Source organism: Tamandua tetradactyla, chromosome 2, assembly GCF_023851605.1.
Source record: "Tamandua tetradactyla isolate mTamTet1 chromosome 2, mTamTet1.pri, whole genome shotgun sequence".
Lineage (NCBI taxonomy): Eukaryota > Metazoa > Chordata > Mammalia > Pilosa > Myrmecophagidae > Tamandua > Tamandua tetradactyla.
Window position 1 is genome coordinate 572,958 of NC_135328.1, and position 72,089 is coordinate 645,046.

The 72,089-nt window shown below is 39.4% G+C and overlaps 1 protein-coding gene, 2 long non-coding RNA genes and 2 pseudogenes across 3 annotated transcripts; 1 reads left to right on the forward strand and 4 right to left on the reverse strand.

Moving 5' to 3' along the window:
• The first annotated feature begins 16,110 nt into the window (after window positions 1-16,110).
• Window positions 16,111-20,502, forward strand: LOC143658839 (uncharacterized). Its single transcript, XR_013163343.1, has 3 exons — window positions 16,111-16,291; window positions 19,827-20,022; window positions 20,440-20,502. It is a non-coding gene; the product is annotated as an uncharacterized LOC143658839 (long non-coding RNA).
• On the reverse strand, window positions 17,469-18,398 carry LOC143658831 (olfactory receptor 4C6-like). Its single transcript, XM_077131165.1, has one exon. It carries the CDS (start codon window positions 18,396-18,398, stop codon window positions 17,469-17,471), a length of 930 nt encoding a protein of 309 aa, XP_076987280.1.
• Window positions 20,503-20,723: 221 nt separating the features above from the next.
• On the reverse strand, window positions 20,724-22,192 carry LOC143658836 (uncharacterized). Its single transcript, XR_013163341.1, has 4 exons — window positions 21,958-22,192; window positions 21,477-21,743; window positions 20,892-21,028; window positions 20,724-20,801 (listed from the first exon to the last, which is right to left on the reverse strand). It is a non-coding gene; the product is annotated as an uncharacterized LOC143658836 (long non-coding RNA).
• A 4,077-nt stretch (window positions 22,193-26,269) lies between these two features.
• Window positions 26,270-27,682, reverse strand: LOC143655303 (olfactory receptor 4C3-like; annotated as a pseudogene).
• Window positions 27,683-44,408: 16,726 nt separating this feature from the next.
• On the reverse strand, window positions 44,409-45,001 carry LOC143655315 (olfactory receptor 4A15-like; annotated as a pseudogene).
• Window positions 45,002-72,089: the final 27,088 nt, after the last annotated feature.

Below are 72,089 nucleotides of genomic sequence, written 5' to 3' on the forward strand. Positions count from 1 at the left end.
ACAGATGAGGTTCACATACCGTTGGCTTATGTCTGCAGCAACAAAACTAGGTATGCTCACCTGGCCAAGTTGACAACTGAATCTAACTAACACACCACCCCTGCATCCTTCAAGTCCTTAAGAGTGGTACTAATCTCTGCAATCTCTCCAGGAATATGGTATTGTTTCTGATTCACACTCTTTCTAGGTAGGGGCAGTTCTAGTGAATTCCACTTGGCCTTACCTACCATAATGGCCCTTACTCCATCAGTCAAAGAAACGATGTGCGGATTCTGCCAGTTGCTGAGTATATCCATTCCAATTATGCATTCTGGAATTGGGGAATGACCACAGAATGGGTCCAGGGACCCACTGAACCACTGTGAGATGGACCGGAATTAAAGTTCTATTGCTCTCATGACCTCCATAAGCCCCCACTCTGACTGGTGTACCGGAGTGACATTTTGGGTCTCCTGAAATTAGTGTCACTTCTGAGCCAAGTTCTGATAATCTGTGAAATATCTGATCATTTCCATTTCTGAAGTGCTGTCACTTTGGTAAAAGCTTCAGTTCTCCTTGGGGAAGGCAGGGTGGAAGGTTAAGAGTATAAATTTTGGACAGTGTAACAGGGTCCTTCTTCAAGAGTACCTGGTCTTCCCCTCATTCAAGGGACTCTGGGTCAGTAAACTTTCTCAAGTCTGGGAATAGATTAAGGGGCCATGACTCTCTGTTTTTTCAGTTCAAGTTAGACTTCAGTTCACTTGACTTAGAAGCTTTCTCTTGTACAGCTCAAATAACAGTATAGTAGTATACTGGTCATCTATTTTACTTCTAGGTACCCCATGATGTACTACCCAATGCCACAAGTCAGGTTATTTTGACTGCTGCTTTGAGTGTACTGTCCATTATGGTGGCCAGACCACATTTTCTATGGTGATTAGTTATTGCTACATGACTTCTGCCAAGTTGGGATCTGATCATCTCCATTATGTTTAAGGATTCCAGCCCAGTGACAGCAGTTCCTACAGTAATATCTGACCTACAGAGAAGGGCAACAACTGAGCTCTTCAGGGATGATAGAGCTAGTCTCATGAATTTATTTCTCAAGGTTCTGGTGAAAGATGTGTCCTCTGGACATCCCTGGGGTCTTCCATGATAAATCCACTTGAACAGTCCAATCTCTCTAAGCCTGAGAATCCCCTCACCTACATTATATCATGGCAGTTCTGGCATTTTGACCTCAGGTAATGTCAGCCACCTTTCAATTCATGTTTCAGCCAACCATCCAAATAAACTGTTAATGCCCTTCCTAACCCCTCAAACTGCATTGAATGTAGAATCTATGCTTATTGGGCCCATATTTAAAAGTTCAGCTTGATCCAACTTTATATTTCTTCCACCATTATCCCACACTATTAATATCCATTCCCACACATATTCCCATCATTTCTATTTTACTGGAAACCCCATGCAGGTTTTTTGGAGTATACCATACATCCTCATGGGTCACACTTTGCATCTCACTGTTTGGGGCCTGTTGGGACTTTAGTTCAGTTATAAATCTTGAAGAAAAGAGGGATGGTGGGTGTGGGTCAGGAAAAGTAATACAAGTGTTTTTAAGCAAATTACACCAGGGCATTCTGTTGCACTTTCATCTCATGAATCAGGGTGAAGTCACTCCAGACAGAAAAGTGAGGGCTATTTCCCCAGGGAAGGTGGTTACAGGGATAGCAGGCACCGAAGGGTTAATCTGTTTAGGTGGAAGTTGGATGGCAGACTCATCATGGCAGACTGGAGGCTTGGAATCTCTTTACTTAGGACAGTCCATTACAGGTCTAGCTAGCAAGGGCTTATTCCAGGGATTCCGTCTCCCCATTGCTATCATTTTTCAAGCCATATATCCCAATCTCATGTTTTGGAATCCCATTCTTTTCCAATCAAAGCCCTTAGTTTACTGGTAGACACCCTTTAAGGTTGAAATTTTAGTTTACATTGTAAATTTTCTATTCGTATAATGAGGCTCTGTGTCTGGTTTTTAAAGATTTCAAGGAAATAAGATTTTCTTTCAGGCCACACATGGAAACTTTTACATCTTTTATATGGTATTTAAGTTGCAAATTTGAAGCCTTTGCTCATCCCTTTCCTTCATCGCTGTGTCCAGTGTATCTAACAACAACTAGCTAACATCATAGTAACTCTTAATTCCATAAGGTTCCACAAAAGTGTCAGAAACACTGTCACCCAGAGCATTTCCTTGTATAAGCATACAATTAGCAGAATTTAATGGTGATATATTGAGTATCTCTCTTGCAAACTCACCCCATGTATTGTCAGTGCTATCTTGATTATTGGAAATAGAGTCGTTAGTGCCTTTGAGTCTAATCAAAGTACAAAACCAATTATAAAATCCGTTTATAAGATCCTGTTTCTCAAGAGTCACTCCCAGTACCAAACTGTGTTAGTCTGGGTTCTCTAGAGAAACAGAACCAACAGGAGAAATCTGTAAATATGAGATTTATGAAGATGTCTCATACAACTGTGAAATGCAAGAGTCTACAACCCGTAGCACAGGCTGTGAAGCTGATAATACCAATGAAGGGTCTCAACAGACTCCACAGAAAAGACTCAGTGGCTAAAGAAGCAGTGAAAGAGTCTCTTTTATTCCTTAAAAGTGTTTTAATGATTGGATTATATCACTGGAGAGAGACATGCCCTTAATTGATCACAGATGTAATCAACCACAGATGCAATCAACTGGCTGATGTCTTAATACACCAGCCTTCCAATTTATCAACCAGCCACAAAATAACCTTGCAGCAATGGTCAGGCCAGCACTTGCCTGACCATACAACTGGACATCACCACTTGGCCAAACTGACACCAGAACCTAACTTTCACACATGCATGTGGTTTATATTCCACCTATTGTCAGCTCACTACACCTGCAGCTTTGGTACAGGCCTTGCTAATAAGGCACTCCCTTAAGAGTCCCCTTTGATTGAACTAGTTGAGAGATACACATCACATAGGGACATATACTCTTTTATGGAATCTATCCTCTTCTTCCACAGCTGATACACATGGGGTGACTACACAACAGTAACTCATCCATAGGGAAGACTGGACCAATCAGATTTTTTTTTAACATGGGCAGGCACCAGGAAATGAACCTGGGTCCTCTGGCATGGCAGGTAAGCATTCTTGCCTGCTGAGTCACCGTGGCCCACCCAGGACCAATCAGGTTTTATCTCTCAAGAAATCCAACAGATGACTCAGATTCTATAGCAGATTGTGTTAGTTAGATTCAGTTGTCAACTTGGCCAGGTGAGCATACCTAGTTCTGTTGCTGTGGACACAAGCCAATGGTACGTGAATCTCATCTGTTGCTAATTACATCTGCAGTCGGCTAGGAGGCGTGTCTGCTGCAATGAGTGACATTTGACTTAATTGGCTGGTGCTTAAATGAGAGAATGCAATGTAGCACAGCCAAGCAGCTGGGCATTCCTCATCTCAGCACTCGCAGCTCAGCCCAGGCCTTTGGAGATGGAGAAAGAAATCACCCCGGGGAAAGTTGTTGGAACCCAGGGGCCTGGAGAGAAGACCAGCAGAGACCACCTTGTGCCTTCCATGTAAGAAAGAACCTCAGTGGAAAGTTAGCTGCCTTTCCTCTGAAGAACCAACAAAATAAATCCCCTTTTATTAAAAGCCAATCTGCCTCTGGTGTGTTGCATTCCGGCAGCCAGCAAACTAGAACAGATTTGGTACCGGAGAGTGGGGTGCTGCTGCGGTTTGCAAATACCAGATATGTTGGAAAAGTTTTTGGATGGCTAAAGGGAAGATTTTGGAGGAACTGTGAAGAGAATGATGGAGAAGTCCTGGAGGGTTTGAACAGACTGTTGGTGTAAATGGAACTACTACCAATCATGACAAAGGAGGACACAAAAGGGAGAGATTGGAGTTTGCAGAGTGAGAACCATGGAAGCTCGGGTCTGAAGCCAAGAAACCTCGGCCAAGAGAGTGGACCCACCCATATACATGGAGAGGGTGAGTTTACCCTGAAGGGTGAGGATGAGTCTCCCCTCTTATTGCAGTGGAAGAGTTGTGCAGCCTCGAGCCTTGGAAAAGGCATAGCACGCTCCTTGGGGGACTGGGAGAGCCTGGCTGCCACCATGTTGAGGGGTTGAGCGTGTGCCCCAGAAATGGCAGAGAGCCCAGGGGTGGCCCTGATGCCTGGAGAGAGTGGAGCCCAGAGGTGGTCTCCTCGATGTTCCCTGAGGTTGACTTGGAAAGAGGCCAGCCACTGCATAGGCCCTTGGAAGGGGTGGGACTGCCACTTTCTACAGCCAAAGGATAAATGACTTTCAGACTTTGAAATCCAATGGTGTTTGCCTGCAGGTTTTCCTTCCAATTTCTCCCTATGGAAATGACAATCTATATCCTGTGAATATCCTCCTTTGCATCTTGGCACTAGACAACTTGTTTTGAGATTCACAGGTCCACAGCAAGAACAGAATTTTTTGCATCCGTTTAAGGTGATGCTTGAAGTTGCCAAGTTGACAAGGGGTGGACATGTGTTAGTTAGATTCAGTTGTCAACTTGGCCAGGTGAGCATACCTAGTTCTGTTGCTGCGGACACAAGCCAATGGTACGTGAATCTCATCTGTTGCTAATTACATCTGCAGTTGGCTAGGAGGCGTGTCTGCTGCAATGAGTGACATTTGACTTAATTGGCTGGTGCTTAAATGAGAGAATGCAATGTAGCACAGCCAAGCAGCTCGGCATTCCTCATCTCAGCACTCGCAACTCAGCCCAGGCCTTTGGAGATGGAGAAAGAAATCACCCCGGGGAAAGTTGTTGGAACCCAGCGGCCTGGAGAGAAGACCAGCAGAGACCATCTTGTGCCTTCCACGTAAGAAAGAACCTCAGTGGAAAGTTCGCTGCCTTTCCTCTGAAGAACCAACAAAATAAATCCCCTTTTATGAAAAGCCAATCTGTCTCTGGTGTGTTGCATTCTGGCAGCCAGCAAACTACAACACAGATGTTAATGGATCCTTGTTAAATTATGAAGTCATGTGGTACAGGAACACCCACAGTTGAGATTCTGAGAATGCCCTGTCTTTGTCCTTCCCAAGTCCTGACTGTTCTTACTTTATATTAGCTGATATTAGCATCTTAAAAATAAACTTCACTTGAAACAGTTTTATGAAGTTTATTTTCTTAGTCTCTAAGATATTTTTGTCTTCTACCATAAAGGATTTCATTGAGCAGGGGAATTACGTTGGTGTAAAATGTCACTACCATTTTGTCAAAGGACAGAACAGTTGGAGATTGTACATACACAAAATGCGTGGGACAAAGAACGAAACCACAAAAATAGCAATGTGAAAGTCACATGTGGAGAGAGAGTTCTACCACAGTTCTGACCTAAGGGTCCTAAGAGATGGCAAGATGACACCTAACTTTCACACATGCATGTGGTTTCTATTCCTCCTATTGTCAGCTCACTACACCTGCAGCTTTGGTACAGGTTTTGCTAGTAAGGTGCTCCCTTAAGAGTCCCCTTTGATTGCACTTGTCCCCTTTGATTGCACTCAGGAGACAAGAAACAAGGAGAAGTTTATGATTCAGATAAACCCACTGTTGGTGATCACCAAAAGGCCAAGGATGTGCATGTCAGTGCAGGCAAATTCAAACAGTAGATATAAGTCACACATGAAATGACATTGGGGCCACAAAAAGGCAACTGAAAAGTAAAGAGAATTTGTGTCACAGATTCAGAATTCAGGCTACATCCATTAGAACACCACAGAGCTTCCATTTCTAGAAGGGTAGTGTAAGGGCTTGCAGATGTCCCCATAGTGATCACACCATGGCTGTGAGGACAATCGCTCCACTCCCGCAATAAGTGTTCAGTAAAGAGCTGAATCATGCAGCCCTGGAAGGAGGCAGTTTTCCTGTCACAGAGAAGTCCACAATCATTTTGGGTGCAATGACAGGAAAAGCAGGAATTGAGGAAGGACAGGAAAGCCAAAACAGGTTTTGGGGAGAGACTAGGAATGTCAGGCTGCTGGCTAAGTCAGGTGCCACTGACTGTTGCAATGTAGCCAAACAAAAATGCAACAAACACCACTCTCTGAACATTTGGAATCTGCCAAAGCCCTAGGAGGATGAACTCAGTTACAAAGCTTTCGTTCCATATAGTTTGAGAGCAAAAGCTGAAAGCTACCCCAGTGAACAGTAGAGTCACAATGATGCAAAGAGAAATTAATCTCAGGCCTGTTTATGGCTTTATCATGGCCATTGACAGGTCTATGAAATCACATGCAGAAATATTTTAAATGCTTCTTTTGTTATTGAGAACACAAAACTAGTTGAAAGTTTGGAAGCCAGGCAGACTTGAGATGGAGATAAATTATTAAGAACTGTAATACTTGAGAGAAGGGTAAGGGAGAAATCCATATTTGGTAGGGTGACACAGTTTTGGTTTCAAGTGCCCAACCTGAGTATCAATAGAAGCTTCATGGAATGAATTGTTTGGAAGAGCTCTGGAGGCACATCCAAGCTCTGAGGAAGGGAGAACTGGCATGGGATGAGAGCAGGAGTGATTTTCATGCCCAATATTTGCATGCCTGATCAAGAGGCAGCTTATCTAAAAATAGAAGATGAAACAACACACAGGTTAAGAGTCATTTGTAAATCATGTCTACTGTCCAAAATATTTACTTACAAGTATGAACTGAACTGGACCTTTAAGGTAAACTGACTTACCCTTTATAAAAGAGAAAGATTTATGGGAAAGTGCCTGGCTCTAATCTTAACATATAACAGGTATGCCCTAAGTGTTGAGTTGTTTTGGTTTTGAATCATTATTTTAAAATGAGAACTGGAGCTTATAAAACTAATGAAACTACCTCAGTGTTCTCATGATAATAACATAAAAAACAATGTGAGAAAAGCAATTGCTCAGAGCCTACCTAGGAAACAGTGCATGTTAGATCATATTATCCTCTACTTACTGGTAAGAAATTCGTCCTTTAGGAGGCTAATGTTAAACAAATAGCAGATGGTGGATCTGAGATTTTAACACAGAACGTCTGGCTCCATCACCAACTCCTTTCCACTTGGTCAATAGAGAAAGGGGTGGCCATGTTTATTTTCTACACTCTCTACTCACCTCTAAAGGTTAAAGCTTTCTGATTCCTGTATCCATGTATGAATGAGGCAGCTTGGTGAGGGAAACAGAAAATGATTTAGAATCAGAAGATAATAGCCCCATCACTTGTGCATACAAATTGGCAACAACTACATAGGTGAGTAGAAAAAGCATGATGACAATAAGCAAGAGTCCTAATACTTTGTAACATGCTAATTATTCCTATAATATGGCCAAATTGATCAAGTATAACTGTTCAAGGTACATGTTTCCAATTTATGACTTCATGGCAAACTAGGGATATTCATATATCACTTATCTACTCATCTTTCAGAATTATGATGAAGGTCAAGTTAGAAAATATACAAACATTCCTTATGATAAAATGACCTTACAAATTGGGTTATTATTCTTTCATTTTAAAAGCTAGCTTCCTGAATCATTGCCTGCCCCCTATGTGGGACATGACATCCAGGGGAGAAAGGTTCCCTGGCAGTGGGGGAGATGACTCCCAGGGAGGAGCCCAGCCCTTTGTGGGAGGACATATGGTGGTTTTGTCTTACTGAGGTCTGGAAATTTTTTTTTCAGGTCTCCCATGGGAGTACACAAATAGTTGACTCAGTCCTCAGATTCATCAGCCAGGTCAGCTGGACATTCCTTAGGGTGATCTACTGTGTGGGTTTTAAACAAGATAAATGAATCCAGGAGGAATTACCAGCTTTTGGGTTGCAGTTGGAGTGGTGAGGAGAATAGAAAGGGACCCTTCCATTTTGGTGTGAGAGGCTTAAGGTTTGTTTCTTTTAGGTAAACCCAATCTCCCGGTGCACTGTGGGGGTTGGGTGCGTTTGTTGCAGGTGTGGGGAAGGTTTGATTGGCTATCTCTCACAGTTGACCCCTAATCTGTGCAAGGACTGGAAGACGTTCCCCAGTGGTTGACTGGGCTGGAGGAGTATTAGGCTGCACAGTCTCCTGTACATGAGTTCAAAGGGACTCAGCGTGAAAGCTTATGAAGTGCTTCTCTGACTTTTAATAGGGCAAGAGAGAGGAGTTTGTCCTGGGAAAGTTGGACCTGAGTGATTAACTTGGTGAGATGGGTTTTTCAAATTCCATTCATTCTTTCTACTTTTCCTGATGATTGAGGCCTATAGGGATGTGTAAATTCCAGCTAATGTTGAGTACAGTGGAGACCTGAGTAGTTATGTGAGAAATAAAGGCAGGTCCATTACCTGATTAGAAAGATGCAGGTATGCCAAAGTGGGGAATGACCTCCTTTAGAAGAGATCATTTTACACACTCAGCTTTCTCATAGGTGGAAGGAAATGCTTCGACCCAGCCAGAGAAGGTATTTACAAAGACTAAGAGGTATCTGGTTTTTTATGGGTGGCACATGTGTGAAAGCAATTTGCCAATCTTTTCCAGGTATTTGACCTCTAGCCTGGTTAGAAGGGAAGGGGGGTGGTTTTATTTTACCCTGAGGTGTATTGTACTGACAGACCTCACAATTTTTTATTACCTGAAAGAGAATTGAGAATAAGCTAGCATGAAAAAGAGTCTGAGAAAGTAAAGTAGTGAGGGGTCTGGCTCCAGTGTGAAGTTGATTATGGAGGGTGTATAAAATTTGCATGGCCTGGTTTTGTGGAAGGATTATTTTGTTGTTTAGGCAGTACCAGCCTTCAGATAAGGCAGCCCCTTGTTTAGCTAGATTGTCATATTCTTTGGTGTATTTGGGGGTGATTGTTGGTAAAGCTAGGAGCGTGTGTATGTGAACTCTGAGCTTGCCTCTGCTTCCTGGTTGGCTCAATTATTTTCCTGAGTGATGTAGTCTTTGGTTGTTTGGTGTCCTTTACAGTGAATGATGCCCACTCTTTTTGGTAATTGGGCAGCTTGCAAAAGTTTGAGGATGAGATTTTTCTTAATAATTGGGGATTGTTTGGAGGTGAGATAACCTCTCTCCCTCCAAATTGTGGTGTGGGAATGAATAATGTGTACTTTGAGTCAGTGTATATGTTGACTTCTAACCCTTTAGCATGAGCTAAGGCTCTAGTTAGTGCTGAGTTCTGCTTTGGGGATGTTGTTCCTGGGGGTAGGGGTACTGCTTGAAGGGTGTTGTCTAGTGTGACGATGGCATATCTGGCTGTAGGGGGAGGGCCCTCTGTGGAGCTGCCATCTATGAACCAGTTGGGTGCTGGAGGGGGCCAGGGGTTGATCCTGTATATTTGGAAAAGGATGTAGAAAATGATCTACAATGTCACAGCAGTTATGCTGAAGTTCAGGGTCTGTTGATAAAGGGAGAGATAAGAGTGAAGCTGGATTGAGAGGAAGAGGCAGTTGGTGAAGATTTACCTGAGGATTTTGAAGGAGAAATGCATGTAGGAACTGAACGCATGAGGGTGCTGAGTTATTTATGTGCTGATGGGTTACGAGGGATGAGATGGCATATGAAGAGTGGACCCTAAAGGTTACACATGGGACTAGTTTTAAAGTTTCCTGTATTAAAATGGCTGCTGCAGCAAGAGGTCTTAGACATATGTGCTGTCCAAGGAAAGGTGGATCTAGAGGTTTAGAGAAGTAAGCTATTATTCTTTTTTGGAGCCCACAGTTTTGGGTTAGGAGTCCAAGTGCATATCTATCCCTACTATCTATATAAAGAAGGAAGGGTTTCAGAGGGATGGGTAAAGCAACAGCAAGAGCTGTACAGAAGGCCTCCTTGAGTTTGTTAAAAGAGAAGGCTAAGGCCTGTGGTGTTTCTAAAGGTTCATGAAGGTCTCTGGCAGTGGGGCTTGGTATAATTTCTTTGTTAGGAGACCAAATTTAGGAATCCAGGCTCAGAAGAAATTAGCTGATCCAAGAAAGGAGTTCTAATTTAGATTTGGGCATTAAAGTGTTTTTTATGAGTTCTTATTGTTTGGTGGTGATGCCCTTATGGGTGAGTGTGAGTGTGAAACCTAGATAAGTGACTTGAGTGTCCTTAGATACTCAATACCCTCTCTTTGTGAAGAAATTGAGTAACATGATGGTATGTTGTTGAGAGAGTTCTAGAGAGGAACTCCGCAGTAAGAGGTCATCTACATGTTGAAGAATATTGCTGGAGCTAAATTTAGATTAGAGAGATCTGTGGCTAGGGCTTGCCCAAAATGTTGTGTGCTGTCTCTAAATCCTTGGGGGAAGATGGTCCAGGTTAGCTGTTGGGTTTGTTGGGTTGTTGGGTCAGTCCACGTAAAAGAAAAGAGGTTTTGAGAATTACATGAGTGAGGTATAATAAGAACAAAAAAAGCATCCTTAAGATCTCAGACTGTGAAATGTGTGGTTGTTAGTAGAATTTGAGATAGGAGAGTGTATGGGTTAGACACAATAGGGATGATAGGTATAGCAGCCTCATTCACTGCTCTTAGATCTTAAACTAGCTGATACGTGCCATTAGGATTTTTGACCACTAAGATGGAAGTGTTGGCAGGAGAATTAGTGACCTTTAGGAGTCCTGCTGTGAAAATCTTATCTATAATTGGTTTAAACCAAGAATGGCTTGTTGAGTTAGGGAGTATTGTGATTTATTAGGGTGTTAAAGGGGACCTGAACTGGAGTGCAGTGTTTGGCTACTGAGGGTTGCTCAGTGTCCCATATGACAAGATTGATGTGAGCTGTGAGGAGCAGGGGGGAGAGGTTTGGGGAAGGAGAAGGATCAGAGGTTTTCAAGGACAGGAGCAGGACCACGTTTGGCTGAAAATTTGGTCATTGTAGGGTAATGGCAGGAAGGTGCCAGGACTGCACGTAACTTAGTGTAAGTAAGTCTCTACCAGTAGAGGAGTAGGGCATGAGGGTTTTATTAGGAAGGAGTAAGTAAAGGTATGCTAGTCTAGACTGCAAGTTAGGGGAGGGGCAGTGTTGGATTTGGAATGTATTTCATTCATCCCAACAATAGAGATGGAGGAAGAAGAGACAGGTCCAGCAAATTCTGACAATACAGAGTAGGTGACCACAGTATCTAAAAGAAAAGAGATTGGCTTACCTGCTACCACCGTTGCTTCCCTTGGCTCAGCTGCAGTAATGGGAAATATTGGGGCCTCTGAGCCCAGGCCTCCTCAATCATCAATGGTAAGTCGGAGGGGGTCGTGACAGCAAAATCCCACTCTGAGTCCATGGCTGGGGTGTGGGAGGTTGTCTTATCCCTTGGTTAGAGACCAATGGACAATCCACTTTCCAATGCCCATTCTTCTTGCACAGAGGACAGGGCCCTGGCAGAGGTCATGGATTAAGATAGGCTTTGGCCCAGTGTCCTTCTTTGTCAAGCCCTCAGGGAGGACCTGGTATTTTTAGCCCATCTTCTCGGTAGCTGACCTTTCTGTGGAGCTGTAGCTAACAATGAGAATTTAGCCTGGTCTCTTTTCTCTTGTGCCTGTTCCTCCTTCCTGTTTATGTTCCTCCTCTCTATTGTTAAATACCCAGAAAGCTGCTTTAATTAGGTCTCACTGTGAAGTTTGGGGACCATCTTCTAATTTTTAAAGTTTTCTTCTAATGTCAGGGGATGATTAAGATATGAAGCGAGTGTGTAGAAATAGATTACCAGATTCTGAATTGGGAGCTAGATAAGTATATTTGAATACTGTGTCTGTAAGGTGATTCATGAAGGCTGCCAGACTTTCATTGGATTCTTGGGTTATTTCCTGAATTTTTAGTTAACCACTTTAAGAGTGGCCTTTTTCATACCCTTTATTATGCAAGTAAGAAAATGGTTCATATTTGCTAAATCTGGAGAGTGGGGGTCATAGTTCCAGTCTGGAGGTACAGGAGGAACCACTATGGAGCCAGCTAGATTAGAGGGGTTTTGAATGTGAAAACTGTCAGCATATGCTGTGGCTGCAGCTAGGATTCAGCCCTTCTATTTTATAGTGGTGGATGGGGTGAGGACCATATGAATGTCTTGATAAGTTAGATATAGGTTTGAGTCAGGTATTGAACTTCTTTAGTAAATTTGGTAGGATTGGCTGAAAAGGACCCAAGGTGTTGTTCAACTGGCCTGAGGGAGACAGGGACATGCACCTGCATGATGCCTTCCAGGCCTGCTGCTTCCCTTAGGGGTAGAATAGGTTGGGAAGTGTGGTGGTGAGATTAGGGGGTAGGCATGAAGAAGCCTGGAGCTGAGGAGGGAGGGAATGAGAAAGAGGAAGATGGATGGTGGCACAGAGTGTGTTGAGGAAGATGGCAGCAAAAAATGTGACCTGGGGACTGAAGGAGGCAGAGGAGGAGCTCCCACTTGAGGAGGGGTGCAGGAGGGTTTCAGAAGAGTCTGCTGAGCAACACAGGGATGGAGGTGGTTAGTAGGAGAGAAATCCGTGAAGGGGGGAGAAGAGTGGTAGAGTGGAAGTGGGAGCGGAGAGTGGGGAAGAGGCTGAAGGAGAAGATGGCTGTGGAGTGGAAGGAGGGGGAGAAAGTGAGGAGGGGGCTGGGGGAGAAGATGGTGGCAGAACAGAAACACCACGTGTAGAGTGAGAGCAAGAAGGTTTTCATTGAGAAGAATTTGGGAAGTTGTACAGGATTGGCAAAGAGAAGGATGTCTTCATAAAGCCCAAAATGCTTGAACATAGGCATCTTAGACCATTTACCATTACATTTAAGAAAATTGCCAAGGTCTAAAAGGGCCCTATAATCGAAGGCTCCATGTTTGGGCCACTCACTATAGTTATTTAGCTGATATTGTGGCCGGGCCTTAGTGGAGAAGAATTTTTTTGTTGTTCAATTGCATTTGCTAGTTTAAGGGATTTTATATTTTTCAGTGACATCCAAGAGGAGTGTATTTAGGTGGATGTGATTGTCTTGAACCTATTTTGAGAAGGAGGGTTAAGAGTCCACCTGAGTCCAAATGGATGAGGGAAGACTGGGAGGGGCAGACAGGCATCCCAAATCCCCTACTGCAGTCTTCAAAACAGACAGTGAGAGTGAACCAGGAGCCAGGCGTCCTTGCTTGAGGTCTGTCTCAGCAGGGCACAGTTCTCCATGTTCTTGGAGGGAGCTCTGACCTAGTGCTAGGATTTCTGAAACAGTATAGGGCCACCCGGTGCTGCAGGGTACAGGCCAAAGGCAAAAGCCATAGGCAGAAAGCCAAGAGCAGAGTCCCCAGAGAGGACAGACACTCACCCAAGAACTTGGAGATGGCAGGTGTCGTTTGCAAGATTAATCAATGGCAGGGCTGAGATATACTAAGTCCAATGGTGCCATGGCAGTGTCTCCATGCTTTTTCACCAGAATGGGGGAACAAGAAGGGGCCCAATCCCTGAGATCAAAAGGATCAGGGGATAGGGAGTGCCTCTTTCCCCAATGCTTAAAACTGAACATGCTTTTTGCTTTGTTTGTACTACTTAATACCTCATTAGATAGAACTGCAAGGCTTCTCAGGCTCCAACTGCCCCAGGCAAGGGTGGAATTCAGATTGTCTGAGATACACAGTGGTTTCTAATTCCCTGGAGACTGTGCCTTCCCCAGGAGAGGGGTGGGGCCCAGCTCAGGTGGAGTCCCTCTCTCAAGGAATTCAGGGCCAGGGACAGGAAAACTGAAGCCATTAAAAAATGGTTAATTAAAGCCAGCCCACAAACTCACCTCTGTCTCCACCACGCCCCAGCTGGGGAGTCTGCTGAAGTTAAAGGCACCACATGGACTTACACTGGTGGGGCCTGCAGGGAGACAAGCACCACACACTAAGCAGGACAGGAAAACACAGAGTCCAGAGGCTTCATAAGAAAGTCTACCTGCTGGATCTATCCCCGGGGATACTGATGCAGGTGACTCCTGAGAGGCCAGTTCAGCCTGGGGAAATGTGACCAGGGGTCTATAATATCTATAATATCTGAGTAAACCTTCCTAAAACAAAAAGGTTCCATATAGGCAGGGCAAGAAACAGAAAAACAAGAACTGAAAAATTCTGATCAGTTAAACAAAACCTGTGCTACAGGTCTAGAATAAGCTGAACTGAATGTCAAAGAACAGATTGAGCACAAAGCCATCCAGCAGGAACATCCTGAGTAAAAGAGTGAAAACAACCTCCAGATTAAACTAACTATGAAAATGAAATGCCTAGATGCCAGCAAAAAATAATGAGTCATATGAGAAAAATCAAACATGTGGCCCAGTTAAAGGAAAAAACCTTTAACTGAGATACAGGAGTTGAAACAACTAATTCAGGATGTTCCAACACACATGCAAAATCTCATCAGAAATCAAATCAGTGAGTTGAGGGAGGATATAAAGAAGGCAATAGGTGAACAAAAAGAAGAAATCAAAAGTTAAAAAAAAACAAATCACAGAACTTATGGGAATGACAGATACACTAAAAGAGATGGGAAAAAAACAATGGAAACTACAATGAAAAAAAGTCTGAAATCAAAGCTATCAGCAGGGCCATTCTCTCTCTGAAGCATGGCGATGAGAATCCTTCCTCACCTCTGCCCAGCTTCTGATGATTGTCAGTGGTCCTTGGCACTCTTTGGGTTGTGGCAGCAAAACTCCAATCTCTGACCCACTGTTCACAGGCCTTCTTCCCTGTTCTCTGAGTGTGTCCAGTTCTCCTCTTCCTACAAGGACAACAGTCATAAAGGATTTGGATCCACTCTAATCCAGTTTAGACTCAAGTAATCACATCTTCAAAGATTTATCTCCATATAGGATCACATTCATGGAAATGGGGTTAGGATTTAAACATATATTTTGGGGGTCACATTTCAGCCCATAACATGCCTTTGCAGCTCCTTAATACCATTTATTTAGTGCTCTTTACATTGTTTCTCTTGATTCTGTATCAATCATCAGGTGACCCATAAGTACTGGCTTACAGAGCTTCTCTCAAGATTACTTTCTTGATGATGACCATGAATCTAATTCTGATGATCATATCATGTGGGAAAAAGAGAACAACAATTCCTCTCCTGGTTGTGTTAAATTGACTGCTTATAATTTTGTAGTATAAGTATAAAACTGCACACCTTCCAAACATTTCTTCTCTTGAACTCTTCAGACCATAATCACTGAATTTCTGAAATGTCATGTCCCTCACTGGGTGTGGCTTAAAACCAACACCAGAGAGTACAATGCCTACATCCCCATCAGTGGAAAGGCCAGGAAGCCCTACAGAACAACGGTCTGGAAAGCTGCTGAAGGCAATAGGTGCAGCCACCCAAGAGACGTGTTTTACGCATGTCCCAGGGCCTGCAGAAGAGCTGGGTCACTGTCGTGTATGCCAGCGGGCAGGACACAGGGCAGGGAAGAATGCTGATGGGAGGCAGGAACTGTAGCATGGAGAAATGAGAGCTGATAAAGGCCCACATGTCTTGCCCAAGACCCAGAGTCACAGGGGACCATTTGTGGCCTGAAGCGCTCCTCTGTCACCCAAAATCAGAATCTCAGCCCCATTCTGGTGACCCAGTGTGGAGCAATCCTGTGGAAGGAATCAGTGGCCAGCCTGCAGGCCATTGATTTGTTCTCCAGTCCCCCTCCTGGAACCAAGGCCCTGACAGAGGTCTGAGGGCAACATCATTGGTGAAGAATCAGAGCACCCCAAAGAGTAGAAACAGGGACAGGGCCCAAGTGTTACATCAGATGGGGTTGCCACCCATCCAGAAGAGTCACAGCAGACCCCGGCTGCTACCAGGCAACAGAGGAGTGTTGGGGCCAGGTCAGGCATTTCATGAAGCAGGACTCTGACTGCTGGCAAGGCCACATCAGAGTGACCTTGGAGGCACGGCCCCTTGATCTCCTGCAGGGTGAGGTCCGGCCTGGGCTGCACCTTATCTAATCTGGCCTTCCTGTGGGGAAGTTCTGCCTCTGCAGTTTCAAGCAGGCTAATTAATGTTCACTCTGTTCTCTAGAAAGTTCTGTGTCCCTGTTCATTCCGTCAAGCACCTCCTCGTGTGCTGCACTGCCTTATCTGATATCCTATTGTTAAACAGAATAAAATAAGCTTGCTCTGGCTTCTCAGGGTCGGTTGCCCTCAGTCAGGCAATGAACCACTTTCTCCTAACTCTGTGTCATGTTTTTCATAAATCTCCCACTGCCCCATCTGACCCTGTTTGGACAGTTGCTCGAGCTGGACTCAGCAGAGGAGCACTTGGGAAATTTCACTGACGTCACTCCGAAGTGCGGACTGATGACAGTCCCCGCTGGTCCAGTATTAAGGTCAGTACTGCCTAAAAATGGGGTTTTCTTCCAAAATGGATACTTTGCAGCAAGCAAACTGGAGAGATTCTAACCCCTAAAGTGTTTATATGTATTTTATTCTCCCCTTCTTTCCCAACCATCGAATTTTCAAATGTCAAAAATGTCTCATTTACATTTGTATTCATTTGATATTTTTAAGCACCTACTAAGTAATAGGAGTTATTTAGCATTTTAACCAGTTTGCAGCACGATTGAATAAACATAATCCCTGCCCTAACAGGGAGGACAATGTGGTAGGAAAACAGAGAATGTAAAAGTCACCATGATTTTAAAGTATACTTTGTGATGATTGGTATTAAGGATATGAAAACTATGAAGAGCTAGAAAATAACAGAGAAAGCTATGAGGAAAGACTTCTCTGTGGAGTGGGGCTTCATCTAAAATTGGAAAAAAATGAAAGAACTCATCTGGGAAAGAGGATTCCAGCAGAGTTGAGGGAGAACAAAAGCCCTGAGCTGGGCCTTGTGGATTGAATCATGACCCCATAAAGGCACGTTCAGTCCCAACTGTTGGTCCTGTGAGCGCGAATCCATTTGCAGATAGGACGTGTAAAGGTGTTATTTGTCAGGCATTCCCAAACTGAATGAGCAGGGCCTTGATCCAATATGGCTGAAATCCTTATAAGCAAAGGATCGTGCAGCCAGGGAGAAAGTCACAAGGAGCAGCAGGAATTAGATGTCAGCAGCTTCAGAAGAGGAAGAGGTCACTGCAGTGTACATAGCCATGGCACAGAAAAGTCCGGGGGCTCCAAGATTGTTGGTCATCCAGAAGACACCAGTTCCAGGACAAAACCATCTAGTCTCAGAAACTGTGAGTCAAAAAATTCTTGTTGTTAAGCAGACCCATCGTATGGCATTTATTTTAGCACCTAAGAAACTAATATACCAGGGCAATCTTGGATTGTTCAAAAGACAGGTTGAGAAAAACAGAAAGAAAGAAAGGAAACTGTGGCCAAAGCCATAGAGTATAGTACAAAATGTATTGCAGAGGTTGACAGCGACCTGACAAGGCAGAGCATTGTACCACACCCTGATTTATGTCCACAAAGGATGCCTCTGGCTGCTGTGTGCAGAATGGATTGAATGAGGTAAGATGTAACTGTACTTGAAGGAAAGATTTATTCTCAGCATGTAAGCTAGTGACCACCCAAGATTCGCTGTTTGATCCAAAGTTTCCTCAAGGCGTTTTTCACCTCCGCATTCCTCAGAGTGTAGATCACAGGGTTTAACAGGGGTTCTACAATGGTGAAGGCCACAGCCATCATCTTGTCTATGGGATACGTGACCACAGGCCTCATGTACAAGAAGATACACGACACAAAGAACAAGATGACCACGGTGAGGTGGGAGCCACAGGTGGAGAGGGCTTTGTGCCACCCTTCAGAGCTGCAAGACCTCAAGGAGCAGAGGATGACCACGTAGGAGGCAACGAGCATGAAGAAGATGGTCACACACATCACCCCACTGTTGAGGATGATGAGGAGCCCCAGGACGTGGGTGTCCATGCAGGCCAGTTTCAGCAATGGGAACAAATCACATATAAAGTGATCAATGATGTTGGGGCCACAGAAGGGGATTTGGTACATAAAGAGAAGCTGTACAGTTGCATGCATAGTTCCCCCCACCCAGGCCACTCCCAGCAGCAAGCAGCAGACCCGAGGACTCATGATGGTCTGGTAGTGCAGGGGCTTACAGATGGCCATGTAGCAGTCATAGGCCATGACAGTGAGAAGGATGATCCCGACACTACCAAAGAAATGTTCTGCAAAGAGCTGGGTCATGCACCCTTCCAGGGAGATGGTGGTGCTCTCAGAGAGGGAATCCACAATCATCTTGGGGGCAATGACGGAGGAGTAGGTGATATCCATTATGGAGAAGGAAGTGAGGAAAAAGTACATGGGTGACCTCAGACTCTGACTTGTGATCATGGTCACCATGATGAGCAGGTTCCCTGTGACGGTGGCCACGTACATGACTAGAAACACTGCAGATAACATTTTCCGCAGCTCTGGATTCTTCGTAATACCCAAAAGAATGAACTCCGTCACATTGCTTTGACTTCCCATTTACTGTGGCTTCACATAAGTACATAGTTATGAGCTGGAAAATCTGTGAAAGCAATGTTATTTTTAATTGTAATCATTCAGTGTCTTGAGCATTTTGTGTGTGTGTGTGCCATTTCACACCCTTCTGATCTACCATTTTTCCATTGCTACAGCAAAGGGCTGCTCACAGTTATAACCTGGAAGCAGCTCCCTTCTACTGGATCCTCCTAATCATTTCTTCCATGAGGTCATTTCTTGCTTTCTGTCCCAGCGCTTGCTGTTTGAGACACTTTGGAAACCCTGCTTCATCATTCTAGTGTACACACATGCTTGGAAATGTGAGGGAGTTAACATCTCCTAGGCAAACCTGTGACCATCAGGAGATAAGAACCAGTGGATAAATGCTAACCAGATTAGCAAAATATTGGGTTAACTTTCTTTCTTTCCCTTTTTCATTCTTCTGACTATCTTCATTCAGTTTTGCAAAAGAAACTACATGTGATCCTTTCTTTCAGCTTTTGCTTTTTGGAAAACCAAAGCTGGGTGCTGACCTTCATTCATCAACAGGCACACTCACGAACTTGCAAAATTTCATGTGACTTTTCATTAACTTATTTCATATACTAGGTTGAAAGCCTACATGATAGATAGGTAATATCTCAAGGGCTCTCCTCTTATTAAGAATTATTCTCTGCCCTTTCCAACTATATTTCTTCCTACTCAAATTGCTTATTATCATTAATATTATTTTATCATTATTACATATTACTAATATGCAATGGGTCCCTGCTATGTCTTGGGCAGTGGAATGTCCTATAAGATATTTCCTTCATTTTATAGATTAGATACTGAGTCTAAGAGGAGTGAAAAATGACAGAAGCTAATTAAATTCAAATCCATCTTTTCATGGTTCCAAACTCAATGCCAATAACAAGCTATATAGCTTCTCTTATGATCCTGTAGAGTACTCAGTTTGTGTGAGATACTGAACTTCCTGACATAATTTTATTCTCATAGCAATCCAGTGAGATAGAACTATGCTTCCTGTGCTCATTTAATTAAACAAGACAATTGTACAGATCCAATGTACAATTCTAACATGTTTCAATTATATATATGAATAATCTAATCCTAAACTTAGAAATTACAACCATAGACTTTGTTTCCAAGTATTTCTAATCATTTTCCAGATGTGCTGCTGATTACACAAAATAAAGCCTTGAGTTTCTTTCTCTGCTCCAGGAAGATCTAGATCCACAAATTAACTGACACCCTCTCTGCACAGATCAGTGCAAATCATCCCTTCCATTCTTCCTTGTGAAGTGATATTCCCAGATGGAACAAAGGATTCTAAAAGATAAAATATCAATAAAACAACTCATTTCTTTTCCACTCACAATGCACCAGCAGTGCATTGGCCTGTAACATGAATTATCTCATTTTCCCCAGGTGAATGCTATCACAGATGAGGAAATTGAAGCTTGGAGACATTCAGCCTTTCATCCAAGATCAGTGGGGATTATGAATCCAGGTGGTTTAATTTTAAAGCATTCAGTTATAACCATTATGCCATACACTGATGAAGTGAACCGCGGCCTCTACCAGCTAAATGCAGCAACTGCTGCAGCCAAGAGCAAACGATATGGTAAAAACAAAACAAAAATAAAACCTCAGTAGGCAGAAAATTTCTCTTTACCAGGGGTATTTAGGCATGGGCTGTCTGCCCCTTGGCTGGGATATATTACAGGACATTGCTTTAAAATGGTATCTAGATGCCATGTTCTCTGAGACTCATCAAAATACTCAGAAACGCATTCTTGCTAAACATCCTCCTCCTTGCTAAACCACTTCTGGAGACTCTTTGTAAACCTTCAATGTGGACTAATCCCTCCTCTCCCATCTTGAGTCTAAACGCCTCAGTAGTTCTTGAACAGTCCTCATAAAGTAGAAGGAATGATTCTTGGAAATCAGGAAAACTGAATTTATTCCAGTTTGTCACTTCACCTCCTTAGAGTACTTCATTACTTTGTTTGTCACTGTGGCCCTTTGTTCCCTCATCCAGAGAATGAGGTAGCTGTGGCTGATGAGTGCAACATGACAGGTCGGAAGAGCCATCCAAAGGACTCTACCTGAAGCTCAGCTCTTACCTGCATTGATTGTTTGCACGTCCAAGTAAGATTTCCTTGAGCCATCTCATGATGGAATATTTTTAAACATGTGCTACAATAGATAATAATGCCTCCTGTCTTAAAATCAATGAATATATCACAATTCCCTTCCAACTAGTAGTATGTATCTAAACTCCTCAGCCTTTTATTCAAAACCCTTCAGTGGGAAAGGCCATGGATTCAGAGAGCAGATTTAGCTGGTTCAACCAGTCAAGCAGCTTACTAGAAACAAATCAACTTCTTTAACCTTCAAATCCTGCAAAAATAAAATAATGCAATAATAATTAAAGTCCTGATTTTCTCTTGTAATTCCCACAAAACAATATGTGATAGGAACTATAGTTACCCTGATCTTATGATGTAGTGGTTGAGGCTTAAAGAAATTATGAAACTTGCTTTAAGGCTTTTGTCGGGTCCATGACCAAGTCCATGGTACAGGCTGCTGGGCACCGTGCTCTGAATCTCCTCCAAGAAGCTCACATCCTGCGTCACAATTTTATTGTGAAGGTCAAAGTTAGTAACAAGCATGAGATTCTTTGAAAAGCAATATTCAAACAGTCATCATGATTATTTTTCATGCCTACGAGCTGCTGACTTCCTCCTGCCTCTGATACCCATGAAATGCATCACCTTTCCTCCTCCACCCTCGCTTCCTCCCCACCCACCCCTGCCCCCCTCCACTGTCACCTTCAGTGTTTGTTGCATGCACCTATCTGTGTATGTTTGTTCTGTTTGGGCAAGAATGAAATTATCTTCTCTGCTCTATATTTGTTTCAATTTCAAGTTGGTCTTATCTCCTTGTGTGGGTGCTCAAGGATACCTAATTTATTCTCATTTCACTAAATTACTAATGCTGTGCCTTGTTATACTAGTCATTTAATTAAACTGTGAAACCGACTTCATCTGAAGAAAACCGCAGTGAACCACGGACCTCAGACCACCCTGCTGCAAGCCCCTCCTCCAGAAATGAGCTTTCTGCTGCCATCGCTCAGCTGTGGTCCCACTGGCATCCAGCCTCCAGGGTCTGATTCACACTCTCTCATCCCCGGCATTCACGTCCTTAGGCGTGGTTTAGCCAAACCGCTCCACTCCACCTTGGACTTCCAGTTCAGGGTTGGATTGTTGCCATCAGGTCCTCTTTGCAATGCTGTCTTTTCCTTTCAACAGTATGTCCCAGTGAAATATCACCCTTCAGTGTCTGTCCAAATTCAGAAGTGAGGAATTAATGACAAATAGTGAGGAGTTATTTTGAATAATTTTAAAGTAGATGTAAGGGTTACACCTTGACATGAGACTATAGAGAGGGGAATGGAAAGTGGACAGCGAGTGCAACAACATGAGCCAGGCATGGAGAGAGAAAGAGAAGATGTGGTGTGCACAGCCAAAGCGTAGAGACTACAACATCACAACACCTGATTTCACGGTGAACCTTCCAGGGATGGAATTGACTAGAGGTTATCCATTCTCTGAATTCTTGGTTGTTTGATTCAGTTTTGGTATGACACATATAAAGTGATGGGTATCCTTCCTTCTGAGGACTCATTGCATGTCTGACAACCTCTCTGTGCCTCAGTTCATTCTCAGTACAACTGGAAATTAATGTTATCTATCTGAAAAGGTGATTGTAAGGATTCAATGATTTTTAAATCTTCTAGATGCTTGGGGCAGCATCCCATTTGTTTTCCTAGGATAAAGAGAATGATGCTGATCACCAACTATTTTGAAACAGATCCTTTGCCTTTACATTTCCAACAACAAGTATGTGTCTATTTCTATTCAGCATTCAATTGGCTAATAGGATGTCATGACTTCTCAACACTTACCAAAATACAAGATTTGAATTGACTTTAAACGTCAAATCTTCAGAAACTATTTTCTAAAACAGCCTGAATTTCTTATAAAAAAATACCTTGAAAAAAACTGAAGGATTCTTTGTTATTTTTATAAATTAAAAAATAGAAGATGGACTTTGGAAAATATCTTATCAGTGATAGAATGATAGGAAGTTAAAGTTAAATGGCCACTTCCAAGCACCTGACCCTGCATTAGCTGCCCAATGCATGATCTTCATTTACGCATTTTTATGAACATGTATTATACATGTGCCTTCATATATGTATTTTATCTTATGTAAAATATATAAGAATATGTCCACACTATATTTGTTGTATTATTACTTGAAATTTTTATATAGTAATTTACATGCATATTATTTTCCTTTAGCATTATGATTATGAATTTTCCATTTTAATTTCTGAATATTATTTCATTTTATGTTTGCACCACAATTCAATTAAGCAACACATGTTTGCCTGACATTCATATTATTTCTAATATTCTGCCTTGCACACATCCTGCAATTCACAGATATCTTTACTTATGGTTTGAATATTTCTGTTGGAGAAATTCCTAGAAATGTCACCAAGTCAAAGAGTATGCATATTTTAACTTTAGTATGTTTTGTAACATTACTCTTACAAAACTCTGTACCAAATTTTATCCCCAACATTGAAGTAATTTTCCCTACAGCCCAACTAACACTATTATCAATGCTGTACATTCACCAAAAAAAAAGGTAAAGTATCTCATTTTAATCTGCATTTCTTCATCTTGTTTCACTGATGACATAAATGAGAGAACATGGGCAAGAAATTATTACTGGTCTACAGATAAAGTTAAATAAAATACAATGTAATAGCTATATAGAAATATATTATGAGCACAGAGATATCTATAACAAAGTAAAATAATAACAATAAATTGCCAAGCACCTGCTATGTACCAAGCATTTTACTAGTACTTTACAGTTTTTATATCATTTAATCCTCACATCTGGAGGATGTGTTGCTGAAGAGGAGGAAATAATGAAATGAATTTCCTCAGAGTCACACAGTCATTAACGATAGAGTCTGGATTTGAATCCAAGAATCTGACTTTACAGTTGATGTGTGTTTCCTGCATCTGAATTTCTTATGGAGATCCTGGATAGGAGGTGGTGCTAGCAGTGTGCTGAGTGAGTGCCTTGGGTCATCATTAATGGACACTTGTGGCCCTGTGTCCCTTGGATGGTCTGTACCCCGAGTACATGCACCATCCACAGTACAAGCCTCTGATTAAGAGCTTTAAAAAGACGAGCTCTGCAGCTAAGTTTTCTTAATTTATCTTGCATGAGAACTGGTTAGCAGAGATAGAATTATCTGCAGTTAGGACTTTTGCAAAATAGAAGTCATACCATTGTTGAGACAAAATATGTTTTCTTGGAATCCTTTGGGGCAAGGAACCTTTTGTAACCTCACCCCAGCGTGACCCCCGCATCACCATCACCCCCATAGGCAGAGCTCCCCACAAATGCGAGCGCCCTTATGCAGACGTTGGTAGAGAAGTATATGAAAATGCTAACTCACCCTTACATTAAAAAGGAAAACCAGAAAGCATCATTAACTAATTAAAACAGGAAGGAAGAAAAATACCACATAAATTCTTTCTCAGAGGTGTTTAACAGAAAAATAAGAATTAAAGGAGCTTAGTACAAGATGAAAACAGATCATTGATAGATGAAGGATAGAAAGACAGAAGGTGGATTGATGATAGACAGAGATAGATATAGATAGACATAGACAGGTAGTTAGACAAGGAGAGACCAGAGATGAGGAGAAATGAATGAAAACACAGAATCAGAACATCTCTCTGAAGCCATCCTTGACCCATCAGCTATTTCCATACCTCCCTTCCTTAGAGGACATCTCTGAAAATATAAACACACTTTTTTTTTGTTTTTTTTGCATGGGCAGGCACTGGGAACTGAACCCTAAACACACTTTTATTTGCCCAACTTAATGATCTGGATAAAGACCAAAGACACCTACTTTTGGATTGTTTGCCAAATGAGATTAAAGTAAATCAAACTAAAAATTGTTGCTAGCTTAAGGTTTTCTATCATGTGTATACCACAGAAATACAACATGTATAAACAGATTAAAAAGTTCAATTATTAGCATTTTTAATTATATAACTGTGCATGTGTTTAGATGATTCAACTATTTCAACAAATTTAAAATAGCAGCCTAAAGTAATAGGGAATTGTTTAATATGCAAATAAGTTTTAAAGCCACTTCTCAAAGCTCAGTCTGGACTCATTTTTGTGAAGTCCAAAACCCCAGCCAGTTACCCAATAGTTCCAGAAGGTAGAAGATCATGCAAATCAATTTTCTGGGATCACATCAGGGAAACTAAATATCTGGGACCATCTAGGATTTACTCACATGAAGCGTCTCTTACAGAAGAACTAGGAATCATGACACATTAGAATTTCAGCTTGGTTATTCCAAGTGTGGAAGCAAGTAAATCAGGACCTTCACAAGGAACAAATCAGCCAGTCATTCAATGCAGAGTTATTCTGTTAGGACAAGGAGTTTCTAGTGATTTTAAAAAGAGATTTAAAACAGCTGCTCTAAGTGCTCAAGGGTTTAAATAAACACTTTTAGTTGCCAAAAGAAATTGAATGTCATCTAAATAGGCAAGGTTTCAAAAAAAAGCAAGCCCAAGTAATTTATTTACAAAATCATTCATGGGACTATGAGTGTCATTTTGCTATATTTTTAACTTAATTTTAAAACAGTTTCAAATCCAATTCTTAGAAGAAACATCATTAAAAAAATGCTCTCCATTGGGTAATGAACCTGAGCCAATTGGGCAGACTGCCATTTCCAAAAGTGGTGAAAATGTGCAGGTTGCATCATTCCAATTGCATCCCTTTGAGGTTGGGTCCCTACTGACCTAGGATGCCAGTGAATTCTATCGGCATGTTAGTGAATTCTCACCCTCCCCTAGAGTGGTAGGCTGTTTCCAGTGGCAGAACTTCACTGGACCCAGGCCAACCTGATGCTTCACAAGCATGGTATTAACCATTCAATCAGTTGGCCTAAAAATAAGCCATGTCCTTTGATAATAGAATGACCACACAGTGATCCATATCCACCTCATACTATGGATGAAGCAAAGGCAATATGATTTATTTTTAGACCACCTAGCTAGTAGCAGGTGAATTTTTTAGTCATCCAGCCTGGTGCTCATTTTATCTATTAAGACTATTGTTAAAATTATGTCAAGCTGACTGCAGGCTAGCTAACACTAGCCAGGATTAAAAACATGCATCTCAGCCAGAAAAAAATAATATTGCATTATATTATATTCATAACAAATAATATCTCAAGTAATGTGTTTCCAATTTATAAATATTGGTGGTTATAACCTTCACAGTTTACAACTCATTCATTGACATATATGAATGTTCTGGTTTGCTAAATGCTACCAGAATGAAATATACCTGAACTGGAATGGCTTTCAGAAAGGGAATTTACTGAGTTACAATTTTACAGATCTAAGGCCATGAAAATGTCCAAACTAAGGCATCCAGATAAAGATACCTTGACTCAAGAAAGGTAAAACATAGCCTATAATCATCAAACTGAGATTTACAGTTCTTTCCATTGCATATCCTGGAGTATGAATATCCAACATGAACAAAGCAGCCTTGGTTAAGTACCTGAAATGCAATAAAAGCAGCTCGTAAAGTTTTTAGTCACTATTAAGTGCTCAAAAATGTTAGTTTCTCATCCTGTCTTTGGTCAGTTACCTGTGCTGTTTGACAATCCTCTTTCACATTTTACCAAAGATATGATCCACTCTGTTTTTATGTGCCATCACTTTCTTGTTTATGAACAGCTAAGTTACTCTCTTCTCCTAATTCCTCATGGCATTTTCACCTCTGTGTTTCTCACTTTGTAAATGATAGGATTTAATATGGGATTGAGGATTGCAAAAAACACAGTCATCAACTTCTCCACTGAGTAGGAAGCCACTGGATGCATGTAGGTGAATTTTCAGAGCTCAAAAAAGAGAACAATTACAGTAATGTAGGAGCCATATGTGGGGAGACCTTTGCACCATCCTTCAGAGCCACAGGATTTCAGAACATGCAGAATGATAGAAAAGAAATGTGGACAAAATGAGCAATCACATGGCCCCCTTGGTGGCAGCCACCACCATTCCGAGCATGCAGGTGTCAGTGCTGGCAACTTTCATCAGAGGGAAGAAGTCACATGTGAAGTGGTCAGTGACGTTGGGGCTACTGAAGTTCAGGTTGATCATGAGCAGCATCTGCACAGTGGCCTGGAAGGTCCCCCAAGTCCGGGCCACACCCTCCAGGAGGTGGCAGAGGCCCTGTTGCATTCTGGTCACACAGTGCAGATTGCTGCATTGTGGTCATAGGCCATGATGATGGGCAGGATGACCTCTGAGCCTCCCAGGAAGTCCTCCAAAAAGAATGGGGTAAGGCAGCCACCCAAGGAGATGCTTCTCCTCTAGTAGAGAACATGGATGATCATTTGGGGGAGGCATCTATGAAAGACAAATTAGTGAGAAAGAAGTCCGCGGGAGCAGAAAGTGTGGGCCAAGAAAGATGGTAGTGACAGTGAGCAGATTGGACAGGATGGTAAATAGAATAATGAATAAAGACAATGACAAACATTTTCTGCAAATGTGGATTCTGTGTGAGTCTCAAATCTCACACTCTATACAAATATTATAGAGGCCAAATACACTAGCTAGAGCTTAGCCCTACTCCACAGAAAACTTAGAGAAGGGACAAGAGGGTGACTAGGTGGCAACTCGGGAGTGCGGCTGCCCTGGGAGAGCGTCTGCACCACATGCGGCAGCTCTGGTTGCAGAGGCCAAGGAAATGAGAGTCACAAAGCTGGAGCCTGGAGTGGAGGGGCAGAGCTGCAGAGCCCGTGGGAGTGCACGGACAGGAGTGCAGGACTAGGAAATAAGTCAGGCAGCATTCCTTGGGTGTGCTACCCTCACCACCACAGCACCATAACCAGCGACTCACCCCACACCCCACACACTCAAACCCCATCACCTGCTCCCATTCCCCGCACTCCAGGTGCCCCCACCCCTTCAGCTCCCAGTGCACGTATCTGTCCCATACACCCACCCCAAGTGCAGCCCAACCCACCTCTCCTGCACCCCTCCCAAGCACTACCTCCCCCTCTCTGTTACTTGCAAACTGTTGCCAGTGTATAAAGGCTGCAGGCACTAATCCCCATACCTACGTTACCTCTGCCCCCCACCCATAGTGTGGTACAGCCTCACTCTGCCCCACCTGAGCTCTGTGTATCCATTTATGGCACTTCCAGGCCCACACATGTGCACAGGCCCCCAACCATGTCATTCAGCTCAGGGAACCACACTTTACAGCAGTCCTAGAACATGTATGTGCACAGCCTTAGCCTCACTTCTCAGCTCTGAGAAACTGCTGACCTACACAGTCGGGTCACATATGCCCCCAAAACATGAAAGCATAATGCCAACCTACTGCCATAGCTCTATGCATGTGCACAAAGGGCCCTGTGCCTTAGACCAGCACACACTAGGGTTACATTCTCCAGACTGGTGCTCCCGCATGGCTTTGTCCTTCCTGGCCACTGGGTGCCCACATTCACAAGCACCAGCATAGCATCCCCAGTCTGTTCCCATACCTGCCCTGAAACAAATCACTGCACTGAGTGCTCCACCCCATGCCCTTCTCCCTGCTGCACAACCATCCCACAAACACAAGGCCTTAGACTACTGAAAGAAATCAACTCCCAAAGCAAATCAATCAAGATATTTACATGCCATGAAGACAGCAGAAGATCACTAAACATATCACAATGCAGACAGATATAGCCCTGCCTAATGACCAAATAAAAACACTAGAGGAGACACAGATGTTGGAAAAACTAATCAAAGATGTTCATACAACTCTACTTAATAAAATAAGTGGGATAGCAAGTGACATGAAGGAGATCAAGACAGTAGAAGAGCATAAAGAGGAATAAATAGAAAAATAATGGATATCACAGAGATTAAAGTCTCTGTTGATGAAAGAAAAAGCATACTAGAGGCACACAACACCAGATTTGAAGAGACAGAAGAAAGAATAAGTGATATAGAGGACACGATAACTGACTTCAAAGACTCAAAATAGCAAATGATAAAAAAGTTGGAAAAAAATTCAATGGGAATTCAGGGAAATGCTAGGCAAGACAAAGTGTGAAAATATAAGAATCACTGATGTCCCAGAAGAAGAAAGGAGTAAAGGGCTAGGAAGAGTAGTTAAGGATATAATGGGGGAAAACTTCTCAACCCTCATAAAGGACATAAATATACAAGTCAAAGAAGCCCAAAGAACTCCAAAAAGAATAAATACAAATAGGCCTTCCCCAAGGCACATACTAATCAGTCTGTCAAATGTTGAAGAGAAGCAGAAAATCCTGAAAGTGGCAAGAGAGAAACAGCCTACAACATCCAAGGGAAATCAAATAAGACTGAGTTCAGACTACTCAACTAGCATCCTGGAGGTGAGAAGGCATTGGTATGATATCTTCATGAACCTGAAAGAGAAAGACTTCCAGCCAAATATTCTATACCCAGCCAAATTGTCCTTAAAAACTGAAGCAGAGATTAAAGTTTTCACAGACAAAGAAGTCCTGAAGGAATTTGTCAACAAGAGACTGGCTCTACAAGAAATACTAAAAGGAGTTCTGCTGGCTGAAAAATAAAAGACAGGAGAAGGAAGTCTGGAGGAGGGCAGAGAATTGAAGAGTACCACTACAGGTAATTTAAAAGAATACAAAAAGAAAGAGGGAAAAGATCACATGGATCTGACAAATAAAATTTAAAAATAAGATGGTGGGATCAAGAAACACATTTTCCATAATAACTTTGAATGTTAACGGACTAAACTTACCAATTAAAAGATACAGATTGGCAGAATGCATTAAGAAATATAATCCAGCTATATGCTGCTTACAAAAGACTCATCTAAGACAGAAAGATACAAATAGATTGAAAGTAAAAGGATGGAAAAATATTTTCCATGCAAGTTGTAATAAAAAGAAAACAGGAGTAGCTATACTAATATTGGATAAAATAGACTTTAAATGTAAAGACATAAGGGACAAAGACAGATACTATATACTAAGTAAAGGGTCAATCCACCAAGAACATATATCAATCATAAATATTTATGCTCCTAATCAGGGAGCTCCAAAGTACATGAGACAGACATTGGCAAAACTGAAGGGAATGATAGATGTTTTGACAATAATAGTAGGAGATTTCAATACACCACTGTCCTCTACAGATGGAACAACAAGGCAGAAGATCTACAAGGAAAGAGAGAAGTTAAATAACCTGATAAATGAATCAGACCTAATAGACATATACAGGTCATTGCACTCCAAAGCACAAGGTTATACATTTTTCCCTAGTGCTCATGAAACATTCTCCAGGACAGATCATATATTGAAGCACAAAACAGGTCTTTATAAATTTAAAAGTATTGAAAATATTCAAAGCACTCTCTCTGATCACAATGGGATGAATAACCCATTTTGAGTTATTCATATTGAGCTGGATCTCAATAACCACCAAATAATGAGAACATTCACAAATATATGGAGATTAAATAATACATTCAAAAAAACCAGTGGATCAAAGAAGAAACTGCTGGAGAAATCAGTAGCTATCTGGAGATGAATGAAAATGAAAATACAACTTGTCAGAACTTATGGAATGTGGCAAAGACTGTGCTGAGAGGGAAATTTATTGCCCTAAATGCCTATATTAAAAAACAGGAAAGAGCAAAAAATCAATGACTTAACAGCAAACCTGGAGGAACTTGGGAAAGAACAGCAAATTAACCCCAAAGCAAATAGAAGAAGAGAAATAACAAAGATTAAAGCACAGTAAATGAATAGGAGAACAAAAGAATGATAGAATCAATGAAACCAGAAGTTGGTTCTTTGAGAAAATAAGTAAAATTGATGGGCCCCTAGCAAGGCTGACAAAGAAAAATAGAGAGAGGATGCAAATAAACAAAATCAGAAATGAGAAGTGGTGTGTTACCAGAGACCCTGAAGAAATAAAATAAATCATAAGATGATACTATGAACAACTGTATGGCAACAAACTAGACAACTTAGATGAAATTGACAAATTCCTGGAGATGCAAAAACAAGCTACACTGACTCAGGAAGAAATAGAAGATCTCAGCAAACCAATCACAAGTAAAAAGATTCAATCAGTCATCAAAAATCTTCCTACAAAGACAAGCCCCAGGCCAGATGGCCTTACAGAGTAATTTTATCAAACATTCCATAAAGAACTAATGCAAATCCTCCTCAAACTTTTCCAAATAATTAAGGAAAAAGGAACTCTGCCTAACTTAGTTTATGAAGCTAAAATCATTTTAATACCAAAACCAGGTGTGTTAGTTAGATTCAGTTGTCAACTTGGCCAGGTAAGCATACTTAGTCTTGTTGCTGTGGACATAAACCAATGGTTCATGAACCTCATCTGTTGCTAATTACATCTGCAGTTGGCTAGGAAGCATGTCTGCTGCAATGAGTGACTATGACTTAATTGGCTGGTGCTTAAATGAGAGAGCTCAACGTAGCACAGCCTAGCAGCTTGGCATTCCTCATCTCAGCACTTGCAGCTCAGCCCAGGCCTTTGGAGATGCAGAAAGAAGTCACCCAGGGGAAAGTTGTTGGAACCCAGGGGCCTGAAGAGAAGACCAGCAGAGACTATCCTGTGCCTTCGATATAAGAAAGAACCTCAGTGGAAAGTTAGCTGCCTTTCCTCTGAAGAACTAACAAAAATAAATCCCCTTTTATTAAAAACCAATCCATCTCTGGTGTGTTGCATTCTGGCAGCTAGCAAACTAGAACACCAGGTAAAGATGCTATAAGAAAGGAAAACTACAGGCCAATCTCCCTAATGAACATAGAGGCAAAAATTCTCAGTAAAATATTAGCAAATGGACTCCAACAGCACATTATGAGAATTATACACCATGACAAAGTGGGGTTTATACCAGGAATGCAAGGATGGTTCAATACAAGAAAATCAATTAATGTTATACAGCACATTAACAAATCAGAAGGGAAAAATCACATGATCATCTTGATTGATGCTGAAAAAGCATTTCACAAAATTCAGCATCCTTTTCTGATTAAAAAAAACACTCCAAAAATAGGAATCAAAGGTAACTACCTCAGTATAATAAAGGAAATACATGAAAAACTGATAATCATATTGTATTCAATGGACAGAGACTGAAAGCTTTCCCCCTAAGATCAGGAATGAGACAAGGATGCCCAGGGTTACCACTATTATTCAACATTGTGCTAGAATTTCTAGCTAGAGCAATCAGGAAGGACAAAGAAATAAAAAGGCATCCAAATTAGAAAGGAAGAAGTAAAACTCTCATTATTTGCACATGATATGATACTATACTTGGAAGATCCTGAGAAATCTACAACAAAGTTACTTGAGCTAATAAACAAATTCAGCAAAGTGGCAGTAGATAAAATTAAGGTGCAAAAATCAGTAACATTTCTATACACAAGCAATTACCTAGCTGAGAAGTCCAGTTACAGAAAAATTCCATTCAAAATAGAAACTAAAAGAATCAAATACTTAGTAATGAACTTAACTAGGGATGAAAAGGGCCTGTTCAGAAAACGACATAATATAGCTAAAAGAAATCACAGGAGATCAGGTAGAAAGACATTCCCTGCTCATGGATAGGAAGGCTAGATGTAGTTAATATGTCAACTCTCCCCAAATTGATCTACAGATTCAACAAAGTACCAATTAAAATTTCAACAACACAGTACTAATTACTTTAAAGATTTGGAAAAACTAACTACCAAATCCATCTGGAAGGGAAAGAGACCACAAATCACTAAGAGTATCCTAAAAAAGAAGAATGAAGTTGGAGGACTAACCCTCCCTGAGTTTAAAGCTTATTATAATGTCACAGTGGTCAAAACAGCATGGTACTGGCACAAAGACAGAAGCATTGGCCAATGAATCAAATGGAGAGTAGAGAAATAGATCACCAAATCTATGGTCAACTGAATTTTTGACAAGGCCCTAAATCCTCTGAACTGAGACAAAACAGTCTTTTCGATAATTTGGCATGGAAGAACTGGATATCCATAGCCAGGTGAATTAAAGAGGACCCTTATCTTTCATGCTACATGAAAATTAACTCAAAGTGGATCACACACCTAAATGTAAGAACTAGCGCCATAAAGCTTCTAGAAGAAAATGTGGGGAAGCATCTTCAAGACCTAGTAGTAGGAGGTAGCTTCCCAAACTTTATACCCAAAGCACAAGCAACAAAAGAAAAAACAGATAAATGTGAACTCCTCAAAATCAAATGCTTCTGCACTTTAAAAGACTCTGCCAAAAAGTTGAAGAGGCAGCCAACTCACTAGGAGAAAATATTTGAAAATCACATATTGAACAGAGGTTTGATTTCCTGTATATACAAAGAAATCATACAACTCAACAACAAAAGAACAAATAATCCAATTATAAAATGGGCTAATGATATAACAGGCATTTTCTGAAAAGCAAATACAGATGGCTCATAAACACACGAAGAGATCCTCATTTTCACTGGATATAAGGGAATTGAAGATCAAGACTACAGTGAGATACCACCTCACACCTATAAGAATGGCTGCTATTAAACAAACAGGAAACCATGAATGTCAGAGAGGATGTGGAAAAACTGGGACACTAATGCACTGCAGGTGGGAATGCATAATGGTGCAGCCTCTATGGAAGATGATTTGGTGGTTCCTTAGGAAACTAAATATCGAGTTGCCCTATGACCCAGCAATAGCACCACTTGGCATATATCCAGAAGAGCTGAAAGCAACGACACAAACAGACATTTGCACAGTGTTCATAGCAGCATTATTCACAATCACCAAAAGATGAAAACAAACCAAATGCCCATCAACAGATGAGCAGATAAATAAAATATGGTATATACATACGATGGAATATTATGAGCTGTAAGACAAAACGATGGCCTGCAGCACACGACAAGATGGATGAGCCTTGAAGACATAATGCTGAGCAAAATTAGCCAGACACAAAAGGATAAATACTGTATGATTTCACTTTTATGACCAGCATAAAGGTATAATCAGAAGCTTATAATGCAGAATATAAGGGACTTAGGGATACATAGAAGATGCATAGAGATACTAGAGATGGGTGACGCGTTAACTAATGAGGTTGAACTCCGATGTAAGGGAATAGATAGGACTGAAGGTGATGCTCTAGTGGGTGTAGAAGTAATAGTACCATATTGAAGATGAACAAGATTGAAAGGGGTTGTATAGACCTACGTGTCCCACTGATTCATACTAGAAATGTGAATTAGTTCTTGTAAGAATTACTTCAAAGTTATGATTCTTGTATAAAGAGTGTTTAAGTCCAGGGTACAGGGGGAAAACTGCTATTGCATGCTATGAGGTATGTAGAAATGGGATCAATGATAGGGAGGGATAAGGGGTATGGGATGTATGTGTTCCTTTTTTTTTCTTTTTATTCCTTTTTCTGGAGTGATGCAAATGTTCTAAATGATCATGGTGAAGAATATACAACTGTGATGATACTGTGAACCATTGATTGTATAATATGGCTGGATATTCCTGTGTGGATATTTCTCAATAAAAATATTTTTTAAATGCGGGTGCACAGGTGGTTCAGTGGTAGGATGCTCACCTTCCATGCAGAAGACCTGGGTTCAATTCACAAACCATGCACCCCCCACAAAAATATGTATATATTTTAAATAAATTAAAATAAATTTATTAAGTTGCAGGTTTACTGGTTCTAAGGCCATAGAAATAGTCCAAATAGGAATCCAGAGTAAGATACCTTAACTCCAAAGAAAAGGCCAATAAAGTTTGGGGTTTCTTTCTCAGCTGGGAAGACACACGGCAATGCCTGCTAGCCTTCTCTACCAGCTTCTTCAAATCACACTCCAGGGGTTGTTTTCTTTCTGCATCTCCAAGGACTTCTAGTTGGGTGAGATCTGTTGGCGCTCAAGCTTTTTCCAAAATGGTTCCCTCTTAAAGGACTCCAGTAAGCACCACACCATGGTAGAGACACATCTCCGTGGAAACCACCTAATAAAAGTGACCACCCACAATTGGGGGGGTCAGTTCTCCATGGAAACAATCCAAAAGATCCCACCCAGCAATACTGAATGAGGATTAAAGACAATGGCTTTCTTGGGCCCACAACAGTTTCAATCCAGCACACACTCCTTTTCGTCCGACTCCTTCCACTCAGTTACTTTGAGATCCTACTATGTTGTAATTCTTTTCATCTCGTTGCTGAGTAGGATTCCATTGTAAAGGAATATCATCACCTCTTGATGGATATTTTGTTGTTTCCAGGTTGGGGCCATCACAAATAAAGCTGCTGTGAACACCTGTGTGGAAACAAATAAACAAACAATAAATAAAGAGTTGAGAACTCTTGGTGAGGTCTGTACTCCATGAAGACCTATCAAGCCAAAGGAATGTTATATTCAGTTTTAGAAGTTTTGAAATATTTCTATTGTAAAATATAGCATTTACACAAGGCAAAGAAATAAAAAGCAATAATTTTCAAAGCCAACTTCAAGAAGTTGTTACAGAACAGATCCCTGGGTTTGTCTGGGCTACCATTCCCCCATCCAGATTTTTCCTTCTAGCTGCTCCAAAACCCTGGATGCTAGAAGGAATATCAACACAGTGAGTCAGGCATCATACCCATTTGTAAAATCCTATTTTGTCTGTTTTTTCTCCTTTGATTCTTCTCCCACTCCATGGGGACCCTTAGGCAATGCCCGTTCTGACTTCTTCATGTTGAGAAGGGTGTCAACACTGAAGGACAGGGGGATGTAACTAGATAATAATCTTGGAGAGGCCAGTCCCTCTGGGTTTCAGGACTTATGTGATCTAGGAATCCCCTGGGAACTATAGGTTCCAGGAAAGCAAACAGTGCATGAAGCCTTTATAGAGTGTCAGTTCAAGCCCTGGGTGTTCTTAAGAGTGAACAGGAGTGATGATGGTTGGGGGTTAGCAAACCATGTCAATTAACACTATCTAACTGAAGCTTGCATAAACGCAGCCTCCAGAATAGCCTCTTGACTCCATTTTATCTTTCTTGGCCACTGGTGCCTTTTTTATTACACTCCTTTTCCCCATTTCTGCCCAGAAGGTGTTGTTGCTCCCACAGTGCCAGGACCAGGCTCATCCCTGGGAGTCACACCTCACATTGTCAGGGAGATTTTCACCTCTGAATGTTATGTCCCATGTAGGGGGGGAAGGAAATGATTTTCCTTATAGAGTTAGCTTTAGAGAGAGAGAGAGGCCACATCTGAGCAACAAGAGGCTTCCTGGAAGCAACTCTTAGGCCTCATTATGGGGAGTCTTAGAGTCTCCCCTCCAGATATCAGTTTCATAAGGACAAGCCTCAAAATCAAGGGCTTGACCTATTTTCTTGGGAGACCCCAGTTGTTGAGATGGTACCCAGGGCTTCCCAGATGGGAAAGTTTAATAGTCCTGTATTTGTCCATTGGACACTCAAGGGCCTTTCCGATACTTTTTAATTATCATCTCTCCACAGTCTAAGAGGTATCCTGGTATTACATAAAGCTACACAGAATTACAAGGCCTCATTCCCATTCTGGACTCCAGGAGTTTGGGTTATTTAAATGAGCTGCCCATACAGGTTGATTTAGATTATGTGCTATGGAAAATTCGGTTCTAGCCACAATAAACCTCTCTGCCTTTGGTCTTTAGTAGGTGAATGTCTAGAGTTCATACCCTATATCTTTTACCCTGTATTCTGATTTATCTCAGACCCAGCCAGATTGGCTTGGTTTTTAACTGAGGCCTGGTCTTTTTCTTGTTTACCTTAACTGCTATTGTATAGAGCTATGCTCACTTTCAGGGCTCCAGCCCTCCATCTCTGGGTCTTAGGTGTCACGGAGCTGCTCAAAGTTCCAGGGAAACACCAGCTGATGCACAGACAGCTCAGGGTCTCAGAATGTAGGAATGCATTTACAACTTCAAACTAAGTGTGGCTGCTCTAAGGACTCAAAATCTAGGCTCCAATTTTCTCATAAGTATTTTCTGAAAAAGACCTTACCATATTTATTCTTTTGTTTCTCGCATATTTTGCACAACACATGGACCCCAAGTTTCATTCAGTTCATTTGAGTGCTGGTAGACATCCTTCCTTTTTGTGGCTGCACCATATTCCATCCCACAGCATAACACAGTTCACTATTCTGATTCTCAGTCATTGTACCTTCAACTCCCTCCATCTACTGGGCATCATGGATAACGTCCAAAATAAACACACCATATCTAACAGTGTCCTCACCTTGTTGTACAATCGCCAGCACACATATACTATATATATACATACACACACATACATGCAAGCACACACATTTATACAATCTACCTATTACTTTTATGTTCACTAATCCAACAAATATTTACTGGACTCTCACTATGTATGTTAATTTAGGTGTCTATCTGTGAAAAGTCATGAAAAAGTCCTTGTTAAATGTCTTTAGTAATCCCTCTCCAGTTCCAGTATGTTATTACCAAACCGAAGCATTTCAAATATCCATGAGATGAGTGAACTTTCTAAGTCTTTTAAGGTTCTGCTATATGCATTCTCATGCTTTCTCTTCCCATCCTCTCATCACATCCATCATTGGTTAATAGGGGTCGCATTATTCATCGAATGGGAGAATCATCGCAATTTGGGAACATAAATTCCCTGAAGGAAGTAAAAAAGAGAAACATTTTTAAAAACCAATTAAATTTATAATACAAAACATATTCATTTCCCTTCCAAAAATAAAGAGATAAAAGGACTTTATTCTTAATAAGTAAGATGAAAATCTTATTACATGTGAAAACAAAGTGCTGCTGCTTCTTTGCAATTCTCTTATACTAGGCTGATTCCCCAAATATCTGACATTATTGAATATTAAATATTACTTAATACAGTCACAATGTATTATATTATATTCAATATTATTCATAAAAGTGTTTTAGAAATAGCTATGTAGAAATAGATACAACTGCTTTTTCTTTGAATCAATAATATTCATTCTAGTAATGGACCCTAAAAGAAAATGTTTTTAAAAGGGAAAAGCATTATTTACAAGTATATTCAATAAAGTTAATAGCTGTGGAGAGTTAGAAAATGCAGCGTCCACTGGGAAAATGATTAAGTAAAAACACAATGCAAGTCTTCCAACTGTGTAGCTTTTAGCAGAGATGTTTTTAAATATTGTGTAATATGGTAGGAAAATTCTTTATCTTGTAACATTGTGCAGGAAAAATACGGATGCAAATTTGAATATATTATTATTATGGTCCCTCACAGACTCACAACATCTGAGACCATGGAATAAAACTTAGTTTGATGATGCATTTAAATATTATAGTGCTGACCATGGTGATATTTGTGACAGTAAGTGCCAAAGAAGGCTTAAATGGGACTTAATAATTTCCCGAATATATCATTTGAATATATTAATATGTTTATTTATAGTATATATTTGAATATATTATTATTGATTCTAAGTTAAATATATTATCACTAAGGGAGAAAAGGACCTGGAATATTACTTGCAGATTGGTGAGGTTATCGTGATTCTATTTTCCTTGATGCTTTATGTGCTGAAGAAATTTAAACATCAGATTGGTGGGATCACAGTGGGGCAGGATATGTTTTTATTATTTTTAAGGTCCATTTAAATCTGGTCTTCATCTGAGAGCATATTATTTCCTGAAAAAAATCTCACCTATGAACTTCTTTGATTCAGCTCCATGCCAGGACTCCAGGAATCTGTTAATTAATTCAGAAAGGAATAAAGTTGTAAAATTTAAAATGCCAACTAGCTCAGCTACAGTAAGTCTCTCTGTTGATTTATAAATGCACCAGTGGATAATGCTTTTCTCTTGAGCCTTCTAAGTGCTGCCACACTTCCTCTTTGAAGTGAAGTTTATCAGTTGTGGCTAATGAGACCTCAGGGGTATTTCACCACTATTTGAAGAACTTGCCAACCAACCAATTATTTCACATTCCTTAATTGACCATCAGAGAACTTTTACAGAATTTCATTTTTAATTTTCAAATCTATCCTTAAGTCTACCTGAAGACAAAATCACAGGAGAAAAAAATGACTAAAAACTTACAAATTAACTTAATGACACTATGATTCTGGACATGCAATAATTGTGATTTACACATGTGAGCTTAGTATGGAGTTTCTGGATATTTTGTATCCAGCTCACAACACTGAGACCATGTAATGAAACACAATTTGATGAGACATTTAAATATCATAGTGCTAGCCATGGTGATATTTGTGATAGTAAGTGCCAAGGAAAGCTTAAGTGGGATTTAAACTATCCAAAGAACTATAAGGAATATAAATTTTCATCTATGAAATAGTCTACAATTTGTCTCATCTCTGGAATGAAACAGAGAGTCAGATCAGAGAGGTAGGATATACTTACAAGGTTAATCTGTCAAAACTCAAAAAAGATTGAAATCCACTCAATGGATATGAGGATGACCCATTAAATGGTCATCTAGCTTCTACTTAAACAGCTGGAGTGGTGGGTTTCTTTAGAATCCCTGCATCTATGAGCTCCCCAGGACCTAGAGTCCTATGGAATGGAAAAAGGGCAGTCTACAGACTCAGCTCTAAAATCAGCCAGGTCTATGAAGGTAGTTTTCCAAAGGTGGAGTTCCTTCTACCAGGAAAGTCTGTTTCCAGAATACATGTCCAAGGAGGGAGTGAAAGAGCAACATCGGAAAGACAGTAATGCGATTTCAAACTGGAAGGGTACACCAGAAAGAAAGGAGAAGAAATTAAATATGGATCAGCCCACATTTGGTAGGAAAGCAGCGCAGGCACAGTTTGGTGTTTTACAGGTAGGTTCAGGAAGTAATTCCACAGAAATCGGGTGCCTGCCAGTGTTCTTCTCATGGGTAGTTTTGTGCATTTCAATAGACACAAATTCATATTCTCAGGCAACAAAACACTCAACAGGACCCATGTGCTTTCAGCCCAGGAGGACATTTTCTAGGCTGTTTACCAGAAATTAGAAAGTTTAGAGTGGTAACCTATAGTCAAGTGCTGGCCTATGGACACATACTCTTTCATATTATTTCCATTTTAATTCTTTAAATTTGAGTAGAAGCAAATATATTTAAAAATAGATAAACAGTATTTAAGGTAATCAAAAATGGCATGAACAGAATCACAAAGCTTGGACACACTTTCTAAATTACTTAAGACAATTGCCTATAGAATGAGGGACCTGTTTAAGATCACAGAATGAGAAATAATCCCAGTCTCCTGATCCTGAGCCCTGTGTTCTTACCACCCTTTGCATTTCTACAACCACCACATGCTTGGTAAGTAAAGTTACATCATGAGTCATTGAAACACATGCCACCATGGCATGGGAGGCTGGGATTTCTATCTAACGAAGCAACTATAAAGACATCTATAACACACATTTGTCTTTTGGTAACAGACTTCATTTCTCTAAAAGAGTCCAAAGCTAGTCACTGTATCTTATGACTTAGGTAAGTTTATCTAAAAAATACTTCCCATGCTCAAATGTGGAGTAATGATTCCTGCTTTCTTACATGCCTTATAAACCATCTCCAAAAGCAGTCTGTAAAGAGGAGTCTCAGAAGTTTACTTAGTAATATCAGATTCAAGTTTAGGTGTATAGCTAGTTTTTAATAGTGAAATTGTTTTATGGATGAAGTTTACCATGTGCTTTTGAGAACATTTGCATTTAATTTTTACTAATGATTCTGAATCTAATAAATTATCACTTCCTATGTCAGATAACCAAAAAAAATACTTTAATATACCAGACTATAACTAAATACTAGCACCAAGAAATCCTACATAATAAAAAGGTCACAGAGTGTGGAGAAGAATGTAGGGGCTCAAGGCTGACTTACATCATCTATGATCTTGTTACATAACCTTTATGATACTCCACCTTTTTCTGTAAAATAAAAACACTAGATTTCAATTTTATAGTTTTGTTATGGCCATGTGAGGGTACTTACAATTTTTCATATCATTTTAAATACAATGAATTTTTATTTTCTCAGGCATCTTGTACTCAGTAGACAAGAACCAAATATAATTTTAAACTTAGGTGTATGGAGTATGTTTCAATAAAGTATTGGCATGTATCTTCTTTCTAAATTGTACTGTAGTTTTCTGGATACCAGTAGACCAGAAGCTATGTTTTATTAGGTATGTTGTATAACTCTGCGACTAGAAAGACTAGAAAAGAGATTTCTGTTTAAACATTTTATTGCGCTACCATATATACCACTTAAAATTTCCCATTTTAATCATCAATTTGCTATGATACAGGAAAGGCTTTCATCTAAATGCTGCTTTTTCTGACACCCTTTGAAATGGTGGAAAGAGTACGGAATTTGGTATTAGACAAATGCTTATCTGAGCACTAGCTCTGCTCTTACATTGCAGTGGTCATCTTATCTTTTTGAGCTTCATTTTCTTTTATCTGAAAATAGGAGTAATCACAATGATAACACATACCTTGTAAAAATTCTGTAAGAGTTGGATAGAGAGGTGTATGGGGTGGGGGCTAAAGTAATAAAACAAAAACTTATAAAGTTTTTTGATGGAAATAAAATCCTTATATTGGGCCATTTGCTATCTGAAATTACATTTCTGTTTGGTAACATTCTAGAAGCATTGTTTTTACCTCTGCATTCTCACTGCATAGATAATAGGGTTTAACATGGGAGTGACAAGTTATAGGATATTACTATGGCTTTATGCATGGGGAAGGTGGCTACTAGCCATGGAACCTAAAGACACAGGGCACCAAGGACAAGAAAACAACTGAGTTGTAGGGGCCGCAGCTAAGAGTCTTTTCTTCTCCCTGCAGACCTGTGAGTCATCAAGGCGCACATGAAAACTGTGTAGGGTATTAACAATATTACTAAGGCAATCATGGGGATTCTTCACCAGTGGCAGCTACCAAGAAATAGGTGAGGAGAGTGTCAGTGCAGGCAAGTTGTATTGGGGGAAATGTCACCCATGAAGTGTTCCACGACGTTGGGCCACAGAGTCGGAGCCAGAGGGTGACGAGAAGCTGTCCTACGGGGTGTCAACGCCCACTGAACAGGACGCCCCACTGCGGTGTTTCTCATCTCTGGACCACACTTGGATAGTGAATCCCTGATCCCAGCAGCACCCACTCCACTATCCAAATGACCACTCCTTCAACCTCTCTAAGAATTACATACGTTCCTATTTCCCTCTGTTGCATCATTTTCTGATTAAAATATCTAGCGTACTTTTGGTTTCTTTCATTAAAATATAACTTAAACTATGTGGCTGGCATTTATTCAATATATATTTTTAAAGCAGTGGCACTAATATCGCTAGGTACATTTAATTGACTCCAATTATGAGCAGATGAAAAGGATGAGGAAAATACCACTGTTACATTTCGCTACACATATTATAGGTAGATTCTCAATGGGGAAACATATAAGGCCAAAGCTTCTAAAAAAAAAAAACACCCAGAAGGCTATTTTTTGTGTAAAACAAAACAAAATAATCTGTTCCCAAAATCTCTAACATTGTATTTTTAGAAAAAGTGGGCCTTCAAAGTTCAATGTAGTGCAGGGAGCTGCTGGGGTTCCCTTTAATATGAATGAGTTAAATATGTGTTTCAGTTATTGGAGGTCAATTGACTGAGATGTGTGGAGTGGAGTTGACATTTTTCCTTCCAAAGGACAGTCAACGTAAATTCACGAAATCAAACATATGCTGTCTGACCATATTCATTACATAATAGATAATAAAATAAACATTTAACATGTTATAAGATAATGAAACTCATTTCTCATAGGTATATCTTCAGCCCTGAGCACCTGCTGTGAGACTTCAATTTGGCCAAGACATTAATTTTTACTACTTAAATTTTTACATACCTAGTTTATGAGTTCAAAATAATTTTTTTTATTTTTTAAATTTTATTTAAATGGAATCATCAATATGGCTCCTGTTAATGCTTACCACATGATGAAATCCCTATGTTTAAAATTAGATGTGTTTTAATATGCTACAATTATAGCTTAGTATTGAGGGAGGAATTTCAATCACTTGAAAAAATCTTTCATAATTCTATAAATTCTAATATTTTTAATCTTTAATGCAGACATATACAATATGACATCTTATTTAAGTGTACAAAATAGTTTAAATCATTATATCTTATTATAGAACATTTCAAAATTCAAACTAATGAAGAATCTAAGAATACTGATAATATTTGTGAAATGTAACAGCAACAGGTTTATCAATAATTATGCAATAGATCTATACCAAACATGTAATTTACAGGTCAGCTCCATAAGTTTAAAGATATATTACCTATTTAAATCATGCTCAACTAAATATCATTTTATAAATCATAGTGAAACAAATGTTGTATAGCAGGTAACCTATGAAATAAGAATACAAACAATGAAATTGTATTTAATAGACTTCTTAATTCCTAAAAGTCTGCTCCAGGAAATCTCAGAGAAAGCAAACCAGGCATTTTCCTCCTGAAATTAAAGTTCTTATAAATATGTTCACAAGCACCAAAAGGAAGAAAATAAAACCCCAGCTATTGTGAGCTAATTTCACGTCCTCAATTTGATTCTCATATAGAGTCCTCCGCTTACAGCACTTATGGGTATTTTTGCATTCTCTTCATTTACTGGGAATAAGGTATTAATCTCCTACCTTACTCCAGAAAAGGTTAAAGGTGACTAAAAGACAGATTCAGCAAATAAGAAAAATCAGAAACTACAGGTTAATTGAAAAAAAAACAGGAAAAGAACTTGGGAGGAGTAGCACACAGAAAACCACTTTTAGAAGAGGTCAAGAATAAGCTAACATATATTACATTATTCTCCCCCAGTGATTTTTCTGGAAATATTGCAAAATAGTGCATTAACATACAAGAAAACTGTTAAACTATTGATAAACTGCAGATGCATATCAAGTTTCTTTGTAAAATTCTACTTAACCTTGTGGAGCAAATGATTTTTAACATGTATGTGTGCTTTCTTTAGTACTAGGGTGAAATAAATTTTCCTAAATGTGTGGCCCTAGAATTTGTCTTTTAGCTATTGGTAGAGGAGAGTATAGGTGAAAATAAAGGAAGAAATTTGGGTTCTTGGCCTAATTTTTACTGCTAAGTCAATCAGTGCACGCCTGTTGCTGCTTGAGGATGCGGGCAGGGCAGACTGTGACAGACTCAGGCATCGCCTGGCTCCTGTGTAGTTTCAGGACAGAGACTCAATCTGACTATCACTAATCAATTGTGATTATTGTCAGTGCCTCCAATTTACAGATCACTTCGTTAGGACCCAGCAAGATAAATTCCCACCCAGGAGTAGGGTGAGGTCTGTGACGTGCAGACTGGAGGGCAGGGTCAGTGCCTTTTAGGTCCCTGAATCCAGCAGACTCAACATGTCAATCTGAGCAGGTCTACTGCTCTTGAATTTGCCTGCTTCCTTTTTATCAAAATAACTTCTTAAACAATCTGAATGTTTAGTTTAAAAACAGCATTATCCTAGACTAGATGAATTAAGTTTACTAAGTCAGGTACTTATGTACTAGATAGGTATCCTATCCCACATACAAGAACTTGAAATTAAACCAAAAATTGTTGTCCAACAGATAACATAGTATAATTATATATATGAAGGATTAGACCTGTATAATTTTCTTGATGCCCAGGGCTATAAGATATTTCATGCAGAGAAAGAATAATTTCTATAATTGTCTCAGAATAGGCTAAATAAACCAAATAAAATGATGAAAATATAATAATGGGATCATTGATCATGAAAGTAATACTTGCTTCTCTGAAAATATCAATATCATTTTTTGAGTGAGGGATATGTATCCCTCTTCCACTAGAGTCACGTTTTTACTCCAAAGTTTCCTCATAGCATTTTTCATTTCTGCATTTCTCAGGGTGCGGATTAGGGGTTCAACATGGGGGTAATGAAAGTGAAAAACACAGCCATGGATCCATCAATGGGTAAGGCACAACTGGTCCTTCCATACAGAAAGATACAGGGAACAAAGAATAAAATAACTACAGTGGCACGGGATGCACAGCTGCAGAAGGCTTTGTGCTTTCCTTCCAAACCATGTCTTCAAGGAGTATAGAGATGATTCCACAGGCGAGCAGAAGGAAGAAGATGACAGCACCAATTGCTCCTCCTTGGGCTACCAGAGAGACCCCCAAGGAGGTAGGTATCAGTACTGGCAAGCTGCAGTGAGGGGTGCTTATCACACAGAGTTGCCAGTGACATTGGGCCACAGAAAGGGGGCTCATAAATAAAGGCAGATTGAACCAATGGGTGCAGAGGGTCTCCAACCAAGCCCACCAATAGCAAAAGAACACACACCCACCAATTCATGATGATCAATTAATGAAAAGGATTATCCTATGTATTATTTTGTTATGCTGCTGGAATGCAATACACCAGAAATGGAATGGCTTTTTAAAAGCGAATTTAATAAGTTACAAGTTTACTGTTCTAGTGCCAAGAAAATGCCTGAACTAAGGCATCAACAAAAGGTGACTTTCACTCAAAAAAGGCTGATGTCACTGCAAACACCTCTGCCAATGGACAAGGCACGTGGCTGGCATCTGCTGATCCCTTGCTCCTGAGCTTTGTTGCTTTCAGCCTCAGTTCCTCTGGGGTCTCCTCACTTAGCTTCCATCTCTTGGCTTCCCTTGCTCTCTCCAGTTTCTCACTTGCTTAACATCTCATGGGAAGGCACAGGGCAATGTCTGCTGGGCTCCAAGCATCTCCAAACATGTGTGCCTCTATTCTGAGCTCTCTCCAAAATGTCTTTTAAGGGATTCCAGTAAACTAATCAAGACCTTCCTGGAATGGGTGGAGTCACCGCTCCATCTAAGCAAAGGTCACACCCGCAATTGGTTGTGTCATGTCTCTGTGGAGATAATCTAATAAAAAATGTCTGCCCTACAATGTTGAATTAGGATTAAAAGTTATGGCTGACACCACAAGATAGGCTCAGAATTAAAACATGGCTCTTCTGCAGTACATAACAGATTCAAATCAGCACACCCTGTATTCTTATTTACTTTAGCCCTAAGCAGATTAAATTCATTGAAGTCTGATCTCTTTTTCAGCTGCTAAAACACTTACTGTGAGGGATAATGCTGTCTTTCATAGCTGCATAACTCCAGCTCTGAGTCTCAGGTGTCACACAGATACTCAAAGCTCCAGGTCAAGACCAGGTTATATACAAAGAGCTCAGAATCTCAGAATTTAGAAATAACAGTTACAGCTCAGGAAAAGATGTAACTGCTGTAAGAGCTTACCATCTATGAACCTTTACAATAAACCTTCCCCTGATAAGCAGTGTTCTCAAACTCAATGCTCAGAGTTTATATATTATATTTAGTCCATATTAGTGAGGCATTATGATATCTTTCTTTTCATTTCTGGCTTATTTCATTTAATGTTCTATCCTTGAGGTTCATTCACTTAATTGCATGGCTCACAATTTCATCCTTTATTGCAGCCATGCAATATTCCATTGTGCATATACATCACAGTTCTCCCTTCCATTCATCAGTCATGTGTTTTAGGCCACCTCCATCCTCTGCAAATCATGAAGACTGCCACCATAAACACCAGTTTGCAAATTTCCATTCTTGTCCCTGCTTTTAGTTCTTCCAAGTATAGACCTGATAACAGAGTTGCAGAATCATATGGCAACCCTATACTTAGCCTCCTGTGGAACCACCACACTGCCCTCCAGAGGGGCTGCACCTCCTCCTTCCCTACCAACAGTGAATAAGGCATCTCTTTCTCCACATTTTCTCCAGCATCTCCAGCATTTGTATCTTTGGCTTCCCTTGGCTCTTTGTATCTCTCTGTTTATTTTTAAAGTTTTATTCACACATCATTAGCCCCTTCTCCTTTCTGCCAGGAGAGACCTCAGGGTTACTTTCCTGCTTTCTGTGGACTCATCTGGGCTCAGAGCTTGTATTCAGCAGTCCAAATTTGTTGGTTAAAGCTGCAGTTGGAGCTTGGTTGTGCTACCTTCCCTAGCTCCTAGTAGAAACTGCTTCTTATTTCCATTGGGGAAATGCCTCCAACAGCCTGAAGTGCCAGTGGGGGAGGAATTCCAGACTCCAAATTTTGTGAGCTTTACTTACAGTTCTGTGCTGTGGTCTTGCTGTTGCTTCCATTCCAGGCTGGTAGATGACGTGTGTCCAGCCATGCATTTCTCCCAGACTGTTGTTGCAGACAGTTCTTGGCTATTTACTAGCTGCTCTAAAAGGACTAACTAAATTTCACACCTCCCTATGCTGTCATCTTGCCCTGCCTCCCTATCTATTCTTCAAGACTACATTTTTTACATTATTTCTCATTTCTTTTATATTTTGAGGCTGTATAGCATTCTTGGATCCACCATCAAAATAACTTCACCTTTGTAATTTTTTAATATCTAGTTGTAAAGATTGTACCTTGTGCATGGAGCTTAAAATGATAGGCTGATACTTATATGTAGTGCTTGTCTGATTCACTTTACTAGGAGCTCCTAGAATCTAAGGAACAAATCACTCAAAGCAATAGAAGTGAACCAGGCACATCGTGAGTGCTTATTAAACTTCATTTAATTAAACTAGACTTCAAAAATCATCACAGAGCATTTAGCATAAATAGGAATATTAAGTTCTTCCCAGTAAGGAAATTACAATGAAAGCATTGTTTGAAAATGCACATACACAACTGGATTAGCATTTATTGCAACCTAATTTATTTTAAGAAAATTGGCTGGTTAAATCAAAGTGGATGGGCATGCATAAAATTATCTCTAATTTTCAAAATTGTTTACAATGTCTTATGGCTAACCAAGGCTCAATGCAGAGTGTTAAAGAATTTAGAAAAAAATAAAGAATTAAGGTAGAAGTACAGTGCCATAAAAATAATTCTATACTATAAATCTGGAAATATATTTGAATTTTAGTCCAGTCATATTGAGAGATCATGTCTCAAGCTGCTAAAATGCAATATACCAGAAACAAATGGATTTTAAAAGAGGAATTTGTTAAGTTTCAAGTTTACAGTTGCCATGAAAATGTCCAAATTAAGGCATCAACAAGAGGTCACCTTCACTCACTAAAAGGCTGATGCTGGAACACATCTGTCAGCTGGGAAGGCACAAGGCACATGGCAAAGTCTGCAAGCTTTCTCTCCCAGCTTCTTTATACAGCTTCCCTGGTGGCATTTTATTTCTTCACCTCCAAAGGTCTCTGGCTATGGGTACTCTGTTGGCTTTGAAGCCTTGTCCAAAATGGTTTCCTCTTTAAAGGGCTCAAGTAAGCAACCCCACCTTAAATGGGTGGAGACATCTCCATGGAAACCATCTATTCAAAAGTTACCACCCACAATTGGGGTGGGTCATATCTCCATGGAAACAATAAAAAGATTCCGCCCAGGAATATTGAATGAGGATAGAATAACATGGCTATCTGGTGTTCACAACACATTCAAACTGGCACACTAACCAAGGCTCAATTCAGAGTGTTAAAATAAAGAATTTAGGTAGAATTTTGGTGCCATACAAATAATTCTCTACTTTAAATCTGGAAATAGAAATTTGATTTTTAGCTCAGTCACCTTGGGAGATCATGTGTCAATTTATATTGCTTATTGGAAATGTTATCTTCTTCTTTCCATACGCGTGACCCTCTGAATTCTTGTTGTTGAACGCTTTGTATTCTAAGCCACACAACACTTCTGCTGCTAGGTCATTTTTATATTATCAAGGTGAAGTTGCATATGTTACATGTTGTTTGATTAATAAAGTAATCAGGAGATAAAACTATTCATTTTGCTCATATTATTAGTTCTTGGGTGTCTGAATCCATGATGAATAGAAAATACTTTTGCTAGATCTAGGAAAGTAAGCAAACTTTTGGGTCATTAACATATGACCAGGGACAATTTTGTGTGGTATTCATAAAAGTGGAAATATTTTAAATGTACACAGTTTCAATGTCTACATTTTTAGACAGCAATTTGTAAATAGCAGATTATACCATCCTATGTGCTTCTAAACAAAACTCAAGCACTATAGGGAGAGTTAAACTGTGGATAGGACAGGAAGACAATAAAGAAATAAGCAAATATCATAAGCTGAAGAAAACATGCTTTGAGTTAAGTGAAGTGTTTTGTTCCGGGGGTCTGAATGAGTTGGGGGTAGGGAAATTTCAGATTTCCTGAGCTGAATCAGGAGGCGTTTCAGTTTACTAAAGCTGCCAAATGCAATATGCCAGAAAGTGGCTGGCTTTAAAAATGAGTATTTATTAGCTTACAAGTTTACAGTTCTAAAGCAGTGAAAATTTCCAAATTAAGGCATCAAGGGAAAGACCTTTCTCTGAAGAAAGGCTGCTGGTGTCCAGGGCTCCTCTGTCATATGAGAAGGCACATAGCCAGCATCTGCCAGATCCTGGGTCCCAGATCTCCTTGCTCTCATTTTCTAGTTGCAGTGTATTTTTACTCTCAGCTCCTCTGGGAATTCTCTTTTATTCTCTCACAGAGGACTTCAGTAAAGGGATTAAGACTGACCTTGAATGGACTGGGTCACATCTCGACTGAACCAAAATTTCCCACCTACAGTAGGTCTGCACCCACAGGGATGGATGAAAAGAATATGGCCTTTTCTGAGGTAAATAACAGCTTCAAACTATCATACTCCACCCTCTGGACCCCTAAAAGACATGTTCTTTCCATATGCAAAATACAACCATTTAATCACAATATGCCAAAAGCCTTAAATCATTTCATTAAGAATATTAAGTACAAAGTTTCACAAAAATCAGTTACAGGCATGGTCATCATTCTCAGGCAAAATTCCCCTCTGGCTGTGGACCTGTGAAGCTTAGAGCAAGTTACTGGATCCAATATACAAAGGAGGGATACTCATAGGAGTATCTGCCCAAATTGAGCCAATGATAAAACCTGTTTCTTAAGAAAGTCACATAATTCATTCCAAATCTATTTTGCCTATCATCAAACCAGTAAGGAGGTTTTTTTTTAATGTGTTATCTCGGTTCTCTTTTTCTCATTCACTTTTTCAAAACTCAGGCTTCCTGAATTCTATCTTTGGTCCTGAAAGATGACAGCTTATTTTCAGGAGGATAAATGAAGATCGCTACTACAATGATTCTGAGGTAACTAGAGGGATAATATCAGAAACACTCAGCCATGGAGTGGGAAATGCTTTGTCACACACTTATATCTCTCTATGCCTTCAGAAGCATAACCATCTTCTCCAACTTTCAAAAACAAATCAAAGTTTAGATTATAGAATTACGCAAGGTTGATTCCAAGAATATGTTGTTGATATTTTTCAGAATACTTACCAAGAATCAAGCAAACATAAAACTTCACTATTACTTTTAACTGAGACAACCAATAAAACAATAATGCAATAAGCTACATAATCAATTAAATGAACTTTATTTTGAGTGTTTTGTTTTCCTATATTCTATATGTTATGTCTACAAGTTTATATATTATAAGTAAGTTTATATCAGTGAGATCATAAAATATTTGTTCTTTTGCGTTTGACTTACTTCACTTAATATAATGTCTTCAAGGCTCATCCATGTCATTGCATGCTTCAGGACTTCATTCTTTCTTACTGCTGCATACTATTCCATCACATGTATATACCACATTTTGTTTATCCATTCATCTGTTGATGGACACTTGGGTAGTTTCCACCACTTGGCAATTGTGAATAATGCTGCTATGAATATCAGTGTGCAAATGTCTGTTCACATCCCTGCCTTCATATCTTTTAGGTTTATCCCAAGTAGCAGAATTGCCTGGTTGTAAGATGTTTTAAGGCATCTCTATAATTAGCTTCCTGAGGAAATGCCAAACCATCCTCCACAGTGGCTGTACCATTTTACATTTCCACCAGCAGTGAATAAGTGTTCCAATTTCTACACATCCTCTCTAACACTTGTAGTTGCTTGTTTGTTTAATAGTGGTCATTTTAGTAGGTTTGAGATGATATCTGATTATGGTTTTGATTGCATTTCCCTAATAACTAGTGAAGTAAGTATCCTTTCATGTGCCTCCTAGCTATCTGTAGTTCCTCTTTGAAGAATTGTCTATTCATGTCTTTTGGCCATTTTTTAATTGGATTGTCTTTTTATTGTTGAGTTGCAGGATTTATGTATTTTGAGTATCAAACCATAATCAGATATGTGGTTTCCAAATATTTTCTCCCACTGAGTCAGTTGCCTTTTCACCCTTTTGACAAAAGTCCTTTGACACACTGAAAATTTCAATTTTGAGGAGTTCCCATTAATATATTTTTCTTTCATTACTTTCGCTTTGGGTGGAAAGCCTATCACTAGATCTTGAATATATTTCCCTACATTTTCTTCTAGGAATTTCACAGTACTGGGATCTTATATTTAGGTCTTTGATCCATTTTGAGTTAATTTCTTAATGGGGTGTGAAATTGGGATCCTCTTTAATTCTTTTGGTTATGGATATCCAGTTCTTTGTTTCTTTGTTTATTCTCTGTTTAATTGTTCTATCTACTGGAGAAAGTTATTTGATGAAATCTCCCACTATTATTGTAAAATCATCTATTAATCCCTTCAGTTTTACAGTGTTTGCTTGATGTAATTTTGGGGCACTTTTATTAGGAGCACAGATATTTATTGTTATTTCTTGTTGAATTGTGCCTTTTATTACCATACAGTGTCCTTCTTTATCTCATAACATTTTTGCAATTAAATTCTATTTTGTCTGATATTAATATATCTACCCAAGCTTTCTTTTGATTATGCTTGCATGAAATATCTTTTTTCATCCTTTCACTTTCAACTTATTAACATTTTTGGTTTTAAGATGAGTCTCTTGTAAGAAGCATTTAGAGGAATCATATTGTCTAATCCATTCTGACAATCTTTGTCCTTTGTTTGGGGAGTTTAGTCCATTAGCATTCAAAGGTATTACTGTAAAGGTAGTTCTTAATTAACCATCTTATCTTTTGGACTTAATTCATCAGATCTCTCTCTCTCTCTCTCTCTCTCTCTCTCTCTCTCTCTCTCTCTCTCTCTCTCTCTCTCGTTATCCTTTAAGTTACCCTTACTGATATCTATTCTGTACCTCCTCCACACCCCTCTCTTCATCCAGGATGATTCCCTTTAGTAGTTCTCATCAGGCTGGTCTCTTATTGACAAACTCTCAGCTTCTGTTTTTCTGTGAATATTTTAAACTCTCCTTCATTTTTGAAGGACAGCCTTGCTGAATAGAGGATTCATGGTAGAAATTTTTTTCTTTCAGTATCTTGAATATATCATACCACTGCATTCTCTTCTCCATGGTGTCTACTGAGAAATCAGCACTTAGTCTTACCTGCTTTCCCTGTATGTGGTGCATCACTTTTCTCTTGCTACCTTCATAATTTTCTCCTGCTCTTCAGTATTTGACAAGCTGATTACTATGTGTCTTGGAGTGGGTATATTCAGATTTTTTCTATTTGGAAAATATTGGTCTCCTTTGATTTGCATATTTATGTCTCATAAGGGTTGGGAAATGTTCAGTCATTATTCCTTCAAATAATCTTCCTCGATCTTGTCCATTTTCTTCTCCTTCTGGGACACCCATGATGCATATACTTGTGTCCTTTGTAATAATATCAATCATTTCCCTGCGACCCAGTTCAAATTTTTCTATTTTTTCCATTTCTTTTTTCTGTTCAAATTCAGTTCATCTGTCTTCTAGCTCACTGATTCTTTCTTCTTTCTTCTGCCTCTTTAAGTCTGCTATTGTGTGTCTCCAGTATTTTCTCTCTCTCTTTTTTTTTTTTTTTTGCCTGGGCAGGCACTGGGAATCGAATCCAGTGTATTTTTAATTTCATTTAAATTAAAATGAAATTAATATCTGTTAATTTTCTATATATTCTTGCAAATTCTTTATGCTCCCCTACTATCTTCTTAATATGCTTTATCACTTTATACTAATGTTCCTTCATTTCCTTAAATTGATTCAGGTGATTTATTTGCATATCTTTGATAGATTGTTCCAGATTCTGTATCTTCTCTGACTTTTTGATCTTTCCCTCTGACTGGACCTTTTCTTCTTGAAATTTAGTGTGCCTTGTGATTTTTTGCTAATATCTGGTCATCTGAGTATGTTGGTGGGTCTCTTTTGAAGGTTGATTTCTCACTCTTTTCTAGGGGGTAATTGTTGGCTGGATTTGTAATAAGGCCCTGATTTGATAGTTGGGCTATCCATGTTTCACACCCAAAACAGGGTCCGGTACCCATGCAGAGCGTCAACCACCCACAATGGGCCAGGACGGGGTCTGAAGAGGCTCTGATGAGCCCTGCAGTTCCCCTGCACTTCCTGGCCCGCCCAGGAGAGGGCGCCATCTGGTGACTTGCCCACCCTTAGACTTAGACACTGGTTCCTCCGGGACCTGGCAGCATCCGATAGAAATGATGATGTTTCTGTGCTCTCACTTCACTGGCCAAGATCCGGCTCAATGCGGAGCTGTGTCTTCCACTGTCCTTGCAGCTGAGGATTCCCCTGATTGCCCAGTCTGCAGCCATCTTCTAGGCAAGAATCAGGCCTCCATCTGCTGTTTTCCCCAGGATGCTGGATGGCATCAGGACCTAGGGCTGGAAACACAGTGTCGGTCCATGTTTTCTCAGACTCTTCATCCCTCGCTGACCTGGGCCTTGAAATGCCCATCCTTGTCCCCAAGGCCCCCGAATAATTGATTAGGGTAGGTTCTGCTTGGCTACTTCCTGCTTTTAGGGAAGATTTTGTGGTTCCCTTCCTGACTCTCCATTTGAGAAACTCCTTCTTGCTGTCCTTGTATTCTGCCCTCTGCCGCGGCTTAAGTCCCGCCAGTGGGTCCTGTGGGCCTGGGTCTCTGCGCCCGGATATCAGTGGGGGTCTTCTCACTGCTGGGAGGGATTTTACCATCTGCGGCCCCACTGGGAGGTGGAAGGGACCCTGACTCCTGCCTCTATGCAATTTCTGAGCTGTGTGGGACCAAGTAAGGGGGAGAGTAGAGGACCAGCCTTCAGTCCAGAACTGAAGTTTCCTACCTGATATTTTCCTTTTCTTTGATTCAGCATTTTTAGGATCTTTCTCTGGTCTATACCTTCCTCCAGAGTTCTGAACAAGTGACAACTGTCTTTGTATTTGCTGATTCTGTGGGGACAGGTTTTCAATAACTTTTCATGTTACCATGCTGTGATATCATCCTTTGTTTTCATTAATTTTTAAAGTTTTCATGTTGCTTTCTGTAGAAACAGAGCTCGAAGGATATTAAGGAATGATGAGAAAAAAAGAAAGGAAGAAAGAAAGAAAGACACAGATGGGCTCAGGCGGTCTGAAGCTTGAGTTTACTTCAGACAGACTTCAGACAACTTTATTTTCAACCAGATCTTAGTTATATACCACAGGATGTCAATAGACATGCAGGCATTTCCTGAGGGAGCAAGATTCTTATCTCACAGTGTTCTTCATACTTAACATAACTGTTTTGGGTAAACATTCTCTTCCTCCCAGACTACTCTACATAACAATTGCCACAGTTTACCACTGCCATCCCGAGGCCAGCAGCTTGCAACAAATTCTGTAGGTCTTGCCTTAAACTCTTGGCTTCTACATTTTCATATGACTGCTATAACATGGTTCATGTCTAGTAATAGCGTAGCTTTTATTTAGCATCTTGACAGTAACATAACACTCAAGCAGAAATCTTATCCCTGATAGAAGAGTTAGTCACACTAAAATTTAAAGTATGTAAACCCAGAATATCATGGAAGAAAATGCACTACTTCTGGAGGAGTTGAGGATGAATAAAAATGGGAAGGTGCTTTTTGGTAACTTAGTGGTAAAATAAAAAAAAGAAGGAAATAAAAGAAGGAATTTAAGGCCCTGAGGAAATAAGAAGAATGATGAAATCTAAATATATCCCTATTACTCTTTCCCCATTAAAAAATACTATGTTGAAAAGAGAGGATACCCATCAACTAGAAATCTTGCAAGACACCCAAAACTCTTAACTCTCACCGTATACATACAGAAACCTCATTGCAAGGACTCAAAATAAACAGAAAACAAAAACCAGTGTAATTAAATGGAAAGTTACAGTAAGAAAAAAAACAGAAAATAAAAACCATAAAATTCGACTCATGGATCCCTTCAAAAGAAGCAAGAAGCAAAAGAACACAACATCAAAACTACATTGGCGGCTTTTCTGAGGTGATGGTTCCTGATACAAAGATTTGCCTGTAGGTGGTTTAATTGGCATATGCCCTAGGAAATAACCTTTAATAAAGTAATAGAACCAGGATTGGACAGAGAGAAACATTCATATGAAATGCAACTGCAACAAAAGCCTCAGTCAATATCATAGGAAGCCCTAAGTTTAGGATAGCCTCAAAGATGTCTCAAATCAAAATAAATGTGTTGGAATGCTGAAACCTTACCTCAACCAGTAATAGATCCAGGCTAAGATGAGCCACAATGTAGCATGCTTTTCAAATATGCATAACTGTAGGAGCCAAAGGTTAAAACAAGACCTGCAGAAATTGTTGGAAGCAGCTGGCCTCAGGATGGTGGCAGTAAGCTGTGGAGATTGTTATGTAGAGCAGTCTGGGAGGAAGAGAATGTTTACCCCAAATGGTTATGTTAAGTATGAAGAACACTGTAAGATAAGAACTTTGCTCCCTCAAGAAATGCCTGCATATCTATTGACATCCTGTGGTATATAACCAGGATCTGGTTGAGAATAAAGTTGTCTGATGTCTGATGTAGAGTTAAGCTTTAGACCCCCTGAACCCATTTGTGTCTGTCTTTCTTTTCTTCCTTTCTTTCTCTCTTTCTCATCATTCCTTAATATCCTTCGAGCTCTGTTTCAACAGGAAGCAACACATAACCTGAACATAATCAAAATGGAACCACAAATTCAGATTTTGAGGTTAGTTTAACAAAGCATATGGGAGGAAGTTTGCAATGTGTTAATGTAATAAAAGTCAAAGAAGTCCTGAAGATCTATTTCAGGATAAAATAAAGAGATATAGCAAAATATAATTTTGGATTTGATCCTGGGCTGGAAAAAATCCTATGTAGAGCATTATATGAATCATTGATGGAATATAAATATGGACATGTATTGGGCAATTGTGTTGTATGAACATTACTAAATTTTGATATTTCCTTGTGATTTTGCAATAAAATATCTCTGATCTTAGGATTTATCCACTCAAGAAAGAGTCACAATGTCTAATTCAAGGGACTCAGAATACCCCAAGTAACCTTTAAAAAGAACATTCTATTTTCAAACTTTACTGTAAATTACAGTAGTAATCAAGACAGTTTGATACTGGCATGAAGCTTAGCATATAGATCAATGGACTATATCATTAGGTCTGGAAATATGCCCTTGCATTTATCATCAATTCTTATTTGACAGGCATGCCAATAAAAGTCAATTAGGGAAAAAATGGACTGTTATGCAAGAATTACCAGAAAAACTGGATATCCACGTTAAAAAAAAATAAAGTTGTCCTCCAAGACAAGGAAACATGTCTGTGATTATAATGTCCATACTATTGTACTTTTCCCTATGCAACTCCACTTTTTACTTCTGAGAGGTCCTAAAATGCAAAGACATAAAAGATAATGACATATCATGGTTTTGAATGCAACATCAAGGAAGATATAATTTATATCAAGTACCACAGAAAGGTGGGATGTACAAGCTAACGAAGTTAGGTTCATATCAAATTAAAGGTAATCTATAATAATTACTTTTAATATTACTTATAGATCTGGGATGCTAAATTTTAGCCTCACCATAACCCCAGAGAAAAGATAGGAAAAGTATATTCAGAATGAAATTAGAAGGGACTCAAAAATGGTACAATAGAAAAAATCAAATATACATGAAAGAAGACATTAACAGAAGAATTGAGGGTCAGAAAATGTAAAAGGCTTACAAAGATAAAATAGCCAAATGGCAGAAAGAAGTCCTGAATTATCAATATTATCTTAAAAGTAACCTGTGTAAAATCTCCAGTCAAAAGGCAGAGGTTGGGCCATGCGATGGTGACTCAGTGGCAGAATTCTCACCTGTCATGCCAGAGAGACCCGGGTTCGATTCCCAGTGCCTTCGCATGCCAAAAAAAAAAAAAAGGCAGAGATTGGAAGAATGGATTTTTAAAATGACCCAAATGTATGCAGTTTACAAGAGACTCATTAAATTCAAATACACTGGTTGGAAATGAAAGGATGGAATTAAATATGCCATGCAAACAGTAACCAAAAGAGAGCTTGGGTAGCTTTATTAATATCAGATAAAACTGACTTAAAGTAAAGACTGTTTGAGGGACAAAGAAGGTCACTATTTATTGACAAAGTAGTCAATCCAGCAAAAAGATATAATAATTAAAGCCATTTATGTACCTCACAGTAGAACCCCAAAATATATGAAGCTAACATTAACAAAATTAAAGGGAGATATGGATGGTTCTACATAAATAGTAGACATTAACACACCGCTTTCAATAATGAATAGAACATCTAGACAAAGAACAATTAGAAAATAAAAATCTTGAAAACACTCTAAACCAACTAGACATAATAGATACATATAGAACATTCTCCCATCAGATGAATACACGTTCTTAGCTAGTACACATGGATCATTCTCTAGGATAGAACATAGGTGAAGTCACAAAAGATGTCTCAAAAAATTCAAAAATATTGAAAACATATGATGTATCTTCTCTGATCACAATGGAATGAATCTAGAAATCAATGAAAGTGGGAGAATTTGCAAATTTGAAAAATGTGGAAATTAAAATATATACTCTTAAAGACTCAATGTGTCAAAGAATAAACCACAAGGGAAGTTATGAAATATCATAAGCCAAGTGAAAAGGGCAACAAAACAAAGAAAATTTATGGATGCAGTAAAGGCCATGCAGTGAAAGAAAATTATACCTCTAAATGCTTTTATTTTAAAAGAAGAATGATCTCAAATCAGAGACCTAACCTCACAAATGGAAACTCTAAAGAAGAAGAGAAAATTAAACATGAAGCAGGCACAAGGAAGGACAAAACAAATATTAGAGTAGATAAAAATAAATAGAGAATAATAAAACAATTAAGAGAATCAAAAAAAAGTTGGTGTTGCTTCTATGAAATAATCAGTAAAAGCAACAAACCTTTAGCTAAACTGACAAAAAGTAAAAGTGGGAGAGAGAGAGAGACAAATCAGATATGAGAAAGGGCAATTTCTACCACACTCAAAAAAATAAAAAGGATCATAAGGATATACTGAAAACCTGCATGTGAAAAACATTAGATAAGCTAGATGAAATGGACAAATTCCTAGAAACACGCAAACTACCTACACTGACTCAAATACAAATAGAAAAATGCAGCAGACCAATAGCTAGTAAACAGACTGAATCAGTAATTAAAAATCTCCCAACAAAGTAAAGTCCAAGACCAGATATAATTACAGTGAATTCCATCAAACATTCCAGGAATAATTTACAGAATAACTGATCAAACTCTTCACAACAAAGAAGAGAAAGGAAGACTTCCTCTCATTCTATCAGGTCAAAATTACCCTAATTCCAAAGACAGCTATAGATACCATGAGAAAATTAGAGCCCAATATCCCATATGAATATAGATGCAAAACTCCTCAGCAAAATACTAGCAACACAAATTCACCAGCACACTAAAAGCATTATATACCATGGTCAAATGAATTTATCTTAAGGAAGCAAGGATGTTCCAATATAAGAAAACCAATTAATGTAGGATACCATATTAGCAAAGCTAAGGAAAAAAACCATATGATTCTCAATCGATGCTAAAAGGGCATTTAAATAATCCAATTACCCTTTTTGATAAAATCACTTAGAAAATTGGGAATAGAAGGAAGCATTTTCATCATGACAAAGGAAATATATGAAAAGTGTCTCCTAAAAAATGTACTGTTTTTTCAATGGTACAGTGTTATTCAAGTATTGGAAGTTCTTGCCAGAGCAATTAGGCAAGAAAAAAAGATAAAAGCATCTAAATTGGAAAGGAAGAAGTAAAACATTTTCTATTTACAGACAACATGGTCCTATACACAAAAATCCTGAAAATTTCACAACAAAGCTCCTGACCTAATAAATGAATACTACAAAGTGGTGGGATACACTAAAAATCAGCAGTGTTTATATACACAAGCAATGAACAATCAGGAAAAAGAATCATGAAAACATCCATTTATAATAGCAACTAAGAATAAAATATCTAGGCATCAACTTAACCAAGGATTAAAGGACCTGCACATAAGAAACTACAAAACACTGCTAAGAGAAATCAAAGAAGACCTGAATATATGGAGAGAATTCCATGTTCATGTATTGGAAGGCAAAATATCATTAAAATGTAAATCTACTCAAATTGTTCTACAGTTCTGATGCAAAACCTAGCAAAATTCCAACAATTTATTTTGCAGAAATGGAAAAGCTAGTTATCAAATTTACCTGGATGGGAAAGATGTCTCAAATAGCAAAAAAACATTTTGAAGAAGAATGAAGTGTAAGGACTCAAGTTTCCTGACTGCAAAGCATATTATCAAGCCAAAACAGCATGATAGTAGCATAAAGATAGATATATTGATCAATGGAATAAAACTAAGTGTTCAGAAGAAGACCCTCATATCTATGGTCAATTGATTTTTGACAGGACTCCAAAAACAACTCAACTGCAGCAGAGCAGTCTCTTCAATAAATGTTGAGATAACTGGATATCTGTATGCACAAGAATGAAAGAGGAACACTGTCTCATGCCTTATACAAAAATTATCTCAAAATGGAATAAAGATCTAAATAAAACTTCTAGAAGAAAATATAGGAAGATGTCTTCAAGACCCAAAGCATAGGTAATAAAATAATAGATAAATGGAACCTCCTAAAAAATTGAATAGTTCTGTACATCAAAAAGGTGAAAAGGAACCAACTCAATGGGAGAAAATATTTGGAAATCACATATCTGATAAGGGTTTGAAATCCAGAATATGTAAAGAAATCCTACAAATCAACAATCAAAAGACAACCTGATTAGAAATAGGCAAAAGATGCAATAGCATTTTTCCCAATTTAGCCATTTCCACATACAAATGCCTAAAAAGCACATGAAAAGATGCTGTTCATAATTAGGTGTATTGGTTTGCAATCGGCTGGAAATGCAATACACCAGAACTGGAATGACTCTTAAAAAGGGACTTTAATAAGTTACAAGTTTACAGTTCTAAGCTGATAAAATTTTCCAAACTAAGGTATTCAGTGAAAGATACTCAAGAAAGTCAATGTGTCAGGAACACCATGTGCTGGTTGTCTTGCTCCTGAGCTCCATTGCTTTCAGCATCTCTTCCTGTGGTGGTCCCTCACTTTGATTCTCTGGGAATTGTCTTTATCTCTTGGTTTCTCTTAGCTCTTTCCAGGTTCTGGCTTGCTTAACATCATGGTAATATCTGCTGGGCTCCAAGCATCTCCAAACATCCGTGTCTCTCTTCTCCAAGTTCCAGCATCTGTGTCCTCTCTCTCTCACTCAGCTCTGTCATTTCTTCAAAATGTTTCCCTTTCTATAGGACTCCAGTTAACTAATCAAGACCCACCTTGATGGGTGGAGTCATATCTCCATCTAATCAAAAGGCAGATCCCATACACAATTGGGTGTATCACATCTCTGTGGGGATGATCTAATCAAATCTTTCTGCCTTAAATTATAAAATTAAGTTTAAAAGAAATGTCTTCCCCCACGAGATTGGATCAGGATTAAGAGATGACTATTCTGGGGTGCATAATACTTTCAAACTGGCACACTAGGTATTAGGGAAATGCAAATCAAAACCACAAAAACTCTGGCTCAGCCGGCAGAGTTCTCACCTGCCATTGTGGAGACTGGATGCAATTACCACTGCCTGCCTATGCAAAAATTAAAAAAAAAAAAAACACAATGAGATATCATTTCACACTCAACAGAATGACACTATTAAACAAACAGGAAATGACAAGTCATAAAATCTACAATATAGGTAACCAGGAGATAGAATGAGGCAAGAGAATGGGGTACTGTAGCTTATGTGCAGAATTTTTAACTAGGTTGAGCTCAAATATCTGAAAATGGAGAGAGGTGACAGCAGAACATAATTATACTTGAGTATAATTAATAGTGCTGAACCATATATGAATGTGGTTGGAAGGGTAGCTTAGAGTCATTTATATCACCAGAAGGAAAGCTAGAGGTTAAATTATGGGAATGTGTAATATAGTGAACATCGCGCCCAATGATGACTGTGATTAACACTACAAATACAAGTTCTTTCATGAACCAGAACAAATGCATGACACCTTTACAGGGAGATAATAATAGAGCAGTATATGGGGGGAAATTCTTTCATCAGCAATACCAAATGTACTACATCATTACTAGGGGTCAACAATGGGGGGATAAGAGGATGGGATGTTTTAGGTTTTTGTGGTTTGGGCCAACCGCTAAGCTATCAGGGACCCTCTACTCCTCAGCTTCTCACTGCTTGCTAGACGACACTGCCGCACGCAGAAAAGGGGCTCGAGCCGGGGGTCTGGGTCCAAGGGGCGCGCGCAGGAGACCTCGCTGCGGGTCTATAGGACTGGAGGCCGAGTCAATTAAGGCATGAAGCGAGGTAGCTTTATTGTTGGTAGACGCTTATGCCAGGGCCGCCAGAAGCTAAAGACCACGAGGCTTGACGAGCCCTGGATTATATACAGTTTGAGGAGAGGCGGAGTTAGGGCGTGGCCTCCAGGGGAGGGTAGCCAATCACACAGGGAGGACGGATGAGTGACTGTGACCATAGAGATGCTGTTCCTGAGTGTACCCGTAGCAGAGGATGTTGGGTAGGTGGAGGACTAAGGAGAAGGCCAATAGGGTTAGAGAGACAAGGCTGCATCATCACTAGTCGCCGGTGAGGCTTGTAATTCAGAGGTCTAGAAGAACCGGACGTGCCAAAATGGCGAGGGAGGGAGAGAAAGAGACTAAGCCACCAGGCCAAGAATAAAATTATGCCACAGGTTTTCTTTAATACTTTTAATTTTTGAAGTAATGAAAATTTCATGCTCTAAAATTTATTGTGGTAAGGAACACACAACTATGTGATGACACTGTAAGCCACTGATTGTGTACTCTGGAAGGATTGTATGGTGCATGAATATATCTCAATGAAATTAAATTAAAAATATATATGGAAGGGTTAGGGGGCCCTGAATAGACAAGGCCATTTTGAAAAAGAATGAAGGTGGAGGATTCACATTTTCCAATCTTAAAACTTACTACAAAGCCACAGTATTCAAAAAAGCATGGTATTGGCACAACAATTGAAAAATAGAAAAATGGAATCAATCTGAGAGTTCAGAAATTAACTCTTATATACTTGTGGCCAACTGTTGGCAAGGAGGCAAAGACTACTCCGTTAGGAATGAACAATCTCTCAAAAAAATGGCACTGGGAAAACTGAGGCTCCATTTGCAGAAAATACATAAGGATCCCTATCTCATGCCCTATACTAACTCAAAATGGATCGCAGACCTAAATAGAGGGGGCAGAATATAAAACTTCTAGAATCACATATGGGGAAGCATCCTCAGGGCTTTCTGTTACTCAATGGTTTCTTAGACTTTACACCCAAAGCACAAGCAACAAAATAAAAAATTCTATAAATGGGGCTTAAAATATGCATAAATGAGATGTCATCAAAATTAAAAATGTGCATCAAAGGAATTTTTATGAAAGTAAAAAGACAACCCACAGAATGGGAGAATATATTTGGAAATCACATATTCTATAACTTTTTAATATCTAAAATATATCAAGAAATCCTACAACTCAACAAGAAAAAGACAAACAAGCCAATTAAAAAATAGGAAGAATACTTGAATACATATTTTTCCAAGTAAGATAAACAAATTGCTAAAAAGTACATGAAAATGTGCCCAGCACTATTAGTCATTAGGGAAATGACGACCAAAAGCAAAATAAGATGCTGCTTCACACCCACTAGAATGGCTACTGTTAAAAATTTGAAACTACAAGTGCTGGAGAGGATTTGGAGAACTAGAAACATTTGTTCATTGGTTATGGAAATGTAAAATGGAGAAATTCCTTTTTTAAAAGTGTTCTAGTTTGCAAAAGCTGCCAGAATGTGGCAATATTGAATGAAGATTAAAGAACATGGCTTTTCTGGGGTATGTCACAGTTTCAAACCAGAACAGATTCAAATACATCCATGGTGAAGGAATATTCTCTTCAACAAATGGCGTCAGGAAAACTGGTCATTCATATGCAAGAGATTACTAAGCAAAAAATTAACTCAAAATTGATAAATAACCTAAATATAAGAACTAAAAGAATAAAACTCATAGAAGAAAACTTATGCAAATTGTTTAAGTAAATTGTATTAGGCAACATATTCTTAAAATTTCATCAAAAGCACAAACAGTGAAAGAAAAAATAGAGAACTAGAACTTCATGAAAATTAGTAACTTCAGAGTATCAAATTAAAAAAACATTATCAGGATGGGGATGCAACAATAATTCAATGGTAGAATTCTCACCTTTCATGCAGGAGACCTGTGTTCAATTCCTGGCCATTCACTTCTCAAAAAGAAAAAAATTCAACAAATGATGCAGCAATAACAGGATACTCACATGGAAAAAGAATGAAATGTGACCCCTACTATGCAGTGTGCAAAAAAAATAATAACATTATAAGGGAAGTGAAAAGACAACCTACAGAATGGGAGAAAATGTTTGGAAACCATATAACTGATAAGAGTTTATTATCCAGTGTATAAAAAGAATTCCTGCACCTCACAACAAAAACACAAGCAGCCAAATTCAAAGTGAGCAAAGTATTTGAATAGACATTTCTGCAAAGAAGGCATGCAAATGTCCAGTGAGAACAGGAAAAGATGCCTCACAGCATTAGCCTTTTGGAAATTGAAAATAAAGCCAGAATAAAATACCACCTCACTCCCAATAAAATGACTACATTATTTTAATGGAAAATAATCAATGTCGATGAGGATGTAGAGAAGTAGGAACTCTAATACATTTTCAGTGAGAATGTAAGAGAGTACAACCTTTATGGAAAACATTTGGGTGATTCCTCAAATACTGAAATACACAACTACCATTTGACCTGACAATCCCACTTCTAAGTATATACCCAAAGAACTTAAAGTGTGGACTTGAATAGATATTTATAAATGAATATTCATAGCTGCATTACACAACAGCCAGAAGAGGGGGCAACCTAAATGTCCACCAACAGATGACTGTATAAACAAAATGTGGTATGCAAAAAATGGAATATTATTCAGTCACAGAAGCAATGAATTTCTGGTTACATGTGCAACATGGGTTAACTTTAAATACATCATGTTGAATGAAATAGATCAGACGCAAGAGGACAGATATTGTATGACTGCACTTCCATGAAGTAACTACAATGTGAAACTCATAAAGACAGAAAGTAAGGTACCATTTGCTAGGATCAGGAGAGAGGGTGTAGGGGAGTGAATGTGTAATAAATGCAGGGTTACTGTTGGGAATGATGAAAAGTTTTGTTAATAGATGGTGATGAGGGTAGCACAACTTTGCGAATGTGATGAACCCCACAGAATTTTATGCTTGGGAGCATATGTGTTGGAAATGCTATGTTGTATAAATTTGCCACAATTAAAAAATAAAAGAAACATTTATTAAAGAAACTATGACAAGTAAATGCAAAGTGTGACCCTGGACTGGAACTATTATTGGAGGAGAAAATGTCTATTATTGGGAAAAGTGAAGAAATTGGAGTATAGAGTCTAAGATTTAAATCAATGTTAAATTTCTCGAACCCAATAACTGTATTTAAGTCATGTGAATGTTCTTGTATCTATAAATGTACATGGAGAGTTAAATGTTCAAGAAGCATCATGTGTGGACCCTATTATTGAATGCTTAGAATATAGATGCACAGACAAATATGTAGGCAGAGAGAAAGATGATGACAGAGAGGTGGGAGAGACAGAGAGGAGAACCTGATATAACAAATGTGACAAAATGTCAAAAGCTGGCAAATCTCAGTATGTGAGCACTGAGTTATCTGAATAGTTTTTGGAATTTTCTTTTAGCTGTCCTGTAAATGTGAAATTATTTCAAAATAAATGTTTAAAAAAACTGGAAGAAGGAGTCAAAAAAGAGAACCAAAGAGTAGCAAAATAAGGCCTGATATTGCTGGCTTTGAAGGTGGAGAGATGGGGAAAAGAACAAAGGAAAGTGGACAGACTCTAGAGGCTGTAAAAGACAAAAGAAAGAATGCTTCCCTAGATCCTCTAGGAGGAAAGCTGTCCTGCTGACTCCTCGATTTTTGAACAATTAGACCCATTTTGGACTTCTGAACTTCAGAACTGTGGGACAATGAATTTGAGTTGAGTTGTTTTTATTTAAAAATATTAAAGAAAAAAGAAAAACAAACAAAAATTACCTAAAAAACAACAGTAAACTATTTATTAATTTGTATTTATAATTTTGAAGTATAAAAGAAGCCAGAGTACCATTCTACCAACAAGCACAATATAATTAGTACATTGGATTGCCACCAATTGTTACAATAAGGAGAGGGCAGTGTAAGTCAGAAATAATCCTTTTGTACTAGGAAGAACTTATTACAGCTTTCAAGAAAGAATAAATGAACCTTTTATTGGCAGTCAGATATACCATGAAGTGGGAAAGGTGTGGAGGAAAGTTACCAAAAGGGACAAATCCCAAAAATGCCTCAGTGTGTCTCAGGGAGGTAGCTATCTATTGTGTATCTATTGGGTCAACTATGGATACCAATGCTTCATATCCTCTGGTGGATTTGCAGCTCCATTTGGAGCAGAGAAAACAAAGAAGTGCATAAATCAGAAAGACATAAGACTGGCATAAAAAGAAATCAAGAAAAGTCAGGGAAGAATGGTGGCATAATGAGGTATGAAATTTTATTCATCCTCCAGAAAAGTGAGTAAATAGCCAAGAGCTGTACTGAACAACTTCTGGAGAGACATCAGTGACTGGACACACCATGTCCACCAGTCTAAAACAGGTGGAATGACTGAGACCCCACACAGAACTGTAAGTCTCCCAAGCCATGGAGTCTGGTGGCCCTTCCCCACTGGCATGGAAGGCTGATTCCCTGAGGGGAGAGGAAACAGACTTTACTAGCAGCAAGGACTTAGTTCAACCATGCTCCAGTTGCACAATTAATTAACAAATTATGACTAATGAAAACATCCCTGAGCACAGATAAGTCTGTAGCAAGCACTGAAAGAACCAAGAGTTTTCACTCCAGCAGAGATGGGGAGGGGCTGATGGAAAAAAAAGAGGCACTTTAAGCTGGACAGCACAAAATGTTGGAAAAGGGCTGGACCCCAAGAAAAGGGCACACATGGAGTCTAGGGACTCATTGAGTCACATAACAACTCAAGCTCTTGATTGATAAACCTGGGGATCAAGGATCCATATGTGAAAAAGCCTTTTTAAAACTTACTAACAGCTAATTAGGTAGAACTGCAAGCACTCCTGGCTCTAGCATTGCCCCAGGCAAGGGTAGAATAAAGGTATGTCTAAGAGACAAAATAATAGGTGAAAGGGGTTAATTCCTTAAAGGTGTATCTTCTCTAAGAAAAAGGGTGCATGGCTTAGTGCAAGTGGAGGCCCTCCTTCAAAGAATCCATGCCCCAGGGGCTGGTAAACAGATGCATTCAAAGGTGGCCTACTGTGTCAGCCTCTTTCTCAACCACACCACTAGCAGGGAGAGGCTGCTGAAATTAAATGCACCACGTCACTTTATGCCAATGGAGAGCTGTGGGCTGACAAGCACCATGTACTGGGAAGAATAGGAAAAGCACAGAGCCTAGAGACTTTATAAGAAAGTCTGGCAACTTACTGGATCTCATCTTCTGGGAAATTTGATACTGGCTACTCTGTCCTCCTGAGACATGGGCCCATCTGGTCTGAGAAAATCTGACTGGGGTCAAGCATATCTAAGAAGACTCTACCAAGAAAAGGCTCCAGATAGGCATGGCAAGAAGGTGACAAACAAATGCAGAGAAATTCTGATCAGTGAAACAGAACCTAAGCTAGAGGTCTAGAATAAGTTGAACTGAATGACAAAGGACAGATAGAGAACAAAGCAATCCAACAAAAGATTTTATCAATCTTTTCCCTAGATAAAAGATAAAAGAGGGAAAGCAATCTTCAGAATAAACTAATTAAGAAAATCAAATGCATAGAGTCATACTGGAAAAATAAAAGATATGGTCCATTCAAAGGAACAAACCAACACTTCAAATGAGATGCAGGAGTTGAAACAACTAATTCAGGATGTTTGAACAAGCATGCTAAATTAATTCAAAACTCAAATCAATGAGTTAAGGGAGGATATAGAAAAGACATTAGGTGAACATAAAGAACTCAAAAGCTCAATAAGACAAATGGCATGATTGATGAGAATGTAAGGCACAATAGAAGAGACAAAAACGCAATGGAAAGACTTCCAGGAAGATGGTCAAATAAGAGTAGCTTGAGATCAGCCCTCTCCATGGAAAAGTTAGAGAAGGGACAGAAGGGCAAATGAGGTGGCAAATTGGGAGTGTGGATGACCTGGGAGAGCCTTTTGCACACATAGGGTGACCCTAGTTGCAGAGACTGAGGAACTGAGAGGCAGAAAGCTGGAGCCTGGTGCAGAGCCCACGGGAGCATGTGAACAGGAGCGAGGTACCAGGAAGTAAGCCAGGCTGCATTCCTTGGGCACACTACCCTCACCAGCTCAGCCCCATGACCAGTGACTAACCCCACACCCCATGCACCAGAACCCCATCACCCACTCCCATTCCCTGTGCTCCAGGCAGTCCCACCCCACCAGCCCCCAGTGCCTGTACCTGCCCCACACTCCCACCCCAAGTGCAGCCCAACCCACCTCTCCTACACCCCTCTTGAACACTACCTCCCCCTCCATGCTCCCTGCAGGCTGTTGCCAGCATGTAAAGGCTGCAGGCACTAACCTCCATGCCCAGGCTATCCCCACCCCCAGCTCACATATCACACAGCCACACCTTGACCCCCCACCCCGAGATCAGTGCATCAGTTTATGGCACTCCTAGACCCACACATGTCCACACATGCCCACAATCACATCATTCAGCTCTGGGAACCTCAGTTTACAGCAGTTCTAGAACTGCACATGTGCATGGCCCTCAGCCATACTTCCCAGCTCTGAGAAAGTACTGGCCTGCACAGCCAGGTCACATCTGCCCTCAGTCCACAAAGGCATATGAATGACCTGCTGCCACAGCCCACAGCTCTGTGCATGCACACAAAGGACCCTGTGCCTTAGACCAGCACATGCCAGGGATACACTCTCCAGACCGGTGCACCCACACAGCTATATCCTCCCTGACCACAGGAAACCCACATTCACAAGCATCAGCTTAACATCCCCAACCTGTGTCTATACCTGCCTTGAAACAAATCACTGCACTGAGTGCCCAACTCCATGTCCTTCTCCCTGCTGTACATCCATCCCACAAACACAAGGCCTTAAACTACTGAAAGAAAAACTCCCAAAGTAAATCAACCAAGATATTTACATGCCATGAAGACAGCAGAAGATCACTAAGCATACCAATATGCAGACAGATATAGCCCTCCCTAATGACCAAATTAAAACACCAGAGAAGATGCAGATATTAGAACTAATCAAAGATGTTCATATAACTACTTAATACAATAAGTGGGATGGCAAATGACATAAAGGAAATCAAGAAGACAGTAGAAGAGCATAAAGAGGAATTTGAAAGAATAAATAGAAAAATAGCAGATATCACAGAGATTAAAGACTTTGTTGACCAAAGAAAAAAACATACTAGAGACACACAACACCAGATTTGAAGAGACAGAGGAAAGAATAAGTGATATAGAGGACAGATAATTGACTTCAAAGACTCAAAGCAGCAAATGGCAAAAAGATGGAAAAATTTAAATTGGATCTCAGGGAAATAGTAAAATAAAGAATGCAAATATAAGAATCATTGGTGTCCCAGAAGGGGAAGAGAGGAGTGAAGGGCTAGGAAGAGTAGTTGAGGATATAATGGGGGAAACATCCCTACCTTTATAAAGGACATAAATATACAAGCTGAAGGAGCCAAAAAAAATCCATACAAATAGGCCTTCCCAAGACACATACAAATCAGTTTGTCAAATGTTGAAGAGAAGCAGAAACTCCCAAAAGCAGCAAGAGAAAAGCAATCTACCTATACAAGGGAAATCAAATAAGACTGACTTCAGACTACTCAACTAGCACCCTGGAAGAGAGAATGCAGTGGTATGGTATATTCAAGATCCTGAAAGAGAAAGACTTCAAGTGAAGGATTCTGTACCCAGCCAAACTGTCCTTCAAAACTGAGGGGGACATTAAAGTTTTCACAGACAAAGAAGTCCTGAAAGAATTTTTCAACAAGAGATTTGCCCTAAAAGAAATACTAAAAGGAGTTCTGCTGGCTGAAAAAAAGGAAAAGGAGAGGGAGGTCTGGAATAGGGCAGATAATTGAAGAGTACCACTAAAGGTAATTTAAAGAATACCTTTAGGTATTCTTTACCTAAAAAGAAGAAAGAAGGAAAAGAATATATAGATCTGACAAATAAAATAAAAAAGATAAGATGGTGGAATCAAGAAACGCATTTTCAGTAATAACTTTGAATGTTAACAGACTAAATTTACCAATTAAAAGATACAGATTGACAGTATGGATTAAGAAACATAATCCAGCTATATGCTGCTTACAAAAGACCCATCTTATACACAGGGTATGAACTGATTGAAAGTGAAAGGATGGAAAAAGATTTTCCACACAAGTTGTAACCAAAATAAAGCAGGAATGGCTATACTAATATCAGAAAAATAGACTTGAAATGTAAAGACATCATAGGAAACAAAAAAGGTCATTATATTAATTAAAGGCTCAATTCACCAAGAAAATATAGCAATCATAAATGTTTATGCTCCCAATCAAAGAGCTCCAAAATACATGAGACAGACATTGGCAAAACTGATTGGAGTGATAAATGTTTCAATAATAATAGTAGGAGACTTCAATACACCACTCTCCTCTACAGATAGAACAACCAGACAAAAGATCAACAAGGAAATAGAGAAGTTAAACAACTTGCTAAATTAATTAGACCTAACAGATATATATAGGTCATTGCACCCCAAAGCACAAGGTTATATATTCTTCTCTAGTGCTCATGGAACATTCTCCAGGATAGAACATATGCTGGAGCACAAAATGGATTTTTATAAATTTAGAAACTTGAAATTATTCAAAGCACTTTCTCTGAACACAATGAAATGAAGCTGGATCTCAATAACCAACAAAGAATGAGAACATTCACAAATATATGGAGATTAAATAATACATTCAAACAACCAGTGGGTCAAAGAAGAAATTGCTAGAGAAATCAGTAGCTATCTGGAGATTAATGAAAATGAGAATACAGCATAACAAAACTTATGGGATGCAGCAAAGGCTGTGCTAAGAGAGAAATTTATCACCCTAAATGCCTATATTAAAAAACAAGAAAGAGCAAAAATCGAGGACTTAATAGCAAACCTGGAGGAACTTGAGAAAGAACAGCAAATTAACCCCAAAGCAAATAGGAGAGAAATAACAAAGATTAAAGCAGAGATGAATGGGAGAACAAAAGAACAATAGAAGGAATTAATAAAACTGAAAATTGGTTCTTTGAGAAAATCAATATAATTGAAGGGCCACTAGCAAGACTGATAAAGAAAAAAAAGAGAGAGGATGCGATAAACAAAATCAGAAATGAGGAGGGGTGCATTACCACAGACCCTGAAGAAATCTTAAGAGGATACTATGAACAACAGTATGCCAACAGACTAGACAACTTAGATGAAATGGACAAATTCCTGGAAACACACAAACAAGCGACACTGACTCAGGAAGAAATAGAAGATCTCAACAAACCATTCACAAGTAAAGAGATTCCATCAGTCACCAAAAATCTTCCTAAAAAGAAAAGGCCAGGGCCAGATGGCATCACAGGAGAATTTTATCAAACATTCCAAGAAGAACTGACACAAATCCTGCTCAAACTTTTCAAAAAAATTGAGGAAAAGGGGGCGGGCCATGGTGGCTCAGCAGGCAAGAATGCTGGCCTGCCATGCCAGAGGACCTGGGTTCGATTCCCGGTGCCTGCCCATGTTAAAAAAAAAATTGAGGAAAAGGGAACTCTACATAACTCATTTTCTTAAGCTGATATTTTAATAACAAAACTGGGTAAAGATTCTACAAGAAAGGGAAACTATAAGCCAATCTCCCTAATGAACATAGATGCAAAAATTCTCACTAAAATATTAGCAAATCTAATCCACAACACATTAAAAGAATTATACACCATGAACAAATGGGGTTTATACCAGGAATACAGGGACGGTTCAACACAAAAAATCAATTAATGTAATACAGCACATTAACAAATCAAATGGGAAAAATCACATGATCATCTTGATTGATGCTGAAAAAGCATTCAACAAAATGCAGCATCCTTTTCTGATAAAAACACTCCAAAAGATAGGAATCAAAGGTATCTATCTCAATATAATAAAAGGAATATGTGAAAAACCAATAGCCAGCCTCATACTCAATGCAGAGAGACTGAAAGCTTTCCCCTTAAGATCAGGAATGAGACAAGGATGCCACTGTCACCACTATTATTCAACATTGTGCTATAAATTCTAGCTAGAGCAATCAGGCAGGACAAAGAAATAAAAGATATCCAAATTGGAAAGGAAGAAATAAAACTCTCATTATTTGCACATGATATAATACTATACTTGGAAGATCCTGGGAAATTTACAGAAAGTTACTTGAGCTAATAAACAAATTCAGCAAGGTAGCAGAATAAAAAATAAAGGTGCAAAAATCAGTAACATTTCTATACACAAGGAATTACCTAGCTGAGGAGTCAGTTAAGGGAAAATTCCATTCAAAGTAGAAACTAAAAGAATCAAGTACCTAGGAATGAACTTAACTAGGGATGTAAAGGACTTGTACACAGAAAACAACATAACTGCTAAAAGAAATCAAAGGAGATCTAAATAAGTGGAAAGACATTCCAGGCTCATGGACAGGAAGTCAATTCTTCCCAAATTGATCTACAGATTCAACATGGTACAAGTAAAAATCCCAACAACTTATTTTGAAGATTTGGAAAAGCTAACTACCAAACTCATTTGGAAGGGAAAGAGACTCTGAATAGCTAAAAGCATCCTAAAAAAGAATGAAGTGGAAGGTTTAACACTCCCTAACTT

Coding starts and splice junctions, on each gene's coding strand:
- LOC143658831 (XM_077131165.1), bottom strand. CDS start 18,398: ATGGGAAGTCAAAGCAATGTGACGGAGTTCATTCTTTTGGGTATTACG.